This window comes from Oncorhynchus tshawytscha, linkage group LG17, assembly GCF_018296145.1.
Source record: "Oncorhynchus tshawytscha isolate Ot180627B linkage group LG17, Otsh_v2.0, whole genome shotgun sequence".
Classification (NCBI taxonomy): domain Eukaryota; kingdom Metazoa; phylum Chordata; class Actinopteri; order Salmoniformes; family Salmonidae; genus Oncorhynchus; species Oncorhynchus tshawytscha.
In genome coordinates, this window is record NC_056445.1 from 22,647,650 (window position 1) to 22,701,177 (window position 53,528).

At 42.1% G+C, this 53,528-nt stretch overlaps 1 protein-coding gene, 1 long non-coding RNA gene and 2 gene segments (V, D, J or C); 1 reads left to right on the forward strand and 3 right to left on the reverse strand.

The window, feature by feature from the left end:
• Positions 1 to 12,170: 12,170 nt before the first annotated feature.
• On the reverse strand, positions 12,171 to 17,559 carry LOC112234229 (zinc finger protein 852-like). Its single transcript, XM_024402284.2, has 9 exons — positions 17,173 to 17,559; positions 16,623 to 16,692; positions 16,337 to 16,539; positions 16,137 to 16,241; positions 15,933 to 16,031; positions 15,638 to 15,748; positions 14,771 to 14,891; positions 14,391 to 14,660; positions 12,171 to 13,676 (listed from the first exon to the last, which is right to left on the reverse strand). The coding sequence occupies exons 1-9, from the start codon at positions 17,470 to 17,472 to the stop codon at positions 12,742 to 12,744; spliced, it is 2,214 nt and encodes a 737-aa protein (XP_024258052.1). The 5' UTR covers positions 17,473 to 17,559; the 3' UTR covers positions 12,171 to 12,741.
• Positions 17,560 to 24,532: 6,973 nt separating this feature from the next.
• On the reverse strand, positions 24,533 to 35,341 carry LOC121839787. Of its 2 annotated transcripts, XR_006079238.1 has the most exons (8): positions 35,086 to 35,341; positions 31,431 to 31,633; positions 29,861 to 29,962; positions 29,647 to 29,761; positions 29,236 to 29,346; positions 28,906 to 29,026; positions 28,564 to 28,737; positions 24,533 to 25,485 (listed from the first exon to the last, which is right to left on the reverse strand). It is a non-coding gene; the product is annotated as an uncharacterized LOC121839787 (long non-coding RNA). The 2 variants fall into 2 exon arrangements; XR_006079237.1 differs by lacking the exon at positions 24,533 to 25,485 and having other exon boundaries at positions 26,084 to 28,737; positions 35,086 to 35,340.
• Positions 35,342 to 36,255: 914 nt separating this feature from the next.
• Positions 36,256 to 37,636, forward strand: LOC112234255. The segment is given in 2 exon segments: positions 36,256 to 36,259; positions 36,561 to 37,636. Coding segments are annotated over 2 exon segments (321 nt in total).
• Positions 37,637 to 39,579: 1,943 nt separating this feature from the next.
• LOC112234231 lies at positions 39,580 to 40,157 on the reverse strand. The segment is given in 2 exon segments: positions 39,580 to 39,939; positions 40,050 to 40,157. Coding segments are annotated over 2 exon segments (417 nt in total).
• Positions 40,158 to 53,528: the final 13,371 nt, after the last annotated feature.

The window sequence follows — 53,528 nt, forward strand, 5'->3', positions numbered from 1 at the left end:
CTTTTTCTACATTTTGTTACGTTACAGCCTTATTTTAAAATGTATTAAATTATTTTTCACCTCAATCTACACACAATACCCCATAATGACGAAGCAAAAACAGGTTTTTAGAAATTTAAAAAATCTGAAATATCACATTTACATAAGTATTCAGACCCTTTACTCAGTACTTTGTTGAAGCACCTCTGGCAGAGATTACAGCCTTGAGTCTTCTTGTGTATGAAGGTACATGCTTGGCACACCTGTATTTGGTGAGTTTCTCCCATTCTTCTCTGCAGATCCTCTCAAGCTCTGTTAGGTTTGATGGGGAGCTATTTTCAGGTCTCTCCAGAGATGTTCGATCATGTTCAAGTCCGGCACTCAAGGACATTCAGAGACTTGCATTGTCTTGGCTGTGTGCTTAAGGTTGTTGTCCTGTTGGAAGGTGAATCACCACCCCAGTCCTGAGGTCCTGAGCACTCTGGAGCAGGTTTTAATCAAGGATCTCTCTGTACTTTGCTCTGTACTTTGCTCTGTTAATCTTTCCCTCGATCCTGACTAGTCTCCCAGTCCCTGCCACTGAAAAACATCCCCACAGCATGATGCTACCACCTCCATTCTTCACCGTAGGGATGGTGCCAGGTTTCCTCCAGACGTGACGCTTGGCATTCAGGCCAAAGAGTTCAATCTTCGCTTCATCAGACCAGAGAACCTTGTTTCTCAAGGTCTGAGAGTCCATTTGGTGCCTTTTGACAAACTCCAAGTGGGCTGTCATGTGCTTTTTACTGGGGAGTGGCTTCCGTCTGGCCACTCTACCATAAAGGTCTTATTGGTGGAGTGCTGCAAAGATGGTCGTCTTTCTGGAAGGTTCTCCCATCTCCACAGCGGAACTCTGGAGTTCTGTAAAAGTGACCATTGGGTTCTTGGTCACCCCTCTGACCAAGGCCCTTTTCCCCCCCGAATGCTCAATTTGGCTGGGAGGTCAGTTCTAGGAAGAGTTTTGGTTGTTCCAAACTTCTTCCATTTAAGAATGATGGAGGCCACTGTTCTTTGGGACCTTCAATGCTGCAAAACTGTTTTGGTACCCTTCCCCAGATCTGTGCCTCGACACGATCCTGTCTCGGAGTGCTACGGACCTTATATAGACAGGTGTGTGCCTTTCCAAATCATGTCCAATCAATTTAATTTACCACAGGTGGACTCCAATCAATTTGTAGAAACACCTCAAGGATGATCGATGGAAAGAGGATGCAATTCAGTTCAATTTCGAGTCTCATAGCAAAGGGTCTAAATACTTACAGTTGAAGTCGGAGGTTTACATACACTTACGTTGGAGACATTAAAACTCGTTTTTCAACCACTCCACAAATTTCTTGTTAACAAACTATAGTTTTGGCAAGTCAGTTAGGACATGTACTTTGTGCATGACGCAAGTAATTTTTCCAACAATTGTTTACAGACTGATTCATTCACTTATAATTCACTGTATCACAATTCCAGTGGATCAGAAGTTTACATACACTAAGTTGACTGTGCCTTTAAACAGCGTGGAACATTTCTAAAATTATGTCATGGCTTTATAAGCTTCTGATATGCTAATTGACATCATTTGAGTCAATTGGAGGTGTACCTGTGGATGCATTTCAAGGCCTACCTTCAAATTCAGTGCCTCTTTGCTTGACATCATGGGAAAATCAAAAGAAATCAGCCAAGACCTAAGCAAAACAAATTGTAGACCTCCACAAGTCTGGTTCATCATTGGGAGCAATTTCCAAACACCTGAAGGTACGACGTTCATCTGTACAAACAATAGTACGCAAATATAAACACCATGGGACCACGCAGCCGTCATACCGCTCAGGAAGGAGACGCGTTTTGTCTCCTAGAGATGAATGTACTTTGGTGCGAAAGTGCAAATCAATCCCAGAACAACAGCAAAGGACCTTGTGAAGATGCTGGAGGAAACAAGTACAAAAGTATCTATATCCACAGTAAAACGAGTCCTATATCGACATAAGCTGAAAGGCTGCTCACCTAGGAAGAAGCTTCTGCTTCAAAACCGCCATAGAAAAGCCAGACTATGGTTTCCAACAGGGCGTGACTGGGGATGTTCTAGTTTATTATTTCTATGTGTAGTCTAGTTTTTGTATTTCTATGTTGGCCTGGTATGATTCCCAATCAGAGGCAGCTGTCTATCGTTGTCTCTGATTGGGGATCATATTTAGGTAGCCTTTTCCCACCTGTTGTTTGTGGGATCTTGTTTTTGTATTGTTGCTTTTGTGCCCTACATGGCTGTACATTTGTTTGTTTCTCTTTATTGTTTTGTTGCTGGTTCACATTTTAATAAAATATGATGAACCCAAATCACGCTGTGCCCGCACTATTTGTGCTGGTTAAGGACGGCCAGATAAGATTAGTCCGTCGGGCCGGAAAGATAGGACGGTTGGACAGACAGGTCAAGTTGGCCACATTGGATAAGTTCGGCCGGCTGCCCAGATAGGACAAGGCGACCAAATAGGGCAAGTTGACCGGATGGACAGATGTATAAGTTTGGCCGGCTGCCCGGATAGGATAAGTTCAGCCAGATAGGACAAGTCAACCGGATGGCCAGGTAGGATAAGTCAGACAGATAGGACAAGTAAACCGTCCAGAAAGATAGGACAAGTTTGGCTGGCCAGTCAGATGACATAAATTAGGCTGGCCAGCCAGAAAGGACAAGTCGGACAGATAGGACAAGTCTGCCGGACAGATTATGAGTGAATAAAGTAAACTTAGGGAGGAGGCTTCTGATGTTAACATGCATGAACCCAAGGCTTTTACGGTTGCAGAAGTTAGCAAATGAGAGCGCCTGGGATCACACAGGACCTGAGGAACAGAGGAGGAGTAGGATGAGGTTACGGCTAAAGGCTATAAGAACTGGTTGTCTAGTGCTTTGGGAACAGAGAATAAAAGAAGCAGATTTCTGGGTGTGGTAGGATAGATTCAGGGCATAGTGTACAGACAAGGGTATGGTAGGGTGCGAGTACAGTGAGGGTAAACCTAGGCATTGAGTGACGATGAGAGAGGTTGCATCTCTGGAGGCGCTAGTTAAGCTAGGTGTGGTCTCCGCATGTGTGGGGGGTGGGACAAGGGGGCAATCTGAGGCATGTTGAGCAGGCCTAGGGGCTCCGCAGTAAAATAAAACAATGAGAGCTGCCCTAAACAACAGTATACAAGGCATATTGACATTAGATAGACGCATAAAGAAATCACAGGTGTTGATTGGGAGAGCTAAGACAACAATGGGTAAACAGCTAAGACAACAACAACAACGGGTAAATGGTATTAAATGGGCAGAGAGGGTCAGTTAGCTACACACAGGGCCTGAGTTCGAGGCTGGGGTCGACAGACAAACTAAATTAAGTACCGTGTTAATGAACAGTCCAGCAGGCATCAGCTGTGTAGCCGAGTAATCATAGGGTCCAATGAGCAGCAATAGAGAAAACAGGGAGCTGTACGGTAGTCGATTACTATGCTAGGCGAGCGGGAGACAGTGTTCAGGAAGCTAGCAGGCCGGGGCTAGCAGATGGATCTTCACCACATCCACGACGCAGAGGCCGGTTGAGATCCAGGCCAAATTGGCAAGAGAGGTATTGTAGTTGGTGTACTTTGTTTGCTAGCCGAGAGATGGCCCTAGCTCGAGGCTAGCTCGAGGCTAACTGGAGCATGCTTCTGCACAAGGGTGTTAGCCACAATAGCCACTCGGTAGCAGCTAGCTAGCTGCGAAGATCCGGTGTAATGGTCCAGAGCTTGCGGCAGGAATCTGGTGAAGTAGTGGAAAAAAGAAGCAGTCTGACATGCTCAGGGCTGATATCGCGCTGTGCAGACTGGCAGGTATTATCCGGGCTAAAGCGGCTGGTGTCCGTGCCAAAGGTAAAGACTGCTAGCAGTGGCTAACAATGACTAAATAGCTAGTAGCTAATTAGCTGGCTAGCTTCTAATGGCTAGCTTCTGATGGAGGTTCCAGTTATAAGGTCTAAAAAATAGCAGATCCGTACCACATTGGGTGAGGATGGTTGCAGGAAGGTATATTTAATTCTAAAATGGAAAAAAGATATGGAAATATAATGAAATGTATACAAAACCCCCGAAAAAAAACAGAATATTTACATGGGTCTAAATCAAATACGTCTTACTGCTGCGCCATCTTGGGATAAAAAAAATAGCTGCCATAGAAAGGTTATTTATCATCCAATATGATTACGTAGTACCTGTCCTGACTGATCAAGCTACCACTCAGATTTTTTTCTTAACAGGACTTAAAAAATATGTTTTTCAATTTATCAGAGGGTGTTGCAGCACCCTCAGCACCCCTTCTGCCTGTGGCTATGCCTAAGCAATATTAACATAGAAAAACAGTTCTGTAGCAATGTGGTTTGTGCATTAGGCTATAGGACCAATACATTATCATCACTGCATATTGGCTATGCTTGAATTGCCATTCCAATGTTGTTCTTCTCAGACCATTTTGAAATTATATTTCAAAATTGTAGTTACATGATCACACTGGTAATAGATAATTGGTGTATTACTTGTGAGCATAATCATTTGCTTTTTATTTTATTTGACTGGATTGACAGTCTGTATCTGATGGGGCCATTCTGAGGGGAGGGAGAGAGCAGCGATGAGGTGACTCTCCGTCTCTCCGCTGACAGAAAGGGGACATTCTTCCAGCTGATGGCATGTTGTTACTCATGGTAGCCTAGTGGTTAGGTAGTTGAAAGGTTGCTTGTTCGAATCCCTGAGCAGACTGTGTGGAAAATATGTTGTTGTGCCCTTGAGTCTCTCTCTAGTCATGGCTTTACAGGTTTCGAAATTTCACAGTATCAACTTTACTGTGTGCTTGAGGCTTCTCTATATAGCCTAAGGCTTGAGGAAACCATGCAGACACGGTGATCTGAGGTATCTGACTGGCCAGCGGTAGACCTATACGTGCACTTGATTTGCTCTATGGGCCTGCTGGATATGCGGAGTTCTACCTTCAGACACATGAAATGGTTCAAAATGGGAACACAACAAGAAAAAAATAGGAATGCAAGGCTTTATCATTGTTTTGTTTTTTACAGAAATGTTTGATGATCGACTACGAATGTTATTCTACATTTGAGGCTCAGTGCTACCAGACATCCTGGTAGGGACGGCTGACGTGTGTGAGACTACTTACTTGCCAACAGCAAAAACGGTTGTGGCAATGCTGAGGTGCATAGGCTTGTAAATGCTGTCAACAACCAAGGGATTAAAGGTGCCTTCCCAGACAATTGGTGCCAACAAAGGGGTAACAGCTGCCACATTGGTGCGCCTGAAAAAACAAAAGATATGTTAAAAGCTTGTGAATGCCCAGAGATATTCAATGCATCATAAGCAACTCTTTCATAGTGACTACATTTCCTGTACTTCCAAATGCACCTTCTCCTACGGATACTATGTCTACTACTAACAATAATACATTCATAATAACTTACCCCTTTAACACACTGAACTGCTTATTCAGGAGTCTGAAAAGACCATGCAAAAAATGACATTGTAAAATAGCGTACTGCTTTCAAAATCAAATCAAATCAAATGTATTTATATAGCCCTTCGTACATCAGCTGATATCTCAAAGTGCTGTACAGAAACCCAGCCTAAAACCCCAAACAGCAAGCAATGCAGGTGTAGAAGCACGGTGGCTAAGAAAAACTCCCTAGAAAGGCCAAAACCTAGGAAGAAACCTAGAGAAGAACCAGGCTATGTGGGGTGGCCAGTCCTCTTCTGGCTGTGCCGGGTGGAGATTATAACAGAACATGGCCAAGATGTTCATAAATGACCAGCATGGTCGAATAATAATAAGGCAGAACAGTTGAAACTGGAGCAGCAGCACGGTCAGGTGGACTGGGGACAGCAAGGAGTCATCATGTCAGGTAGTCCTGGGGCATCAAATCAAATCAAATTTTATTTGTCACATACACATGGTTAGCAGATGTTAATGCGAGTGTAGCGAAATGCTTGTGGTCCTAGGGCTCAGGTCCTCCGAGAGAGAGAAAGAAAGAGAGAAGGAGAGAATTAGAGAACGCACACTTAGATTCACACAGGACACCGAATAGGACAGGAGAAGTACTATAACAAACTGACCCCAGCCCCCCGACACATAAACTACTGCATCATAAATACTGGAGGCTGAGACAGGAGAATGATAGCATCATTAGAGGTTGTGGAGGGTTAGGGGTTCACAAAAAAGTATGCAAAAATAAGTTGTTTGTTTATTATGTCAGTAACACAAATTGTCTTACCCCCAAACTTCTAGAATTCTGATGTCCTTATTTTTCATCTCACTGTTGAAGATATAAAGGAACATTTTAGGTGACTTAACTAGTATGTCAAATCAAACAGAAAAGAAGTACAAAATGTAATTATTTCCATATTTACAATGGTAATGTAGTCAGAAAATGTGATCTCAAATGAGATCTTACTCCCTGGTCCTGACTCTCATTGTCATGAGCCCCCTGGGCTTTTTTAGAAGGCTACATTTCAGCAACCACCTATAAAATAAATGATGGCATAGTGTCTTTCTGATGGGTTTATATAAGGGATGGGATTTCTATCAAGATTGGATTATATCATTGACAAAGGTACAAACAAATGAACACTAAACAAGTTCTGATCTTACCCAAATGATGAGTAACAATATGTTAAAACCAGGACTCTACATAGGAGATAGAAAGAGGATTGATTAACACCATGTACATTAGCTACGATATCGACAATGCCCAAAAACGTATATGTAAAAAAAAGTGGTATGCAGAGAAGCGTACATTTCGGTTAAATGCCATTATCAGCTCTGTGCAAACACAAGTGTTAACACACATACAGAAGAACAATGGTGTGTAATCAGAGTACATACACAACAAGTGGACATAATTCAACAATGTGAGCAGGAGCTAATAATAGAGGTATATTATAATTAATTATCATGAATATCAAAAGTGGACATCACAATATTCATAGATTGACATAATGAATGATAATATCATCACCGTGGAAAACATCAGTATGACAACATTCATACATTGTATTCTGATGTTTTGGTGTATTCAGAAAGAGAACACTTGTATTCAGATGTTGTTCTGATGTATTTAGAATGAGAACACTTGTATTCAGATGTTGTTCTGATGTATTTAGAATGAGAACACTTGTATTCAGATGTTGTTCTGATGTATTTAGAATGAGAACACTTGTATTCAGATGTTGTTCTGATGTATTTAGAATGAGAACACTTGTATTCAGATGTTGTTCTGATGTATTTAGAATGAGAACACTTGTATTCAGATGTTGTTCTGATGTATTTAGAATCAGATGTATTGATGTTGTTCTGATGTATTTAGAATGAGAACACTTGTATTCAGATGTTGTTCTGATGTATTTAGAATGAGAACACTTGTATTCTGATGTTGTTCTGATGTATTTAGAATGAGAACACTTGTATTCTGATGTTGTTCTGATGTATTTAGAATGAGAACACTTGTATTCAGATGTTGTTCTGATGTATTTAGAATGAGAACACTTGTATTCAGATGTTGTTCTGATGTATTTAGAATGAGAACACTTGTATTCTGATGTTGTTCTAAGACTATGATGAAGTTTCTCCAAAGATCAGATATCACTAATTTGACTTAATAAAACACAGAAAAAGCAACATACACCAAAAGTGTGATTCCAAGAACTGATGGAAGCAGAGTGATGGAAGGACGGATATTTGTGCAAATATCACAAAGTTTGTAATTCTATTCAATCAAACTTTGAGTGTTTGAAGTAATGCAGGACTGTATCCCAAAGCCAGTAGAATCTGTGCCTTTGACTATTTTACCAGGATGTAGGCCTACCCAGTGCCAGTGGACCATGTAAATATGGGTGGGACCGATGCTCATGTGTAAGGTAAGAAAAGCACCATATATCTATAGAACAAACACACTATTGAACAGGTTAAGCATGTTGTTTTTATGTTGGAGGGCGTTGAATGGCAGGAATACCATAAACTGTTCCACTTTTTTTTGTTAAAGTGGCACTTCAGTCTCCTTTTCACCAGATCTGTCACCTGATTGACTTTAAAAAAAGTTTTGTTCTCTATTGCTTCTATATTGTTCCTCAAGCAAGGTTCGAGGCCTTTAAACAACTTTGACTTAAAGGAATGAACCAGAGGGTAATACCACCCATATTTCAACATACAGTGCCTTCAGACTTATTCCACATTTTGTTGTGTTACAACCGGAATTCAAAATGCTTTAAATAAATAAAAAATCTCACCTATCTACACACAATACACCATAATGACAAAGTGAAAATATGTTTTGTTGAAGCACCTTTGGCAGCGATTACAGCGGTGAGTCTTTCTGGGTACGTCTCTAACAGATTTCCACAACTGGATTGTCACACTTTTGCCCATGATTTCTTTTGGACTCGCCCCAAAATAACACTTTGTATTTTTGCAGGATTACTTTAGTGCCTTGTTGCAAACAGGATGCGTGTTTTGGAATATTTGTATTCTGTACAGGGTTCCTTCTTTTGACTCTGTCCATTAGACTAGTTTTGTGGAGTAACTACAATGTTGTTTTCTCTTATCATAGTCATTAAACTCTGTTTTGAAGCCACCATTGGCCTCATGGTGAAATCCCTGAGCAGTTAACTTCCTCTCCGTGAAGTGAGTCGGACACCTGTGTCTTTGTAATGGCTGGGTGTATTGATACACCATCCAAAGTTTAATAACTTCCCCATGCTCAATGGGCTATTCACTGTCTGTTTTTTATTACATTTCTACCCATCTACCAATAGGTGCCCTTCTTTGCGAGGCATTGGAAAACCTCCCTGGTCTTTGTGGTTGATTCTGTGTTTGAAATTCACTGCTCGACTGAGGGACCTTACAGATAATTGTATGTGTGGGGTACAGAGATGAGGTAGTCTTTCGTAAATCATGTTAAACACTGTTATTGTACACAGAGTGGGTCGATGCAACTTATGTGACTTGTTAAGCACATTTTTACTCCTGAACTTATTTAGGCTAGCCATAACAAAGGGGTTGAATACTTATTGACTCAAGACATTTCAGCTTTTCATTGTTAATTATACTGAACAAAAATATAAACGCAGCTTGCAAGATTTTTAAGATTTGGAGGAGTTACTGTTCATGTATAGAAATCAGTAAATTTTTTAAAATGATTTAGAAACTAATGTAGGAATTTCACGACTGGGAATACAGATATGCATCTGTTGGTCACAGATACCTTATTACAAAAAAGGTAGGGGCGTGGATCAGAAAGCCAGTCAGTATCTGGTGTGACCATCATTTCCCTCAGGCAACGTGACACATCTTCTTTGCATAGAGTTGAGCAGGCTGTTGATTGTGGCCCTTGGAATGTTGTCCCACTCCTCATCAATGGCTGTGTGAAATTGCTGGATATTGTCGGGAGCTGGACCACCCTGTCATAAACTTTGATCCAGAGTATCCCAAACATGCTCAATGGGTGACATGTCTGTTTACTATGCAGGAAATGGAAGAACTGGGACATTTTCAGCTTCCAGGAATTGTGTACAGATCCTTGTAAAATGGGGCAGTGCATTATCATGCTGAAACATGAGGTGATGGTGGTGGAAGAATAGCATGACAATGGGCCTCAGGATTTTGTCACAGTATTTCTGTGCATTCAAATTGCCATCGATAAAATGCAATTGTGTTCATTGTTCGTAGTTTATGCCTGCCCATACCATAACCCGACCGCCACCATGTTCACAACGTTGACATCAGCAAACCACTTGCCCACACAACGCCATAGACCTGGTCTGTTTGTACGTACGGCCAAAATCTCCAAAAGGCATTGGAGGCAGCTTATGGTAGAGAAATGAACATTCAATTATCTGACAACAGCTTTGGTGGACATTCCTGCATGCCAATTGCATGATCCCTCAAAACTTGAGACATCTGTGGCATTGTGTTGTGACAACACATTTTAGAGCGACCATTTAATGTCCCCAGCACAATGATCGTGCTGTTTAATCAGCTACACATATAAGGTGGATGGATTACCTTGGCAAAGGAAAAATGCTCACTTACAGGGATGTAAACAAATGTGTGCACCAAATTTCAGAGAAATAAGCTTTTGTGGATATGGAAGATTTCTGGGATCTTTTATTTCTGCTCATGAAACCAACACTTGTTGAGTTTATATTTTTGTTCATTGTACATGACCTGTAATACAATGAGCTCAAGGAGAAACACCGAACACGAATGTAAAAATCACTATAGTCTGACAAAGATCCAATGAGTTTATTTCTTACAAGTTTTCAAACATAGTCTCATGTTGCTCATCCGAGTAATTCCTTTCCCACACTTAAACAGCGTTTGACAGATAATAAATGTAGCATCATGTACATAATAATATACATATATCATACACATGCTGTAGTATTAGTTAATTTACAAATGATTGAGTCACCACAGACAATTACTGAGTGACTATTTATTACAATCAGACCTGGGTTCAAAAATGCATTTGGATATCTGGTATTTAAAATACATTTTTCAGTGTGTTTGAGAATGTTCAAATACAAGCCCCAAACAAGTATTTCTATTTGAATGGCTATTTGTAAAAACCAAGTAGTACGTGTATTTTCAAACACTTATTTTAAATACTATTTTTAAAAACCTGGGTTAAATGCATGGGAGTGTATTTGAGTATTTTCAAATACACAAAAATATTCAACTTGTCTTTTGAAATAAAATATATCTGAATACTTACTTGGACAATGTACAGTGGGGGGAAAAAAGTATTTAGTCAGCCACCAATTGTGCAAGTTCTCCCAATTAAAAAGATGAGGCCTGTAATTTTCATCATAGGTAGTACACTTCAACTATGACAGACAAAATGAGAAAAAAAATACAGAAAATCACATTGTAGGATTTTTAATGAATTTATTTGCAAATTATGGTGGAAAATAAGTATTTGGTCAATAACAAAAGTTTATCTCAATACTTTGTTATATACCCTTTGTTGGCAATGACAGAGCTCAAACGTTTTCTGTAAGTCTTCACAAGGTTTTCACACACTATTGCTGGTATTTTGGCCCATTCCTCCATGCAGATCTCCTCTAGAGCAGTGATGTTTTGGGGCTGTTGCTGGGCAACACGGACTTTCAACTCCCTCCAAAGATTTTCTATGGGGTTGAGATCTGGAGACTGGTTAGGCCACTCCAGGACCTTGAAATGCTTCTTACGAAGCCACTCCTTAGTTGCCCAGGCGGTGTGTTTGGGATCATTGTCATGCTGAAAGACCCAGCCATGTTTCATCTTCAATGCCCTTGCTGATGGAAGGAGGTTTTCACTCAAAATCTCGCGATACATGGCCCCATTCATTCTTTCCTTTACACAGATCAGTCGCCCTGGTCCCTTTGCAGAAAAACAGCCCCAAAGCATGATGTTTCCACCCCCATGCTTCACAGTAGGTATGGTGTTCTTTGGATGCAACTCAGCATTCTTTGTCCTCCAAACACGACGAGTCAAGTTTTTACCAAAAAGTTCTATTTTGGTTTCATCTGACCATATGACATTCTCCCAATCTTCTTCTGGATCATCGAAATGCTCTCTAGCAAACTTCAGACAGGCCTGGACATGTACTGGCTTAAGCAGGGGGACACGTCTGGCACTGCAGGATTTAAGTCCCTGGCGGCGTAGTGTGTTACTGATGGTAGGCTTTGTTACTTTGGTCCCAGCTCTCTGCAGGTCATTCACTAGGTCCCCCCGTGTGGTTCTGGGATTTTTGCTCACCGTTCTTGTGATCATTTTGACCCCACGGGGTGAGATCTTGCGTGGAGCCACAGATCGAGGGAGATTATCAGTGGTCTTGTATGTCTTCCATTTCCTAATAATTGCTCCCACAGTTGATTTCTTCAAACCAAGCTGCTTACCTATTGCAGATTCAGTCTTCCCAGCCTGGTGCAGGTCTACAATTTTGTTTCTGGTGTCCTTTGAAAGCTCTTTGGTCTTGGCCATAGTGGAGTTTGGAGTGTGACTGTTTGAGGTTGTGGACAGGTGTCTTTTATACTGATAACAAGTTCAAACAGGTGCCATTAATACAGGTAACGAGTGGAGGACAGAGGAGCCTCTTAAAGAAGAAGTTACAGGTCTGTGAGAGCCAGAAATCTTGCTTGTTGGTAGGTGACCAAATACTTATTTTCCACCATAATTTGCAAATAAATTCATAACTGAAACTGCTGACTGAAAATAAAAATGTCTCAGACAAGGACACGTGAACAGGTGACTATGCAGGAGAAAAGGGAGGACTCTGTTCCAACATACATCAGGAGCTTGCCCCAAAACACATTATTAAATTATTAGATTATTAAAAAGACAACAACTTGATAGTTGCAGTCAAAAAACTTTTCATTACTTCAGGTACAGAACAGCCTACACGAACTACGTGTGATCCTTACACCATGTTAACCCTACTGTGCTCACAGAGTACAGTGCAGTTGGCAATGCACTAAGTAAAACCTCAGTGTCATTGTGAAGTCTGTGCCCAAAGTTCCTTAACAGATCACATTACCAAGGGGAAAATAACAGAATGGATACTTTGTCAGGACGATGTACATTACCTATAATACAATTTCATTTTTTCCTTACTTTTGGCTTTGAGCTCAAGGAGAAATAAACATTACACTAGTTAAAATTTCCATTAGTCTGACAAAGAGCCAATGACATTATTTTTTATGAGTTTTCAAATGTATTCTCATGTTGCTCAACTGACTAAATCCTTTCCCACACGTGTGGCAGTAATGGGGCTTCTCCTCAGTATGAATAAACATGTGTCTTTTAAGGCCACCAGTTTCCGCAAAGCCCTTTGAACACAGGGAGCAGGTGAACGGGCGGTCATTTGAGTGCCATCGCTTATGCGACGTGAGAGCGCATGACGTGCTGAAAGCCTTTCCACACGGTTTACAGCGGTAAGGTCGTTCTCCTGTGTGAAAACGCATGTGCACTAAGAGTTCCCCGGAAACAAAGAAAGCCTTCCCGCATACGCTACACAGGTATGGTCTCTCTCCTTTGTGCATCCGGAGGTGTCTAACTAATGTGTGCTTTTGATTGAACTTCTTCCCACATACTGAGCAGGAGTAAGGCCGCTCTCCGGTGTGGGTACGTATGTGTATTTTGAGGACAGCTGCACTAGTGTAACTCTTGCCACAGTGCTGGCAAATAGGCCTGTGCATCGGTTCTACGTCGTGACTTTTCTTGTGCAGTTGTAGATATCTCTCCGATTTGAATCTCTTCTCACACTGATTGCACCGGAACGGCTGCACACTGGTGTGAACACTTTGGTGTCGTTTCAGGTCAGTTGTGCATCTGAAACCCTTCCCACACTGTTTGCAGGTGTTGTTATTGATTCTCTTGGCTGAGGAGCTCTTGGCTGAGGAGCTCTTGGCTGAGGAGCTCTTGGCTGAGGAGCTCTTGGCTGAGGAGCTCTTGGCTGTTTGACTGGATGGCAGTGAGTTCTCAGCTCCTCCAGAGTCCAGGCTCCTGCTGTCCTCCTCTGTTAGATGTTCCTTCCTGATGTGCTGATGAAGGTCCACCATTTCCCTGTGGGAGAATGGGCACTGGGGGCAGGAGAAGACCTGGGAGGGCATGTCACTAGCCGGTTCTGTAGGCAGAAAGCAGACATAGAACAATTCAGACACTTTTACATTACCTTCTATGACCCAGATCCTGGAGTGCTTGGTACCATGATCCGCATTACAAAACAATGAACAAAACAAAGCCTGACTCAAATGAATCCTGGACCTACCAGAGTGGCGGGTCCAAGATCTTGGACCAGAACAGCATGTATTGTGATGCAGCAAATGCAATCACATTTCTGCCAGCTGTAAATGAGCTGGCACGCTGCAATCGTGCTGAATGTACCTGATTTAGGGACAGGTATATTGTTGATTCAGCCAGACATTTTTTAAGTACATTAACTTATTAGTTAGCAAGTTTCAGCATCTTCCAGTTAACGTCACTCGCCAACCAACATCCCATTGAAATGAATGGTTCCGCTAACAGTGGCAGCCATTGTTGGAAACAGCCTTCAGTGCAGTGTTCTCAAAAGCACGAAAAAGTCCTTCTCCAGGACAATATACACAGCGCCTCTATATTTGATGGTTTTATAAGTAGGAACTGATATCAACCTCTAATTCATTATCATAAGTATGACATTTGACAGTGGTGTGAAGCAATTCCTGATTTTTCACCTGAATGTCAAGGTACATATTTTTTTTGTTGCAAATAATATCTCTAGGTAATGTAACAAGTCAGGCATTTACAAATCACTTAAAAATACATGGTGGAAATGGACTATCATTCTGAATCTCCTTACCATCCGAGTCCTCTGGTTCACTCAGAGGGGAGGTCCACTTTGCGTCATCCTCATCCTTCAATCCCCTCTCAGTGTCTTCATTTCTCTCACTTCCATCATCCTCCAAGTTCTTTTCAAAATGCAACTCTCCTCCTTCCTCACTGTTGATCTTCCACCCCTCTGTGCTCCCTTTCATGCCTTCATGTCCATCAAGGCTTGACTTCAGGCCATGAATTTGAGGAATTGACAATGTGGACAAGATGTTGTCTGCAACCTGGTTGGAGAATTCATCTGAAGGGAGAGAGAATTTATCTCAGGAAAGGAAACAGAAAAATGCAACTCCACTAATTTACAGAAGAGCACATGGCTAACATGGTTGATATCCTCTTCATAAGACTCACTTTTGCTCAAGTGACCCAGATGTCTATGATGCTGCAGCAGTGTCTTCAGGTGCTCGGGGTCAGAGACAGAATGCCAGAACTCCTCCAGGTCAGAGGGGGCAAGGCTGAGACAAGATGCTGTCTGAAAGGATAAAAAGGAACATTAGAAAGGTTTCTGCAGCGGTCTCTCACAGAACATTCATATACGGTGGGTGTTTCTTTTGTTCTTGCCATGCCTAAGCCGTAAAACAAAGGCTTTTACATGTTTCCACCACATGAGAGTGGCTTGATTACTTCTGGAAGATTGTTTTCACAAAGGCTTTTACAGCATTGTTTACTATCCAGCATCAACTTATTTTTGTTCTATAATATTTCATTCCATAATCATAGAGCACTTCATGGATGGTATATTTCAGTCATTTAGCAGACGTTCTTATCCAGAGTGACATACAGTTAGTGGGGGGGGGGGGTTTAGTTGGGATGCCAGGGCAGAGAAGAGCTTTGACTGGGCAGAGCGGGAGCTGCCCACCCGTAGGGGTGCGAGGGGCCAAGAGACCAGAGGTGGCAGAACAGAGTGCTTGGGTTAGGGTGTAGGGTTTCAGCATAGCCTGAAGGTAAGGAGGTGCAGCTCGCTTTGCCGCTTCATAGGCAAGCACCATGGTCTTCAATCAAAGAAGCACTCCTCTGTGTCTCTACATTAATAATATAGGATTCAACTTTAGTTGACAAAAAGGACCGTCATGAACAAGAAACTCTGTTCCCAAAGACGGGATCTTATATAGTGCCATTACAAAAACAGTGACACCCCTAAGCATGTGATATTGAAGAAATAACATGACAAGCCTGACCATCTAAAGATTTCATGCTATTAAGATATTGAGCCTGTACCTCTGTGAGGTCTGGTACAGGCAGCAGCTCCTCCAGTCGGGAGAGAAACTCCCACATCAGTATCTGCAGTGCTGTGTCATACCGAGGGCCATAACGTATTGGGAACACCACCTGAGAGAGAGAAATAAAACAAGCGTTGTTGAAACCAACATCTTGCTGGATTTTTCATTTTGTATGGCCTTTCATCAGTTACTGTAAAACAAGCAACATTTCTCTACTGAATTTTACATTGCTGGAACATGCTGTCCTATGGACTCTGAAAGCGACAACTATGATTCATTAGGATATTTCCCACCTGAAAGAAGTGCTTCTTCTCAGAAGGGTCTTCGAGCAGGGTTTTGACCAGCTCCACGAAGTTAGACTCTGAAGACTCCAACTCATTTCTACTCTGTGACTGGGCATGTAAAATGAATAATACAATCAGCTTCAAAAGAAAGACAATATAAGCTCCCTCTATTCAATAGCATCCAGACTACTTTAGACACTGAAAGTTACATACATCCTTGTGCACAGCATGTACTGAAGAAGTTTTGATTCTGTCCAAATTAAGTTGGATGGTCTGGGGGTCCGGTGGGTTTTCATTACGAAACAACTCTAAAACCATCTGAAAGTAGATTTTATGAGAATAATAGTCATTGGACTAAAGATCCTTTCTGAACATCCATGCCTCCACGCCTTCTCCACCTTCCCACTTCTCACCCTTGCTCTCAGACCCAGGATGAGTTGGGTCCTCTGCCTGGAGCTCAGCAGCTCTGGAACCATCTCTGTCACCAAAGTCACAAACTCCTCCAGCTTCCCATAGTGCATCACATTACGCTCTTGAGCCACTTGCCACATGAAAGCTGACATCAGTCGTAGAGGTGGAACCAGGAGACGGAAAGATGATAAAGGGAACAGTGGACCTACAGTAAAATAAAAAAGGAGCCAGTATGGAAACATAAGGATCGTGTCTGTAGCCAACTACACACCTCTAATATTGGCTTACCTGCCTGGTCTGAAAACAAGGGAGTCTGATCCAGGTTGTCATTAGGACTCTCAACTCTGTCTGCTGAGATCTATGGAAACCAACAAAAACAAGAGGTAGTTATTGCACATCTTTAAAATATTAACAGTAAGGCTAGCATGTTGCAAACAATAAAATAGTACGTTCTCATTTTATGACTAAATTAATCAGTCACTGTCTTATGTTCTTATTAAAGCCGGATTGCCATAAACAGTTGACTCAGTGTTTTCATTTTTGAAAAATAAAATGTTACATCAATACGAGATTGCGGAGATTAATGTATGTGCGTCCTCTGGTGCTGGTATTGCACTTATTTGAACTGCGAACCCAGTGCCAAAAATAGTGGTTTCTTCAGTCGAACTATTAGATCATCTTCTTTGATAATACCGATAATTACCGGTCTATAAGTCTATAGTATTACACACATAACTAGTCATGCTAGCAGTATCTAGCTGGCCTTGAATAACAGAGGTCTGGCAACTAGGTAAGTGACTGTAACCACACATTTTCTGTATCTTCGCTAACTAGCTACCTCGGGAAAGTTTGGGTTGGTTTGCCGATGTTTTATAAAAATGGTGAGCCAACTCAGGCTTCCAGGCCTCGGTACACCCTCTGGCATGTCCTTAGACTTTTTCAGTGCTCTCACATGACGGTCCCTCGCAAGTCTCCATTTCTTCCTGCAAGTATCTGGATCGGAGTTTAAATATGTAGCAATTTCGCGCCAACTGTGCTCGAGAGCCTCTTTGTCGAAATGTAAACGCATTGAGGTATCATACAAGTGTGTATGCTCTTTGACAGCTTTTACGAGACGTTCTTCAAACGATTCAGCCATTTTCCCAAAATTAACAAGCTGGTTAGCTATCTAGCTAGATGAGAAGCAAAATAACCGAACATTCACGGTCGTCGTTTATATATGACGTTTTAGGCCAAAAACGTTCACTTCCGGTATCAACATAATTTTCTGAGTTTAACAGCGGTTGGCATGCAATATGTTCCATTAACGGCCAGAACTGGACTATAATATAAATTCATTATACTTTACTACAAAATTGAAATAAAATAAAAATATAGACAGTCCCAGTCAAAAGTTTGGACACACCTACTCATTCAAGGGTTTTTCTTAATTTGGACTATTTTCTACATTGTAGAATAATAGTGAAGACATCAAAACTATGAAATAACACATATGGAATCATGTCGTAAACAAAAAAGTGTTAAACAAATATATCAAAATATATTTAAGAATTTTGATTCTTCAAAGTAGCTGCCCTTTGCCTTGACAGCTTTGCACACTCTTGGCATTCGCTCAACCAGCTTCACCTGGAATGCTTTTCCAACAGTCTTGAAGGAGTTCCCACATATGCTGAACACTTGTTGGCTGCTTTTCCTTCCCTCTGCGGTCCAACTCATCCCAAACCATCTCAATTGGGTTGAGGTCGGGTGATTGTGGAGGCCAGGTCATCTGATGCAACATTCAATCACTCTCCTTCTTGTTCTAATAGCCTTTACACAGCCTGGAGGTGGGTTTGGGTCATTGTCCTGTTGAAAAACAAATAATAGTCCCACTAAGCGCAAACCAGATGGGATGGCGTAACGCTGCAGAATGTTGTGGTAGCCATGCTGGTTAAGTGTGCCTTCAATTCTCAATAAATCACAGACTGTCACCAGCAAAGCATCACCACATCTCCTCCTCCATGATTCATGGTGGGAACCACACATGCGGAGATCATCCGTTCAGCTACTCTGCGTAATGATGGACTGTCATTTCTCTTTGCTTTGAGCTGTTCTTGCCATAATATGGACTTGGTCTTTTACCAAATAGGTCTATGTTCTGTATGCCAGCACTACCTTGTCACAACAACTGACTGGCTCAAACGCATTAAGAAAGAAAGAAATTCCACAAATGAACTTTTAAGAAGGCACACCTGTTAATTGAAATGCATTCCAAGTGACTACCTCATGAAGCTGGTTGAGAGAATGCCAAGAGTATGCAAAACTGTCATCAAGGCAGAGGGTGGCTACTTTGAAGAATCTCAAATATAACACATTTTCATTTGTTTAACACCTTTTTGGTTACTACATGATTCCATATCTGTTACTTCATTGTTTTGATGCCTTCACTATTATTCTACAATGTAGAACATTTAAAATTTAAAAAAAAACCTGGAATGAGCAGGTGTGTCCAAACTTTTGACTGGTACTGTATACACACACACACACACACACACACACACACACACTACCGTTCAAAAGTTTGGGGTCACATAGAAATATCCTTGTTCTTGAAAGAAAAGCCATTAATTTGGACCATTAAAATAACATGACATTGATCAGAAATACAGTGTTGACATTGTTAAAGTGGGTAAATGACTATTGTAGCTGGAAACGGCAGATTTTTTATGGAATATCTACATAGGCCCATTATCAGCAATCATCACTCTTGTGTTCCAATGGCATGTTGTGTTAGCTAATCCAAGTTTATCATTTTAAAAGGCTAATTGATCATTAGAAAACCCTTTTGCAATTATGTTAGCACAGCTGAAAACTGTTGTTCTGATTAAAGAACCAATAAAACTGTTATTCTTTAAACTGGTTGAGTATCTGGAGTATCAGCATTTGTGGATTTGATTACAGGCTCAAAATGTCCAGAAACAAATAAATGTCTTTTGAAACTTGTCAGTCTATTCTTGTTCTGAGAAATGAAGGCTATTCCATGTGAGAAAATACCAAGAAACTGAAGATCTCAAACAACGCTGTGTACTACTTCCTTCACAGAACTGCGCAAACGGTCTCTAACCAGAATAGAAAGAAAGGGAGGCCGCTATTTCACGTGTATGCACACCTTTAGGAAGAGCGTGTGAGTATCCTTGGAAGTTTACACAAGCATATTGATACAACTATCCATTGGCACTACGCTATCTAGAATGTTCAAATGTCTAACAATGAAAGTTAAAATAAAGACATACATACATACAAATATCTGCCTTCACATAGCACTTACCCTGGAAAAATGTGTATCTGGGATACTTGGGACATCCCTACCCCCTACATAACCCTAACCTTAACCCTTACCGTACCCCATTGAAGTTTAAATTTAAAATGGTTAACGTCAGATTTGGGACATCCCAAGGTTCCTGGATTGTGTGGACCATTTCTCCAGGCCAGAGTTTTCAACAACGGACACATCAAAGTAAAAAAAAAAACATGATTGTGGTTGAGTCCATATTTAAATGAAAAACAACCACGACCTTAAAAAAGGCTTTGAGAGTCAAACAGAGTTTGAAAATGAACATCTATAATGTGTTCAAACAAGACAACTACCTGAACTATGGCCTATGAGTTTTATTTATGGATTCTCAAATTAAACCGCCTCCCACATAGACACAGATGAGGTTTCTCTCCAGTATGAATAAGCATGTCATGTAAGGGCGATTTTGAGATGAAGTGTTTCTCACAATGAGAGCAGGGGAATGGGAGCTCGGCTGTGTGAGTCCTTCGTTGCAACATGAGCATCCAAGACATTCTAAACATCTTCCCACAAAGTTGACATCTATGGGGGCATTTACCCGTGTGTGTTCATGAGTGTACCAACAAGGCCCTTGAGGAATAAAATGTATTTCCACAAACGCTACATACAGTAAGTATGATTTCCTTCCTGTATGCATCCTGATGTGGTGTGTTAGTAATTACTGTTGGATAAATCTCCTCCCACATATATCAACTCAAATTTTATTTGTCACATACACATGGTTAGCAGATGTTAATGCGAGTGTAGCGAAATGCTTGTGCTTCTAGTTCCGACAATGCAGTAATAACCAACAAGTAATTTAACTAACAATTCCAAAACGATTGTCTTATCCACACAAGTGTAAGGGGATAAAGAATATGTACATAAAGATATATGAATGAGTGATGGTACAGAGCGGCATAGGCAAGATACAGTAGATGGTATCGAGTACAGTATATACATATGAGATGAGTATGTAAGCAAAGTGGCATAGTTAAAGTGGCTAGTGATACATGTATTACATAAAGATGCAGTAGATTATATAGGGTACAGTATATACATTTACATATGAGTAGAATAATGTAGGGTATGTAAACATTATATTAGGTAGCATTGTTTAGTGGCTAGTGATATATCTGACATCATTTCCCATCAATTCCCATTATTAAAGTGGCTGGAGTTGAGTCAGTGTGTTGGAAGCAGCCACTCAATGTTAGTGGTGGCTGTTTAACAGTCTGATGGCCTTGAGATAGAAGCTGTTTTTCAGTCTCTCGGTCCCAGCTTTGATGCACTTGTACTGACCTCGCCTTCTGGATGATAGCGGGGTGAACAGGCAGTGGCTCGGGTGGTTGTTGTCCTTGATGATCTTTATGGCCTTCCTGTAACATCGGGTGGTGTAAGTGTCCTGGAGGGCAGGTAGTTTGCCCCCGGTGATGCGTTGTGCAGACCTCACTACCCTCTGGAGAGCCTTACGGTTGTGGGTGGAGCAGTTGCCGTACCAGGCGGTGATACAGCCCGCCAGGATGCTCTCGATTGTGCATCTGTAGAAGTTTGTGAGTGCTTTTGGTGACAAGCCGAATTTCTTCAGCCTCTTGAGGGTGAAGAGGCGCTGCTGCGCCTTCTTCACGATGCTGTCTGTGTGGGTGGACCAATTCAGTTTGTCTGTGATGTGTACGCCGAGGAACTTAAAACTTGCTACCATCTCCACTACTGTTCCATCGATGTGGATAGGGGTGTGTTCCCTCTGCTGTTTCCTGAAGTCCACAATCATCTCCTTAGTTTTGTTGACGTTGAGTGTGAGGTTATTTTCCTGACACCACACTCCGAGGGCCCTCACCTCCTCCCTGTAGGCCGTCTCGTCGTTGTTGGTAATCAAGCCTCCCACTGTTGTGTCGTCCGCAAACTTGATGATTGAGTTGGAGGCGTGCATGGCCACGCAGTCGTGTGTGAACAGGGAGTACAGGAGAGGGCTCAGAACGCACCCTTGTGGGGTCCCAGTGTTGAGGATCAGCGGGGTGGAGATGTTGTTGCCTGCCCTCACCACCTGGGGGCGGCCCGTCAGGAAGTCCAGTACCCAGTTGCACAGGGCGGGGTCGAGACCCAGGGTCTCAAGCTTGATGACGAGCTTGGAGGGTACTATGGTGTTAAATGCCGAGCTGTAGTCGATGAATAGCATTCTCACATAGGTATTCCTCTTGTCCAGATGGGTTAGGGCAGTGTGCAGTGTGGTTGAGATTGCATCGTCTGTGGACCTATTTGGGCGGTAAGCAAATTGGAGTGGGTCTAGGGTGTCAGGTAGGGTGGAGGTGATATGGTCCTTGACTAGTCTCTCAAAGCACTTCATGATGACGGAAGTGAGTGCTACGGGGCGGTAGTCGTTTAGCTCAGTTACCTTAGCTTTCTTGGGAACAGGAACAATGGTGGCCCTCTTGAAGCATGTGGAAACACCAGACTGGGATAGGGATTGATTGAATATGTCCGTAAACACACCAGCCAGCTGGTCTGTGCATGCTCTGAGGGCGCGGCTGGGGATGCCGTCTGGGCCTGCAGCCTTGCGAGCAGTGAAGGAGAGGCCGCATGTTTTGGTTGCAGGCCGTGTCAGTGGCACTGTATTGTCCTCAATGAGGGCAAAACAGTTATTTAGTCTGCCTGGAGAGCAAGACATCCTGGTCCGTTACGGGGCTGGTTTTCTTTCTGTAATCCGTGATTGACTGTAGACCCTGCCATATACCTCTTGTGTCTGAGCCGTTGAATTGAGATTCTACTTTGTCTCTATACTGACGCTTAGCTTGTTTGATTGCCTTGCGGAGGGAATAGCTACACTGTTTGTATTAGGTCATGTTTCCGGTCACCTTGCCCTGATTAAAAGCAGTGGTTCGTGCTTTCAGTTTCACGCGAATGCTGCCATCAATCCACGGTTTCTGGTTTGGGAATGTTTTAATCATTGCCATGGGAACGACATCTTCAACGCATGTTCTAATGAACTCGCACACCGAATCAGCGTATTCGTCAATGTTGTTGTCTGACGCAATACGATACATATCCCAGTCCACGTGATGGAAGCAGTCTTGGAGTGTGGAATCAGATAGAACAGGTGAATGGTCTCTCCCCAGTATGAGTAAGTATATGGGAAGCTAAAAGGGCCCAGATGTCATAAACCCCCTGCCAAAATGTGCGCAAAGATATGGTCTTTCTCCTGTGTGGACACATTGGTGCAGTATTAAAGTACCCTTTGATTTTTGAATTTCTTCTCACACTGGTCACAATGAAACAGCTTTTCCTCTGTGTGAACATGTTTACGTTCTATCATGTGCCCTTCGGTGGAACACTGTTTGCAGATGTACTTCTTCGTCGTCTTGGCTGAGTTCTTTACTGTTTCATTGGATGGCAGTGAGTTCTCAGCTCCTCCAGAGTTCAGAGCAACTCAATATTAGGAACGGGTCCTTCATGTTTTATACACTCAGTGTAAGTGAATTTGTCCCAATACTTTTGGTCGCCTAAATGGGGGTACTATGTACAAAACGTGCTGTAATGTCCAAAAGGTTCACCCGATATGGATGTACAGTTGAAGTCGGAAGTTTACATACACTTAGGTTGGAGTCATTAAAACTCGTTTTTCAACCACTCCACAAATTTCTTGTTAACAAACTATAGTTTTGGCAAGTCGGTTAGGATATCTACATTGCGCATGACACAAGTCATTTTTCCAACAATTGTTTACAGACAGATTATTTCAATTATAACTCACTGTATCACAATTCCAGTGGGTCAGAAGTTTACATACACTAAGTTGACTGTGCATTTAAAAAGCTTGTAAAATTCCAGAAAATTGTGTCATGGCTTTAGAAGCTTCTGATAGGCTAATTGACATAATGAGAGTCAATTGGAGGTGTACCTTTGGATGCATTTCAAAGCCTACCTTCAAACTCAGTGCCTCTTTGTTGACCTCATGTGAAAATCAAAAGAAATCAGCCAAGACTTCAGAATTTTTTGTTGTTGAGACCTCCACAAGTCTGGTTCGTCATTGGGAGCAATTTCCAAACGCCCGAAAGTACCACATTCATCTGTACAAACAATAGTACGCAATTATAAACACCATGGGACCACGCTGCAGTCATACCACTCAGGAAAGAGACGTGTTCTGTCTCCTAGAGATGAATGTCCTTTGGTGTGAAAAGTGCAAATCAATCCCAGAACAACAGCAAAGGACCGTGTGAAGATGCTGGAGGATACAGGTACAAAAGTATCTATTTCCACAGTAAAACGAGTCTTATAATCAACATAACCTGAAAGGCCACTCAGCAAGGAAGAAGCCACTGCTCCAAAACGGCCATAAAAAAAAGACAGACGGTTTGCAACTGCACATGATGGGGACAAAGATTGTGCTTTTTGGAGAAATGTCCTCTGTTCATGTAAACTTCAACTGTAATTACCCTCAAGTTAAAGCTGACAGTCTGCCCTTTAACCTCATAGTCATTGTATCATTTCAAATCGAAAGTGCTGGAGTACGTACCTAAAACAACACAAAATGTGTCACTGTCCCAATACTTTTGGAACTCACCGTAAATTCCATGGAGGAATTAAATGCCACTGGGAGAAAGGCAAAGCTGATAGATGTCCACAAATCACTGGACCCTACACACACCACTAGCCAGCTTTGTTAGTACAATAATGGTAATTTTATTGAATCTGTGTTTATCACCAAATCACCTACAGTGCATTCAGAAAGTATTCAGACCACTCTACTTTTTCCACATTTTGTTACATTACAGCCTTATTCTAAAATGGATACACTTTTTTTTTTAAACTCAGCAATCTACACACAATACCCCATAATGACAAAGCGTAAACAGATAAGGAAAAATAACAATTTAATCCAGTTTAGAATAAGGCTGTAACTTTAACAAAATGTGGAAAAAGTCAAGGGGTCTGAATACTTTCCGAAGGCACTGTATATAGTGAAGTTAACGAGTGGAGTGAGCAACAATGGAAAAGGGCTAAATAGAATTGAGCAATTGTTCAATTACTTTGAAATAATCTAAATATATTTAGGGTCTATAGGAAACAACACAACAGATACAGTGGGGAGAACAAGTATTTGATAACCTGCAAAATCGGCAGTGTTTCCTACTTACAAAGCATGTAGAGGTCTGTAATTTTTATCATAGGTACACTTCAACTGTGAGAGACGGACTCTAAAACAAAAATCCAGAAAATCACATTGTATGATTTTTAAGTAATTAATTTGCATTAATTACCATCAGTTCCCCTGAGCATGCGAAGGTCTTTCCACAAATGCTACACAAGTATGGTTTCTCTCCACTGTGCATCCTGATGTGTCTTGTTAGTACTTGCCGTTGAATAAATCTCTTCCCACATATTGTACACCCCCAGTATGAATGCGTATATGAGATTTTAAGATATCCGATATCCTAACCCCCTGCCGCAATGTGAGCAATCATAAGGCCTTTCTCCTGAGTGAACCCGTTGGTGCTGTTTTAGACTACCCTTCGCTTTGAATCTTTTATCACACTGGTTGCAATGGAACGGCTGCATGTCTGTGTGAACACCCTTATGTCGTTTCAGGTCCGAGGGGCTTCTGAAACCCTTTCCACATTTAAAGCAGATGTACTTCTTGGTTGTCTTGATTAAGGGTCTCTGTATTATTTGACTGGATGGCAGTGAGTTCTCAGCTCCTCCAGAGTCCAGGTTCCTGCTGTCCTCCTCTGTTAGATGTTCCTTCCTGATGTGCTGCTGAAGGTTCACCTCTCTCCTGTGGGAGAATGGGCACAGGGTGCAGGAGAAGACCTGGGAGGGCATGTCACTATCCGGTTCTGCCTGTAAAAAGCACATGGAAGTACACTGAACAAAAATATAAATGCAACATGTAAAGTGTTGGTACCATCTTTCATGAGCTGAAATAAAAGACCCCAGACATTTTCCGTACGCACAAAACGCTTATCTCTTTCAAATGTTGTGCACAAATGTGTTTGCATCCCTGTTAGTGAGCAACTATCCTTTGCCAAGATAATCCAACCACCTGGCAGGGGTGACATATAAGAAGCTGATTAAATAGCATGATCATTACACAGGTGCACCTTGTGCCGGGGACAAGAATAGGCCACAGTTTTGTCACACAACACAATGCCTCAGATGTCTCAAGTTGAGGGAGCGTGCAATTGACATGCTGACTGCAGGAATGTCCACCAGAGCTGTGGGCAGAAAATTGAATGTTCCTTTCACTACCATTAGCCGCCTCCACTGTCATTTTGGAGAATTTGGCAGTACGTCCAACCGGTCTCACAACCACAGACCACGTGTATGGCATCGTGTGGGCGGGCGGTTTGCTGATGTCAACGTTGTGAACAGAGGTCCCGCGGTGGGGCTATGGTATGGGCAGGCATATGCTATGGACAATGAACACAATTGCATTTTATCAATTGCAATTTTAATATCTGTGACCAACAGATGCATATTTGTATTCGTAGTCATGTGAAATCCATAGATATGGGCCTAATGAATTTCCTGAGGCCAATTGTGAGGCCCATTTATTTTAAAGGTAAACTATGACAAACAGATGCATATCTGTATTCCTAGTCATATGAAATCCATAGATTTAGGACTCAATGAATTTATTTCAATTGACTGATTTCCTGTAACTCAGTACAATCAAAATACAATCATAAAATTATTGCATGTTGCCTTTATATTTTTGTTCAGTATATAATCAGTCCTGCTATTTGAAACTTTTCCCCCCAGATTGCTGTCGATATGTATATAGTATTTGACAAGGCAATGACCTCCAAAAAAAGGTAATCCTTGTCAAAAATCTCATTATAATTTTATGACCTTTGTTTAACTAAATAACAATAAATTCTTATTTACAATGACGACCTAGGAACAGTGGGTTAACTGCCTTGATATGGGGCAGAACGACAGATTTATAACTTGTCAGCTTGGGAATTTGATCTAGCAATCTTTCGGTTACTGGCCCAATGCTCTAACCACTAGGCTACGTGCCCCCTCAAATGAAAGAGTGGTCAATTTTGAAATGTAGTTGTGGTCGAGTAGAGTTTTAGTACAAGCTCTATGAAAAGCCCTGTTAAGTAAATAACGCACGCAATACGTTCCTAAATGTTTTAAGTCAAATCCAGATCTTATCTCAAGTGATATTGGCGCAATAGAAGTTGGATTGCAGTGTGTGAGATATCTTAAATGTTTACACATTTACTTCACAGGCCTCTCCGTCGTGTTTGTACTAAAATTGTAAGACAGACAACTTCTTTCAAGGTAAAAAACTAAACAAAAATCATTAAGATTGTGTTACATTTTTGTAAAATTATCCCATTAACGAATTTGGAGTCTCTATGAAGACATTCCCAAGGCAAAATGGGTTTGACAGACATCCCTCCTTGGTGGGGGCAGGAGAACACCAGGAAGGGCATGTTGATTTTACAGCAAGGTAAAATGAGTACGGCTACTGTCACGGGCGGGATCTGAACCCGGGTCTCCCACAGGAGAAAAACACCTTGACAGTAAGACCAAGAGGATACTCTCTCTAAGGCCAAGGGTGAGGCAGGGCTACCTCATCACGAGACCATGAGCCTGTCTCATGTCTGCTACATGTACAGTATGTACAGTATAGTGCCTCAGCTGAACAAGCAATTTAAGATAAACTGAATATTGGTCATCATGTTGGATTGTGGCCTTCTGTCCCGTAGAGGGTGAAGAAGGCATGGAAGAAATATGCAGAAATTCTACTATTCAAACCCTCAACAGTGTTTTCCTTATTTTTTAAAGTCAGCAATGCGTAGTGCATGGTCTGCATATAGGGCAAGCTGGCCCTGGACCACGATCAACTGTTACAGTATATTGTCAAACAACTGTCAAAACCCTGGCTAGCTAGCAAATTATTATTGTAAATGTACTCAAACTATTGTGGTGACTGATTACATAGCATCTTCACAGGTGGTTCTCTATTTCAGCTGGTGACTGACACAATTATAATAGGCATTTTCAGCATGCAGTGGCCAGACCACGGTCAACTCATCCATCATAAATACACCCCCATAGAAGAACTCAACAAAGAGCAGCTCAAGCAGATGGGTTTTTCTAGGAGGTCAACTCATTGTTACATCACATCAACTTCCCAACAATGTGGTGGTAACATTTTGAAACATGTCGGCTTCTAGGAATTGTGGTAACAGCAGTAACCACTACCTCACCAGCTATAGAAGTAGACCTGGTTTCAACTTCAAATAGTCTACTATTTGAAATAATTTCACAATGGAACCAATAGAGTAGTCACAAAACTGCAAACCCCACCCATCTGGCACTCTAGGCAAGCTAAAGCAAACGCTAAACACATTTCAGAGATTTCAAATAGTATTTGAACACAGGTCTGAAGGGAATATATGATGAAATACTGAATTGTGTAACTTGTTAAAATCTACAATTTGGAATCTTAGTTGCCCACTGGTTACCTATAATTAGAGCTAAAATAGAATCCATGTCATTAGAATTAATGTCTTACTTAATTCAACCATTAAATCCTTGGCTTTAGGGTACCAATATCCCCCCCAAAATAAAAACAGACTTCACTTTTGGGGAATAGTCAACGTATTTAACTCTGACTGCTCTTATTAGAATTTCTACATTGCAAACAGTGAAAATTATGTTTCATGCCACAAGAGGTACCAGATCCGGGAAAACTGGTTCCTATTTCGGCAGGATCCGGCTCAAATAAAGCTCTGTTGGTGGAGTAGCTACAGCCACAATGGAAACAGCAGCCTGACTAGTCTAATGGAAAAAGCACTGTCGCTTAACTTAATATTGTTCCAACTAGTAATAACAACCAGTTATCAATAACACAGTTTGGCAATCGCCATGAACAGTGCACAGAGGTATGTAATGTACTCTGCTCCGAATGTCCTTCCCGTCGACGGCCATGGGCGTGTAGTGATGATCCTGGTTTCTGCTGTCCAGAACTAGTGTCACGACCTCAAGCCTCCACTGAAGTTTGTTTCGATTTTACCAAGGAAGTGAGGGTCAGAGCGGACAGGATGGTGTCAGAGTCGTAGAACAAATGATCTGGAAAAGAGGGAGAATCCAAACCAATTTTATTTACTAATACCTTGGAGGTGAATACAGACATCTTTAACAAAACAAGGCACATTTCATTGGTGGAAAATGCAATCAAATCTAAAGAACTTCAAAGAATTTACCCCAGCAGAAATAGATAACCTGAATGCTACCTACCTCTGTTTAGGTGTCCAAGATGTCTTTGATGCTGTAGCAGTGTCTTCAGGTGCTCAGGGTCAGAGACAGACTGAACACACTCCTCCAGGTCAGAGAAGGCAAGGCTGAGACAAGATGCTGTCTGAGGGTGAGAGAGACAAACTTAAAAGTTAAAATGGAAAAGGAGAGTGCAGTCCAATACCAAATCAACCCCTAGCTCCTACCCACTGGAAATGTGTGAATGTTCAATCCATTGATTCATTTATTAAAGGGGGTTCATTCATTCATAACTGTAAACGCAACATTTTTCACATTTGAATTGATAGGATGAAGATGCAGTCATATCAGTACCTGTGTAAAGCTGGGTACCAGCAGCAACTCCTCCAGTCTGGAGAAGAACTCCCACACCAGAATCTGCAGTGCTGTGTCATACTTAGTACCGTACTGCACTGGTAACACCTCCTTTAATGAAAATGTAGAGAGCCATTACACAGTGAGGTGAATGGTCTTGCCTATAACTTGTTACAGTCAATATGCATTAGTTTAATAAAATACTTGTTTCATCCCTTTGCATGAATATTCTTGATATTTGTCACAGTACCCAACTTGACACACAACACACACATCACATGCTTGGGAGTATTATATTCCTTTTCGGGTACATGCCTGCCTGCTTGCTCTTCAGGCTTATCCAACACTTTTGCTTGATTATGACACAGAACTACCCAATTGTGAAAAGTTAGATGTTTGATATTATCTCACCTGAAGAAAGTGCTCCCTCTTCGCTGGGTCTTCCAGCAGGGTTTGGACCAGCTCCACAAAGTTAGACTTTGATGCCTCCACTTTCTTGTTTTTGCTCTGAACATGAAATTACACCCTAAAAAAGCAAGTTAAGAACTAAAATTACAACAAAAAAAAAATGTTGTATCGAGATTTAACAATCCACATACTCTGTGGTGTATTGCACACAACTTACCACTTTGTGCTTTACTGTGCATGACTGGATTCTATCCAAGTGGCGTTGGATGGTTTGATGGTCCACCATGTCCTCTTTACCACAGCACAACTCAAGAACCAGCTGAAATAGCAGGCACACTTTAATATGCAGGAATGGAAACATTATAGATTCAGACTCAGAGTGTTTAATGTACAGGGTAGCAGGTGTGATTGCAGGGTTCAGTGAAAATCATAGGCTCCGTGCTCCAACATGCAGGAAGTGAAATAAAATAACAAAAATGGTCATGGAAAACCAATAGAACTATATACACAATAACAACTGTAGCAGAGATGAATTAATAAGTGTCCATTGGGGTGGAGGCAGAGTAAAGACTGTAGAGGGGAAAGGGGGAATGACCATAGGGGAGCAGCAGGCAGACTAAATTACCATTGAGCGGGTGTGGGGACCAAGTGAAATAAAAACGATAACAATTATAATTAAAAGGTAATAATATACATATTAACAACTGTAACAGTGATGAATGTATACTGATCAAAAATATAAACACAACATGTAAAGTGTTGGTCCCATGTTCCATGAGCTGAGATAAAAGAACCCAGAAATGTTCCATATGCACAAAAAGCTTATTTCTCTCAAATTTTGTGCACAAATTTGTTTACATCCCGTTAGAGCATTTATCCTTTGCCAAGATAATCCATCCACATGACAGGTGTGGCATATCAAGAAGCTGATTAAACAGCATGATCATTACACATTGTTTAATCTTGTGCTGGGGACAATAAAAGCCCACTCTAAAATGTGCAGTTTTGTCACACAACAAAATGCCACAGATGTCTCATGTTTTGAGGGAGCGCGCAATTGGCTGCAGACTACAGAAATTGCCAACAAAGCTGTTGCCAGAGAGTTGAATGTTCATTTCTCTACCATAAGCCACCTCCAACATTGATTTAGAGAATTTGGCAGTACATTAAACTGGCCTCAGAACAACAGATCACGTGTAACCACGCCAGTCCAGAACCTCCACATCTGGCTTCTTCACCCGTGAGATCATCTGAGACCAATCACCCGGTCAGCTGATGAAACTGAGGAGTATTTATGTCTGTAATAAAGCCCTTTTGTGGGGGAAAATGAATTCTGATTGGCACCCATGGCTACGCCCCTGCCCAGTCATGTGAAATCTATAGACTACGGCATAATTAATTTATTTCAATTGACTGAAATATATGAAATCGTTGCATGTTGCACATATATTTTTGGTCAGTATAATTGGGATGGGGGCAGAGTAAAAGTAATTTGAGGGGGTGGGTGTGAAATATCCACAGGAGGAGCAGCAGGTAAGTTAAGGGACCATTGGAGGGGTGGGGAGAAATGTTCATAAGGGGGGGGGCTGACCATTTAAGACAAAGGGGACACAAACTAAGAAGTCAATGACAACAGAAGTTGATCATGAAAATGTGACGAGAACAATCTTCTGTCCAAATCCCTGGCCTTCAAGATCCAGGGGCTTATGAGGGACTAAGTTCTGAATCTCACCCCACATTGGTCACTTTTACATCCTCACAACCCTCAACATTTCCACCTCTCTCACCCTTGCTCTCAGTCCTAGAATGAGTTGGGTCCTCTGCCTGGAGCTTAACAGCTCTGGAACCATCTCTGTCACCAAAGTCACAAATTCCTCCAGCTTCCCATACTGCATCACATTACGCTGCTCAGCCACGTGCCACATGGATGCTGACATCAAGCGTATTGGTGGAACCAGGAGACACAAGGAGGATAGAGGGAGATTGAGACCTGTCATGATAACGAAAGTGAGGAATTTGTTAACATAACTTACAACCATCAAATTAATACAGACCCCTGCAACTAGACAGGCATTTTATGAGACTCCTGTTTCCACGAATCCAGGACGAAGACCGTATAGCCAAGCTAAGGTTGGTCAGAAATTCTCTGTGCAATACCATAACAGTACCTATCCTGTAACTCCCAGTAATAGATATCAAAAATCTTTGGTTAAATTACATTATCTGGTGTAACAATCTGTAGCTAAATTGAACTAAGCTCATGAGGCATGTATAAGTTATATTGTTCAAGAAGAAATGGGCATACAGACAATTAATTTAAAATGACTGAAAATGAAGGGTGATTCCGCAGTAACAGAATTACTGTACTACACAGAAATGTGTAATTATGGATATTAATGTCATTCTCCTTTTACAAGTTTAGACATCACAGCGCAGCACTGAAGAGCGCAGTGCAATACAGCACAGCATAGTAGAATAGAGTTCAATACAGTGCAGTATAGTATAGTATATTTCAGTACAGTACAATATACTGTACTCTACTTTTCTTTACTGTACAATATTGTACTCAGTATTGTACTCTACTCACTGTACTGCTTTACTCACAGTAGTATTGCACTGCTTTACTCACAGTACTGTACTCAGTATTGTACTGTGCTCTACACACTGTACTGCTTTACTCACAGTACTGTATTGTACTGTGCTCTACACACTGTACTGCTTTACTCACAGTACTGTATTGTACTGTGCTCTACACACTGTACTGCTTTACTCACAGTACTGTACTCAGTATTGTACTGTGCTCTACACACTGTACTGCTTTACTCACAGTACTGTACTCAGTATTGTATTGTGCTCTACTTACTGTACTGCTTTACTCACAGTACTGTATTGTACTGTACTCAGTATTGTACTGCTTTACTCACAGTACTGTACTCAGTATTGTACTGTGCTCTACACACTGTACTGCTTTACTCACAGTACTGTATTGTACTGTGCTCTACACACTGTACTGCTTTACTCACAGTACTGTATTGTACTGTGCTCTACACACTGAACTGCTTTACTCACAGTACTGTACTCAGTATTGTACTGTGCTCTACACACTGTACTGCTTTACTCACAGTACTGTATTGTACTGTGCTCTACACACTGTACTGCTTTACTCACAGTACTGTATTGTACTGTGCTCTACACACTGTACTGCTTTACTCACAGTACTGTACTCAGTATTGTATTGTGCTCTACTTACTGTACTGCTTTACTCACAGTACTGTATTGTACTGTACTCAGTATTGTACTGCTTTACTCACAGTACTGTATTGTACTGTGCTCTACACACTGTACTGCTTTACTCACAGTACTGTATTGTACTGTGCTCTACACACTGTACTGCTTTACTCACAGTACTGTACTCAGTATTGTACTGTGCTCTACACACTGTACTGCTTTACTCACAGTACTGTACTGTGCTCTACACACTGTACTGCTTTACTCACAGTACTGTATTGTACTGTGCTCTACACACTGTACTGCTTTACTCACAGTACTGTATTGTACTGTGCTCTACACACTGTACTGCTTTACTCACCGTACTGTATTGTACTGTGCTCTACACACTGTACTGCTTTACTCACAGTACTGTATTGTACTGTGCTCTACACACTGTACTGCTTTACTCACAGTACTGTATTGTACTGTGCTCTACACACTGTACTGCTTTACTCACAGTACTGTACTCAGTATTGTACTGTGCTCTACACACTGTACTGCTTTACTCACAGTACTGTACTCAGTATTGTACTGTGCTTTACTCACAGTACTGTATTGTACTGTGCTCTACACACTGTACTGCTTTACTCACAGTACTGTATTGTACTGTGCTCTACACACTGTACTGCTTTACTCACAGTACTGTACTCAGTATTGTACTGTGCTCTACACACTGTACTGCTTTACTCACAGTACTGTATTGTACTGTGCTCTACACACTGTACTGCTTTACTCACAGTACTGTATTGTACTGTGCTCTACACACTGTACTGCTTTACTAACCGTACTGTATTGTACTGTGCTCTACACACTGTACTGCTTTACTCACAGTACTGTATTGTACTGTGCTCTACACACTGTACTGCTTTACTCACAGTACTGTATTGTACTGTGCTCTACACACTGTACTGCTTTACTCACAGTACTGTATTGTACTGCTTTACTCACATTACTGTATTGTACTGTGCTCTACACACCGTACTGTGCTATCCATTTGTTTCAATCCAGTACGTCTGTGGACGTTAACATCAAGGCCAGGGTGGACTGACCAAATATCAACTACTTTTCAATGTCCATGGACATCCAGTGTTTGTCAGTGCTCAGTGGTTGAGGATGCTTGTTACAGTAAATAGAAAAAGAGGGGGCTCATGGGTAGGTGTCAGTAAGAGCTGGGAGAGGTCACATTAACTGGAGAGTGAGAAAAGGAGAGGTGTTGTCCAGAGTCTTGACTGTTCTAAGACAAAAAAAACAACATATCTGAACATAACTGTACGCCAGTGGGAGGTCAGTAGCAGGTGACCAACTGTGCTTTGTGACTATTATGATTTCCCATTGTAGCCAATTCAGTTGCAGTAATTCTGCTGCTGATTTTGGGGTAATTGCATTACTAATTTGGTGATAGAATTACAAGTTTTAATCACTTAAATAATTCATTAAACATTTTATATCAGTAAAAATCATATTATATCAGTAAAATCACTATAACTTATTGGTAAGTCTACCATTACTTGTTACTTCAGTGAACTTTCATTATTCTCCTCACGAGGGAGAGAAATGAGAAAATATGTGGGTTTTTGGTAACAGAATTACAAGGCAATATTTCTTAAACTTACAGAAGGTAAATAATTTATTCAAAACTAAATATAAAAGTGTTGATATTAGCTGACAGGGGTCTTTACGTCAACATTATTGTGTTTTGATGTATTTCTAATACTTTCCTGGTAGGCTAGATATTTACCAAGACACCTTTTCTAAGACCCCATCAGTTTATCCAGAAATCAAAGCCTTTACTTATGACTCATTTTGAAGATTGAAAAATGTATCTAACATCTTCTATCATGACTTAATTTCCTCAAAATATAGACTCTTAACTTTCCTTTGACACTCAAATTGATATGTACCTTAACATGTTGGTGCCCATGGGTCCATTTCGATGGAAATGCCCTGAAGGTATCGCAGACGTTTTATGTCGCAACACTTTCATACAGGTGTTGACTCCACTATGGGTTTTTACCCAGTTAGTGCACGCCTAGCTGCTAGTCACTAGCTATGTGAATTTATCCAAATATTGTTTTACATACTGCCCGCATTTTCCTCCTCTAATCTTGAACAGAAATACATTTTGGGTGAAGCATTTTAGGAAAACATTACTTATAAACGCCAGAGACAAACCTTTTGAATCCATATCGCCAGCAAAACAAGCTGCTAATGCTGCTACGACGGTATGTTAACGTTAGGTAGCTAGCTTGGAGGCTTGAAACGTTTTCAACGTCCATGGACATCCAGTGTTGGTCGGTGCTCAGTGGTTGAGGATGCTTGTTATAGTAAATGGAAAAAGAGTGGGCTCATGGGTAGGTGTCAGTAATGTTTGTTGTGACCACAAATCGCGAGTCTTCAAAATAAAGGTCTCCCGTGTTGTAGCTAAGATCAAAGATTTTTTAAATAACTGAGACAGACCACACCCTGTCGTTTCCAATGGGAACAAAGTAGTCATAGTGGGCAGAACAAGCAAGGAGATGAGGCAGAGCCAATCACGAACTAGCGAGATCCTATTGGCGCGTTCTAGCAACGTTGCATATTTCCGTTAGGGAACGCCTTCTCTGTGAAATGCGTATGTAATAACTAATTTCGGTATTGTCACTCCTTCTAAACAACGCACGTTTTAGAAATGGAGTAAAGTCTACAAATCTTGGTCCACTCTGTTCGTAACAGATTATAGTTTTGGGAACTGAAAGTTGTATTGAGATCAAATGTTTTTATCGATGAGAAAATGTGCAGAATTTGGGCCAAAATCCATCTCGTTCCATCTTCTCCCCCTTGCGGTCACTGGGCTTCTTCTAACTCCCATATTTGGTAGTGGAAACGCCAAGCGGATGCTTCACATTTATACACCCGGTGAAATATCTGTCTCATTGTTCTAGCTGTGGTTAGATCAAGACAGCTATAGACGGAAGCGACGTAAATATCATCGAACCAAGAGCTCCAGTCGCAGACATGACGACACAAGAATACCAAGGCCACTTGCACTTTCCCTTCAATTAAAGTGTTTGAGGTGAATGTGAAAAAAGCTCGATGAGGAGATGACCAAATTCTTCGTTTCATCTAAAGATACAACTTTTGGTCAATAGGTAGCCGAATTCTCAGTCAGGGGTCGCAAACGTTCATTTTCTGTTCTCTCCCCTGACAAAAACGGAACGTTAGCGCCCCCTGATGGAGAATGTTGTTATATCTAAGTTTGGACAGAGACAGGTCTCAGTAATGTTTGCAACAGACTTCATGATCTACCATGGTTGATATGTGATTAAAACTCATCTATGCTCAGATTTTGCAAATACTATGAATATGAGTATGCTATTCTGATCAGATCCATTCATAAACAATATCTGTATGACATGTATAACTGCTACTGTATGACTAGTAGCTCTAGTTACTTAACTACTTTATACTTGTTTGGTTCATAAATCTGCTTTGTATCATATTACTTCAGTGTTTTCTCCACATCTTTTAAACTATCTAACATCTACATTCCTGTTTAGAGGGCATTTCCAGTTTACTTTATTTTGATGTGTACTTTACTGAAGATAATCTCTTACTGTAGTTGTATTTGACGTAGTTACTTAGTTGATGATATGTTCTGTTTGTTCCAGGTAACAGTGCCCCCACCCTCACCGTCCTGCCCCCCTCTAGCGAGGAGCTGTCCAGTACAACAACAGCCACACTGACGTGTCTGGCCAACAAGGGCTTCCCCTCAGACTGGATCATGAGCTGGAATGTGGACGGGACCAGCCAGAAGCAGGAGACCAGTCCCGGGGTCCTGGAGAAGGCCGGCCTGTACAGCTGGAGCAGCACCCTGACTCTCACTGCCCAGGAGTGGACCAAGCCAGGAGGTGTGACCTGTGAAGCCCAGCAGAAATCCCAGACTCCAGTCACCAATACCCTGAGGAGGGCTGACTGTTCTGGGTAGGACCCCTCAGTCACACACCCCTGTGGAGAGTTCCTCTGCTTTGACACCCCTGCTGATTCCTCTGCTTTGACTCTGTTCTGAGTTCAGATGTTCTCTGTCTTATTGATCACTGATATGTAGACTAACAGTGGGCTTTTCTTGAGTTCATGTGTCATTCCTCTCTGTAGACTGAGGTTGTATCTATCAGGTATGAAGAGAAGACCCAGATGCAGACCACATTGAATAAACAATAGTTCAATGTTCCAACAGGGGCAGGCAGTAGACAGGTCAATGCAGGCAGGGGTCAGAAAACCAGAGGTCGGCAACGGTACCGGATAGCAGGCAGACTCAGGGTCTGGGTAAGGCAGAGGCAGGCGGGCTCAGAGTCAGGACAGGCAAGGGTCAAAACCAGGAGGGCAAGAAAAGAGAGACTAGAAAAAGCATGAGCTGAGACACAAAACACTGGTTGACTCAAACAAACAAGATGAACTGGCATCAGACCAACAGACACAGGTATAAATACACAGGGGATAATGGGGAAGAAGGGCGACACCTGCAGGGGTGTGGAGACAATCACAAAGACAGGTGAAACAGATCAGGATGTGACAGTATCAGTGTGAGATGTGATGTGTTCTGTTTTATTACTATTAGATACTACAGGAATGTTTGCTTTGATGTTGTCACGCCCTGGTCAAAGTATTTTGTGTTTATCTTTATGTATTTGGTCAGGCCAGGGTGTGGCATGGGGTTTTTGTAATTGTGGTGTGTTTGTCTTGGGGTTTTGGTGGTGGTATTGGGATTGTAGCTTAGTGGGTTATCTAGCAAAGTCTATGGCTGTCTGGAGTGGTTCTCAATCAGAGGCAGGTGCTTATCGTTGTCTCTGATTGGGAACCATATTTAGGCAGCCATATTCTTTGAGTTTGTCGTGGGTGATTGTCCTTAGTGTCTTACATGTACTCTCTGTTAGTTTGCACTAGATAGGCTGTTTTCGGTTTTCATTACGTTTATTATTTTGTAGTGTTTAGTCGTGTTTTGTTTAATAAATATGGATCGCAATCGACACGCTGCAGTTTGGTCCGACTCTCCTTCATCACCACTAGAAAACCGTTACAGATGTTTTGATTAATGGATGAAAATAAAGGTTTCCCTTTGGAACAAATATTTTTCTTGTCTTTTTCAAAAATTAGACTTTTGATCAATATCTTGGACTCACCAATTTGACCACTCCTGTATGTATCTAAAAAGTTGTCAAAATAATATTACAAGTATTACATCTTCAAGATAGAGTCTTCTCTCACTCCAACCCCCTGGTGACAGTGCTGCTCTATTCTGGGACAAGCAGAACCACCCAGCCCTGTCTATGTAAATCTCAGTTTCACTCCCACAGCTACCAGTCTAGCAGTTGACCACTATCTGAAATACCCTGGACTGGGACAGATGAGTGAGTGGACAGGTTGTAACCTTTATGGTGGATTCAGCGAGGAAGACATAAATGATGTGCCACCATGCAATTAATGACAGATACAATTGTTATTATACTTTATGTAGATACTGTATATATGTAACAGTATCACTTTAGACCATTCCCTTGCCCATACCCGGGCGCGAACCAGGGACCCTCTGCACACATCAACAACAGTCACCCACAAAGCATCCTTACCCATCGCTCCACAAAAGCCACAGCCCTTGCAGAGCAAGGGGAACCACTACTTCAAGGTCTCAGAGCAAGTGACGTCACCGATTGAAACGCTATTTAGCGCGCACCACCGCTAACTAGCTAGCTATTTCACATCTGTTACATATAGCTCCTCCCACCAGTGGTGTAGTGATGGTTGAGCCCAGCATCATGTCTCATTCACAGATCTAACAGTCACTAACCCGCTCATTAAAATAGTTAATATAATGTTAGAAGATCACATCCATTTAAATCAGACATTTGGTTGAGGTTCATATGAGGACTTGTTTTGGGGCCTGAAGTGAATGTAACTTTGAACTAATGTTGAGGCCATAACAACCTTTGTTTTACTTCTGGAGATCTTGCTTTGCAAATGGACAGGTATTGTGTTTCAAAACATCAAATAACTTTTATAGGTCATGATAACAAATACTATAAGTCATAACCATGATGATGATGAGGGTCATGTGATCTGAATGTGTCACGCCCTGATCTGTTTCACCTGTCCCTGTGATTGTCTCCACCCCCTCCAGGTGTCGCTTATTTCCCCCAGTGTATTTATCCCTGTGTTTCCTGTCTCTCTATGCCAGGTCGTCTTGTATGTTTAGTCAAGTCAACCAGCGTGTTTTTCTCTGTACTCCTTTTCGATTCTCTTTTGCCAGTCTTCCTGGTTTTGACCACTGCCTGACTCTGGACTACTTTCCCATCTGCCTGATCGTCCTGCCTGCCCTGACCTTGAATCGGTCTGCCCTTCAGTACCTATTGGACTCTGAACTGGTTTTGACCTTTTGCCTGTACACAACCATTCTCTTGCCTACCCCTTTTTGGATTAATAAACATTGTAAGACTCCAACCATCTGCCTCTTGTGTCTACATCTGGGTCTCGCCTTGTGCCTTGATAGAATGATTGCTTTCTAACCATATTGTCATGCCACAGTTGACCGCATCTACTGATCAGTGTTCCATGTCACTGTTTCTTCCCCTCATCACCTGCAGTAGGTCCCAGCTGTAGAAGGATAGTCACTGTGCAGTCTGACTGAGGGAGGTTTTTGTACGACTCTGTATCACTGTGTGAACACATATTTACTATTGGGGATGTGTAAACTCTGACAGTAGTAATCTCCTGCATCTTCAGCCTGGACTCCACTGATGGTCAGAGTGAAGTCACTCCCAGATCCACTGCCACTGAATCTAGATGGAGTCCCAGAGAAGAGGGTGCTTCCATAGTAGACCAGTAGTTTAGGAGTTTCTCCAGGTTTCTGTTGATACCAGGCTAAACACGGTTTACCTGAACTCCAACAATCAGGATACACATCACTGCTGGTTTTACAGTTCATAGAGACTGGCTGTCCGGGGAGAACAGTTTTCACTGTAGGTGTCTGAGTCACAGTGATCTGTCCTCTAGATTCTGCAACAGAGAACAAATATCACCAAGTATTAATAAAACATTCTTAAGTTAACCTTTAAGTTCACTCATTGACTTTTCATTATACAAACATGGAACTTCATTTGCTTTACCCTTGAAGCAGAAAGCAAGTGTCCAGATAAAGATGGTGATAAAAGTCATGGTTGTTGTGGGTTCTGTTGTCATGAAGGACAGCTCTCAGTCATGAAGTGTTCAACTCACAGGGATATAAAACACTCCCAGACCACTGAAGCATGTGCTGTCGATGCAGAGCATCATCACTATGCAAATCATCTTCTGGTCTTCTCCCCATCCACCGTTAATCAGTAAATTTAGACCACTAAGGATCCATCAGATTAGAACTGAGAGTCCATTACAATCTGATCTTGCGCCAACAATTGTCACCAAATAATCATAGAGGTCCATATTAATATGTAAATAAGTTAAGTGAATAAAAGTGTATGAATAGAATGGATATTATTGGTTTAAGGGCTATCACATATGATCACTATTACTGTTTAGCAAGACAAAATCATAATGAATAATGGAGAGAATAAAACATACATTCCTAGAGTACATCATGTTATCATAACTTTGTCTGTGGATTCGTTTTATGGTCAAATGGCATGGTAACATATGTATGGAAAAGAGGAATATCATTCATTTTCCACCTCCCAGTGATTATTGCTAATGTGTCACCCCCTGCAGGGAGAGTAGTGTTAGTGCAGTGAGGCTTGAATAATGTTTTTTTATTTATTTGTTATTTTACCAGGTAAGTTGACTTTTTGGGGGGAAAAGTTACAGGGGAGAAGGATGAATGAGCCAATTGTAAACTGGGGATTATTAGGTGACTATGATGGTTTGAGGGCCAGATATGGAATTTAGCCAGAACACCAGGGTTAACACCCCTACTCTTACAATAAGTCCCATGGGATCTTTAATGCACTCAGAGAGTCAGGACACCCATTTTACATCACATCTGAAAGACAGCACCCTACACAGGGCAGTGTCCCCAATCACTGCCCTGGGGCATTGGGATATTTTTTTAGACCAGAGGAAGGAGTGCCTCCTACTGGCCCTCCAACACCACTTCCAGCAGCATCTGGTCTCCCATCCAGGGACTGACCAGAACCAACAGGACTGCTACTCTGTTCCTGACTGAATCAGCTCCCTCCTTCCTCTCTGATCAGACACACTGGGGCTCTGCAGGCAATCATTACAATACATGAAACCCAGCATCTCCTCCATGTATTCTCCTTGTATCCTTGTATTTATTTATCCTTTATCTAACCAGAGAAATCACATTGATATTTATATATTTTTCAAGTGAGCCCTGGTCAAGAGAGCAGCATACAGTATACACGTGAGACACAACACCACATAAAACTTAACAAAGAATGGAAGTTAAAACAATGCAAAATGCATGAGAGTTTGAAAGAGAAAATGTAAAAACATATGCAGTCATTGGTCAGCAGTCCTCCAATCTAGGATTTAAAATGATGATGGGGCAGAAAATCTAAAAGCCCTCTTACCAAACTCAGTTCTTGTGTTGGGAACATTATATAAAATACAGTTCTGTGATCTCAGACAGTAATGTCCATGACTCTGTTGGGTGAATAAAGTGCTTAAATATAATGGCAGTGGCCCTAATATGTCCTCATAGAAAAATGTACCAGTGAGTCTTTGACCTCACAGTTAAGGATGTGTCACGCCTGCGGTGCCAGGCTCCCCTGCATTACACACTCCTGCCACCATCAGTACGCACACCTGCCTTTCCCCGTCACGCGCATCAGCGTATTATTGGACTTAATCACCTGTTCATTACCTCCCCTATATTTGTCAGTTCCCCATCTATGTTTCCTGCTGTTGCATTAATGTTCGTATGTCGTTACCCGTGTGCTGATGTAACAGTATAACTTTAGACCGTCCCCTCGCCCATACCCGGGCGCAAACCAGGGGCCCTCTGCACACATCAACAACTGTCACCCACGAAGCGTCACCCAAGCCACGGCCCTTGCAGAGCAAGGGGAACTACTACTTCAAGGTCTCAGAGCAAGTGACGTCACCGATTGAAACGCTATTTAGCGCGCACCCTAACTCGTCTAGCCGTTTCACATCCGTTACACTGACGCTGTTCCTGTCTTGTTACCGGTCTGTTCCGCATTAAATGTTCAACTCCCCGTACCTGCTTCTCATCTCCAGCGTCGGTCCTTATAGGATGGCCATCCTGCTAACTGATTTAAGGTACAGTGATGTGTTAGAGGGTTTGTGTTGGTTACTACTCTAACAGCATTGTAGCGTGTCTAGCGTGTGCAGGTAAGATCCTGGAACATTCCAAAATATCACCATAGTCCAACAAAGGCTAGAAAGTGGCTGCAACAAGGACTTTTCTAGTTTTGAAATTAAAAATAAGACTTATTCCTTAAGAAAAAGCCCAGCTTAATTAAGTTTAAATATTTTAGTGAGCTGTTGAATGTACCAAGTAATTTATGTTTGTAACCAACCTCATGATCGAACATGGTTGACGTGATTAAAAGTAATTTATGTTCATATTCTGCAAATACTATAAATATAAGTAGTGTCAGAGCTTCCGGCGACGGTCCACAGTCCGGAGCCTCCAGCGAGGGCTTCCAGGAGAGGCGTCCAGTCCAGCTCCATGGCAGGAGCCTTCCTCTGCGCGGTGGCCAGTCCAGGCACAGTGCTCAGTCCAGCTCCATGGCAGGAGCCTTCCTCTGCGCCGGTGGCCAGTCCAGGCACAGTGTTCAGTCCAGCTCCATGGCAGGAGCCTTCCTCTGTGCCGGTGCCCAGTCCAGGCACAGTGTTCAGTCCAGCTCCATGGCAGGAGCCTTCCTCTGCGCCAGTGCCCAGTCCAGGCACGGTGTCCAGTCCAGCTCCATGGCAGGAGCCTTCCTCTGTGCCGGTGCCCAGTCCAGGCACAGTGTTCAGTCCAGCTCCATGGCAGGAGCCTTCCTCTGCGCCGGTGCCCAGTCCAGGTACGGTGTCCAGTCCAGCTCCAGGGCAGGAGCCTTCCTTTGCGCCGGTGCCCAGTCCAGGCACATTGTCCAGTCCAGCTCCAGGGCAGGAGACTTCCTCTGCGCCGGGGCCCAGTCCGGGAACGGTGTCCAGTCCAGCTCCATGGCCGGAGCCTTCCTCAGCGCCGGTATCCAGTCCGGGCACAGTGACCAGCCCAGCTCCAAGGCGAGAGCCTTCCTCTGCGCCGATGCCCAGTCCAGGCACGCTGGCCAGCCCGGGTCCATGGCTGGATCCGCGGGATGAGCGGGTTCTTCGTCCCGCACCAGAGCCGCCCCGGACACTAGATGCCCACCCGGACCCTCCCCTATAGAGTCAGTTTTTGCGGCCGGAGTCCACACCTTTGAGGGGGGGTACTGTCACGCCCTGACCATAGAGAGCCTTTTTATTCTCTATTTTGGTTAGGTCGGGGTATGACTAGGGTGGGTAATCTATAGGTTGTTTATTTCTATGTTGGCCTGGTATGGTACCCAATCAGAAGCAGCTGTTTTTCTTTGTCTCTGATTGGGGATCATATTTAGGCAGCCATTTCCCCACTGTGTTTTGTGGGATCTTGTTTATGTGTAGTTGCCTGTGAGCACTTAATTTACTTCACGTTTTGTTCGTTCTTTATTGTTTTTGGGAGTTTCATTCAATAAACATGTGGAACCCATATCACGCTGCGCTTTGGTCCAAATGTTATTACGACGATCGTGACAAGTAGGCTATTCTGATCAGATCCATTCCTAAACAATATCTGTATAACATGTATAACTGCCACCATATGAGTAGTAACTCTTATTTTACCACTTTATACTTGTTTGGTTCATAAATCTGCTTTGTACTGTATCATATTACGTTTAGTGTTTTTTACTACTTTGACCAATGAAATTTTAACATTCACTGGAAGGCATTTCCAAGTCACTTTATTTTTATGTGTACTTTGCTGAAGATAAGCTCTTATTGTAACTTTACTTGATGTAGTTTCTTAGGTGAATTTATTCATGGGTGCCAAAGGAAGCCAGGCATCCCCAAAACATTGACCAGAAAATAGAGTGGAGAAAGCAACCTCGTGAGAAACATCGCCCCTCTGTGAAGAACATCAATCTGAAGCTGTCTGGTCAGTAACATATGACATTGTTGCAGCCCGTAACATTGAATACAAGGGAAGCCAGCAAGCATTTGACCTCACTTGATTAAAAAAAAATAGATTCAAATTGCCAATCCGCATTGAGCTAAACTGAGTGAGCTCAACAGTGAATGGTCCTGGTGCACCAAAATAAAGTGTAAAGAGAAACCAGTTTGGATTTGGCTTCAGACCAATCACATCACCCCAAAAGCCAAAAGTAATTTACAGAAAACTTTAATTGTTGCATCTCATTGTGTTGTCTTCCGGTGGTTTGCTAGCTAGCTAAAATAGTAAATTTCCTAATTTAATAAACCATAAATGGAATTAGGGATTTGGACTTGTAGTTTTACTTAATTCTCCGTACTGGCCAATGATAACGGCAATTCTGATCCAACTATAAATTCATACATTGTGCCCCTGGACTGAAAGGATGGAAGATCCACATGTTGCTAGATGTAGTAGGCTAATTTTAACGAGCTGGCCTGGCATTTTAGCCAGGTAGCCTAGAACAACAAACTAAAACTGTGTACTGTATGATGACAGAGTCATAGACCGTTTAGGCAACATGAAAGAGGAGGATGGAGTCCCAGAGTAGGGTGAGTCAACATGTTTTTTCTACTTGTGTACACACACACACACGGACAGCCAAATCATATTTAGTTTATTGGACTAAATAGTTTTAGGTATCTTTTAGTTGTCACTGTATTAGACTATGCAGAGGTGATTAGATGTTGAAATAGTGCTGGAATAGTGTACGCAGCGCAGCGCCTGTTTTCTTTTGGACTTGGGGTATCTCTGTGGTTCTAAAACTTTTAGTTGTTTAGTCGTCCAAAAATATTGGAAACATTAACTTGCTTGACCATGCTCAGGGTCATGTAACTGTGTGTTAAATGCAATATATTTTGTGGACTTCACCACACAGATGTTGCTTTCCAGTCTTGTGATGAAACAAAGGTATGATTGAATTTATTCTGCCACTAAATCTTCTCAGTGGCAGAATATATTTAAATGTAAAACCTCAAGACCCTTAAAACCTAGCAGTAAAACCCGGTAATGGTTCCAATCGTTTTTTCACCATTCATTTTTTGCATCTGGGATTTTAGAACTACTTCATATAAGGTCTGTGTTTGGTGTAGGCTTACCCTGGCGTGACGTCTTCATAACCGTGTAATTCTATCGGACAAGGTACGTTTTTATCAATGTATTCGCCTCAATTTACTCAAAATAATTCTAAATGCAAAGTAGCAACAGAGAAGACCCCAGCAAGACTACAAATTCATGCCAACACTGTCGTCAGCTACCGTTCACCTGCGCAACCAGAGACCTGTCCAATCCATTAACTTCTTACGCCCTCTGTTTTAGCTAGCCACTGACTTCACTTTAGCTAGATAGTTAGCAGAGCAATAGATCCAAATATCATTGTTTTATTTAGCCTAGATAATTGTTTGTACAGTGTCGAATTTGGTGTCTATTTCAGACCCTATTGCCTCTTTCAAGGATGAGCATTAAAGGGGAGAAGACCACCATAATTCTGGCAACGTGGAGAAGTGCAGCTATAGTGAAGGTCAATTTACCTGTTTGGTCAGGGCCAGCATGTTGGATCAAGTTTGTCTTGTATTGGTGAGTGTAGCTATTAAGTTAAAGCATCTTAGCAATACAATGTGTTCTATGCAGTTGTCAAAATTCTACAAGGAAACAAGGATAAGGATACAAGGATAACTCAGTTCTAGAATGTTGTCATTGATGAGAATGTTTCTAAAACTCTATTGACATTCAGACTTGACTTTGTTTAGACATCCAGCCTGTACTGTAGTTTCATGATTAGTGATAAAATCCCAAGGCATCAATTAAAAGTTTATGGAATAACTGCACTTGGCCTCATGTGAAAATGACAGCTTATTAAATATGCTACAGCACGTTTACAACATATATAGCTTATTTATATAGCACATTTCTCACAACTAATGCAATTTAAGGTGATCAAAGTCATGCATTGAAAGGCATATGGCACTTAACATCCTTCCTCTTGGCAGGTCTCATTAGGTGACTAAAGCAGCCTTTCTTAAAGTATGGATCGCCACCCAAAGTGGGTCGCAACGTGTCAGAGTAAATGTATAATTATTTAATTGATTTGTCCAAGAGCAACTGCGCTCATGGTTTAGCAGCGGTATCTCAGCTCAGTTTGGCAGCTGCGGAGTGGGAGGAAGATGTGTGCCTAGTCGTTTACCGGATCCTTTTTCTGCAGTTTTCTTGAAGATCACTCCGCAACTCACACGCTGCAGCTCTGTTTTTCAGCAGCAGATGATGTGCTGTCAGCCGCTGACTCACATGCTGACCAGACCGGACACGTCGCGTGCGCGAGCGTCGCTTAATACATTTAGAAATCCATGTTATTCAATTATTGCACCCACACTGCTCGCGCGCGCCAACATAGAAGTCCTTTCTAATTCTGACGCAGATCGCGCTGAAAGTCCTGCCTTCCCTTCTCCTCATTGGTTTATAGAAGCAGGTACCCACATGCCATCTTCTCATTGGTTATACCCACGTGGGTGATTGAAAGACGAACTGTTTTGCCGGTAGTGTGGTAATACTATGAACTTTTAGATGCCAATCACCATATAAGTTAAAGATGAAAAAGCCTGGAAGGAGAGATGACTAGAAACAATTCGGATGGCTGTTTTGTGTGGATTAATTGGCGGAGTAGAGGAGCTTGTGCATTTCAGGTAAAATAACAACTCAATGTTAATATCCCAGGACAAATTAGCTAGCAACAGCAAGCTAGCTAAATAGGTGTTATATAAATAATAATATCAAGCATTACTAGCAGACAAAAGCTCTGGTTAAACCGGATGCCCTCAGATAACTCTGGGCCCAGTGTCCTCAGTCAAGTTTAGAGCCTACGTGCAATAACACGATTATCCGAAGGACACACAGCTGCCATCACGCAAATATACTCCCCTGTAACTACAAAGAACAGCCTGCAACACTAACGAGCTTAGAGTGCCAAGCTATCTCACTGACATTGAACCTTGCATGCACTCCTGCAAAGACAGGAAACACCTGAGCCTAAAGCAGACATTACCAATATCCACGCTTCCTTGACACACATACATTTCATGAGCACTGTACACTCAAACTCTCACCCCCCTACTGGTCGGGTGCCAAGAGCAAAGGACTTTGCTGTGCACCAATGGGGCTCCTGCTCTGGCTAAGAGCAGGCCCGTCTCCAACTCTTCAGGACCAGTCAGAAGACCAACACGACGAGACTCCACCTACATTATTCTGTGTATACATTCTGCTGTAAACTCTGGCTGGGCAGCCTAATTTTTCTGACTCCTCACAGAGTCATATTGCTTAGGTCCGTGCACGATAAACGGCAGGACAAGATATCTTTGACTCAATAAATTGCCTTTTTGATACATCTGATTCCACTCTGTCCAGCGTCGTTGTTTTGCATTCCCTCTCCAGTATGTAAACACTAACATAGGACAAATAAGCTAGCAAGTGCAAGGTAACTAGCTAAATTGCCATACATGTTTAATGCTTTTCGACCTGTCCCCAAATTAATGTCATTGGTTCAGAGTTTGTTTTGATATTTTAACCCGTGTGTCGTGATCGCGTTTGGTGTAGGGGGACAAAATACATTTATGCACGATAGCGCAAGATGGCGCACAGCCGGTTTGGGTTCCGTGTCAGTGTTACCAACTTAGCAACTTTGTAGCTATATTTAGCGAGTGTTCAGACCTCTCTAGCGACACATTTTCAAATAATCGACTAGCGACAAATCTAGCGACTTTTTCTGGTGTTATTGGAGACTTTTGGAGATTGACGTGAAAACATGTATCGCTCTTACTCTGCGGGTGCTTCCGTGGGCCCCACCCCGTCCCAAAGCACTCACAGGCGGCCCAGTCCTCGCGCAGCAGTCCCTCCCAGCTGCAGTCAGAGCAGGAGATGTTCACCCCTCCGCATCCAGACTGCAAATGAATCGCGCATGCGGGAAGCCGCCGCTGGCTGATGCAGGGCGGGATGTAAATGTAAAATATTCTTTGTCTAAAATAAATGATTGCACAAAAATAAATCACTGCATTTGACTCACACAGTCTCAGTCACTTACCTTGTCCACTGTGTGTGTGCCTCTCTGTGACATAAGCTAAACATCTAGCTGGCTAGCTCATCATGTCTCAGTGTTGGATCCTGTGTTTTACATGTGTTTTACATTATAGCCATTACCATATATATGATTGAATATTATCTGCTGTTGGCTTGTGTGGATGTATGTATGTGTTATGCAACATAGCTGACTTGAAACATTGTTAAAAGCTTCAGGGCCATGGGCCTTTCTCATGATGGAAAAAAGACCGGAACTGTGCAATGAGTTGGGAGGAGGCACATTCAGAGCATGGGGTTGCAGAACAAGCGGTCTTTTGTTAGATAACAGGAGCTAGGTGCGAGATAACGGTATGGAGCATGAGCGCATGGATGTTCTTCACAGCAACAGAAGCGCCAAGAGGCGGGGACCCGCCTGAGCGCCTGCAATAGGCTGAGCAAGTTTAAACCACGCCCAGTCTCTACTGTGATAGGCCAACAGACTGGTTGGAACTGTCTATCACAGTATAAAGAATACTGTTCACATACATCTTGTCAGTTCCCTGTTCTGCCCTGCGTGGTATTACAGTGAGCCCGTATATACGAAAGTTGCATTTGCCATTTATTACTTAGCTAATAAAAAATACATAGTATAAAATCGGTGACTCATTGTTATATTTATCCTGATACCAGATTCGAATTTACACAACTCTAACATCAGTCTAAACTGTACACTCAAAAATTGTAATGCATCTGTGTGTAGCTGGTGTAGATGAGTCAGGCGCAGGACAGCAGGTATGAGTAATGTACGCAATTCTACTCCAACAAAATAATCATAATAAACGTAAATAAACCAAGGCCACAATAATGGACTGCAATACAATAATCACTCACAAACAAACATGGAGGAACAGAGGGTTAAATAATGAACAAATAATTGGGGGATAAACCAGGTGTGTAAGACAAAGACAAAACAAATGGAAAATGAAAAGTGGATCGGCGATGGCTAGAAAGCCGGTGACGTCGACCACCCGAACAAGGAGAGGGACCGACTTTGGCGGAAGTCGTGACAAAAATACAGAAAGGAGTGGGAATCAAACCCTGAATTCAAAGGCTGGTTGAACCCGTTTATTGTAGATGATACACAGGCATACTGCCTGTATTGTAAGGCTGATTTCTACGCCAAACTTAGTGATGTAAAAAAACATACTCAAAAGGCAAATCCTTATAACGGTTCCACCCAAAACAAGCTGCCATTTATGGTTAAAAAATTGACTCTGCAAAAAAGGCTGAGGCCACTATGGCATTAGCTATCGCTGAACACTGTTCCATGCTGGCATGTGATCACATTGGAGAAGCATGTAGAGCTGCTTTCTCAGACTCCACTGCTGCTATTGTCATATATATATATATGTAAACATTCATACACATAGCTCATATATTATACAGCGCCAAGCCAAACCGCCTGACTCAAGTCATCTTACTTACCCCTGCTAAAACAGGAACCAGCTCACTCACCCAGCAATAAAACTACCCCCCTAACACTATCCCCTCAGCTTTGTTGTCTCCCGACCCCAGGAAACAAAGACATTCCATCGCATGAACACATACACCCAGCCATAAAAACTACCCCTCTACCTCACAAACCCCTGACACAAACATCTCCTAGTATAAACACACATCTCACCCCCTCTACTGGTCGGGAGCTCAGAGAACAAGACTCTGTTCTGTACCAATGGGGCTCATGCTCTGGATTAGAGCAGGTCCGCCTCCAACCCTTTGGGACCAGTCAGAAGATCAACACGACAAGACTCCACCTACATATTCCATGTATAAAATCTGCTGTGACCAATGTCTAGGTCTCTTTTTCACCTGACTCCTTACCGAGTTAAATAAACTAGATCCGTGCACGTAAAACTGCAGGACAAGATATCTTTGACTCATTAAAACTGTCTTTTGTTACAACTGAAATCCACTCTGTCCAGCGTCCGTGATTTGGTCTCAACTCTCCAGTATTTGAACACCAACACTATCCACTTCAAAATGCACAGGACAAAGTGCACAGAAATGATTAACGGTGTTCTAGCACCATACTTTCTGAAAAAGTTGGTCACAGATGTGGGTGACCAGCATTTCAGCCTCCTCCTCGATGAGTACACGGATGCAAGTGTTTCTACGTACCTGGGGGTTGTGATAAGGTACTTTAGTGACACCAAGCAAACAACTGTATCAACATTTCTGGGGCTTGTTGAGTTGGAGGGATGGAGATGCTAAATCTATAGCCCGTGCTGTTGTGGCTTTCCTCGAAGTGTTGTCTTTAAAAAAGAGAAACTCCTGGGGATAGGAACTGACAATGCCTCTGTTCTGACGGGGATTAACAATGGGGTCCATAAAGTGCTGAAAGAGGAGTATGGCCTCAAATATCTGGTTCTTATTCGCTGTGTGTGCCACTCTGCAGCGTGCTGTAAGTCATGCTTCCAATAACACCAAGCATTTTGGACCAGTGGGAGGAGCTTAGGCTGCATTTCACAGTCACCATGGCTGAGGTTTTCTACTCTATGTACAGTGATCCTCAAAGAGGCGAGCAAGTAGATCCTCTTAAGCTACTTGACAGCTTGGTTCGCCTGATCAAGTCTGTGAGCAGCAGGATGCTGAATCCACTGGCAAATGTTGATGTACTCAAAGGGCCAATAGATGAATACATCAGTCCCAAACCGTACCTTGGATACCTTTTTGAGTCAAAGGCAGCTGAGCTCCACCTTGCGCCTGAGGACGAAAACAATGTCCGAAAGCGGTGTGAAGCCTTCCTCTCCCTCACTAATGAGTTGAGGGTGAGACTGACGGACAACATCGAAGCATTGCAGTACATGTCAGTTTTCAATGTGGAGGAAACTATAAAGCACAATAAGAGTCCTGGAGAAAAAAAAATAGTCAAGGTCCTTGGCGACTCAAATGCGGAGATAGACAAGATTGTCCAGCAATGGCGTGCCATCCATCTTAGTAAATGGAATGAGACAAAAAACACACTGGGCTTCTGGAGTGAGATTTGAAAGTTCATGGATGCAGCTGATATCAACCCGTTTCAAGAACTTGCCATGGCTGCTGTGTCTGTGTTGTCCTTGCCAAACTCGAATGCTGAAGTCAAGAGTGTATTCAGCCAGATGAGTGTGGTAAAAAGCAAACTTAGAAATCGGATGTCCTTGCAGACCCTTAACTCCATCCTGTACATTCGATATGGACTGAAGCTGTCTGGTGAGGCTTGCTATGAGCACCAGCTGCCTGATAATGTTTTGCAGCTTTTTGGCACATCAGCTGCTTACTCATTTAAGTCAGCTCCCTCAGTTGCTGAACCTGCCATAGAGAGCCCTGACCAAAATGACAATGACCCACTCTTTCTGTGAGCCAGCACAGCCTGTGTGTGTGTGGAGGGGGGTTTGGAAAATAAATCTATTAACTTGAATTAGGGCCAGACTAGTTACCATAATTTTCTCACATTGCCATTGACAGTTTTTTCTATTGTCTCTTTTTTGGTCCATTTAGATTGTTAATGTAGATTGTATACAAAAAAATAAATGAAAAAATGTTCATGTTTTACTGTGACCTGTTGTAGGCTCCTAAGTGGACCATAAGGTTAAAAACCAAACAAAATTAAGAAAACTGAACTTTAAAAAAAACTCTGCCAGAGTGTCTCTTTTGTATTACTTTTGCCGGTCCCAAGCCCGGATAAAGGAGGAGGATTGGAATTGTGACATAAAAAAAACAAGAATCGACAGAAAGTTCATTTGTAGTTCTAAACATATTTAGGGTGTTTTTTACTCACTTTTTGTCTCTCCCACGACTTTATTCCTCTCTCCTACAGCGTCCATCACACTTACATGCACATGGCCAATTATGCAAATTAGGTGATGACGTCATTTAGCGACTTTTAGGACAGCCAATAGCTATTTTCCTTACTGAGGAGTTGGCAACACTGCGCTGACTTGTCATTCTCACTCGCCATCACTTACCTCTGTCATCAAATTGACTCAAGCTAGCTGCAAGTTCTGACTGGGCTCAATCGTCATGAAACGCAAATACAGTGATGAGTTTCTCTCGCTTGGTTTTGTACAAGCTTTGAGAAATAACGAGGATTGCCCGCAATGTGTTTTCTGCGGGGAAGTGCTAAGTAATGAGTCTCTCAAAACGAACAAATTAAAACGACACGTCTTGACCAAACATCCACAGTATGACGGTAAACCCAGGGAGTTCTTTCAGAACAGGGCAGAATGCTTCAGTAAACAGTGCTTCGACAGTGGAAGAGTAAGTCAACTAACAAGGCAATGTTGTCATTTAATAACAGGTGATGATAAGCAGAAATAAGGGAGCACCATCTCTCATAGAAGAAGATGTGAGTTTGTCTTTCAAACGATCCACTCATACTCAGCTAATAGCTAACGTTACCCAAAGCAAGCTAGCAAGATACTGATAGTGCAACCCTAAGTAACAGTACAGATGAAGATGAAAAATGATCAGGCCTACTGTACATCTTACTGTAGAAATTATTGTTGAAAACAAGTCTAGGCTGGAACTGTTACTGTTAAAATACAAGTAATCTTTTTTATTCTAAATAAAATGATTTAACACATCACACAGATGTAGACCATAACACACACACAGCTGATAAGATAAATCAAGAGTAGTTCATATTTAGATTTAAATTTGTTGTAGGTGATTTTTGACAAGAGGCTTTCTCTGCCCCTCTAACAGGCATTCAAAGGGAATAGAGCTATCCACAAAGCTTCATACCAGGTGAACCTAAATATAGCCAAGGCAATGAAGCCCCACATTATAGGAGAGGAGTTCATCAAACCCTGCCTGAGGGATGTCTGTGTATCTCTGAGTGAGGAGGCAGCAAAAAAAGTGGACTCAGTCCCACTTTCCAATGGCACAGTCGGCAAAAGAGATGTCAGTTGACATACAAGCATCTGTGATAGAAAAGATGAAACCGCACAAGAAATTCTCTCTTCAATAAGATGAGTCAGATGTGGCTGAAATTCCACAGTTGGTGGTATATGCAAGATGCGTATTTGATGATGATATCCAGTAGGAATTTATTTTCTGTGACCATCTACAAACAACAACAACAAGGGGAGATTACATTTTAGGGTGGTAGACACTCATTTGAAAGACTTACAAATTGACTGGGCAAATTGTGTTGGGATTTGTACTGATGGTGCAAGATGCATGACTGGGTCCAACTCCGGATTCATAGCTCATGTCCTGCAGAGTGGTGTGAAACTGACACATTGTATTCTGCACAGGGAGTCTTTGGCCAGCAAAGCATTACAACCTAACCAAGGGGCTGTTTTCGACTCAGTCGTAAAGATGG

Coding starts and splice junctions, on each gene's coding strand:
- LOC112234229 (XM_024402284.2), bottom strand. CDS start 17,472: ATGGCTGAATCGTTTGAAGAACGTCTCGTAAAAGCTGTCAAAGAGCAT. Junction 16,032..16,136: donor TACATGCTGTGCACAAGGAT/GTATGTAACTTT, acceptor TTACATGCCCAG/TCACAGAGTAGAAATGAGTT. Junction 14,661..14,770: donor TCTGGGTCACTTGAGCAAAA/GTGAGTCTTATG, acceptor CTCTCCCTTCAG/ATGAATTCTCCAACCAGGTT.